Below are 72,089 nucleotides of genomic sequence, written 5' to 3' on the forward strand. Positions count from 1 at the left end.
ATTGATCTTTGGGTCGGCCCAATGGGGAGGTATAGATAGATGTTGTGGCAACCATCAGAGCTAGAGTGTTTTTGGGTAACAGTCCTATTCAAGAGTACATAGACAAGGTGTGCAGCTAAGCTTGGGCACTTGTATCTATTGTAGGGAGAGATACAGGGTTCTCTTAGTGGATATTGTTGACTGACCAGGTAGAGAAGCATGGGTTGCATATGGATCAGCATCAATGTAGTATACTTTTTCCTTACATCGGAGTCCATGGCCTAGATTGGTAGTAGATCATGAGTTGGTATCCTATTGATGGTGTGATATCCTTAGTTTGAGGCATAGTAGAGCAAAGACCCCCAGACATGTCAGAGACTACATGCTCTAGTTGGTAGTGGGATATAGGTCGACAACTCTCCAACATTCCATCTCGACATCAGGATAGCAGGATTAGTGGGGGATTGAGTTAGGGGCTAGACTGGAGAGAGGTGATGAGTTGGTACGCAGTTGGTGGGGAAACATTCATAGCCAGAGCTATAGCACAACACGAGCCATGGAGCATTGATGCTCCTTCTTAGTGGCATTGGGATCTAGGTGGATCTACTAGTAGCAAGTTGAGTCAGAGATGGACATGGGATCCAGGTACTGGAGGATCTAGTCATGTTTCAATAGCTTGGAGGCGTGACGTGGACCAGTGTTTTGTATGCGATCTGGGCGTTGGGTCTCAGTTGCGTTGGGCCACTAGATTGGTCCATAGATTTGGATTTCTTGAGGGAAAGTAATCTTGGGGCAGGAAGACTGTCATGTTCCCATTTTTATTCTTCTTCATTATACAGCTAGGGTGGATTTCCAGGGTAGGGGATAGCCAGGTCAGTGGAGCAAGTTTATGTCGTTAGGGGTCCCAATGGAGTTTTGAGGAGTTTTTATGGATTTGATGGCGTGTGCTTAGAATTCTCCATCATTCGAACAATTTGTCTTTCATTCCATCGCATTCTAACAACTTTCAAAAACCAACATTATTATTGGGCATAACTTAATTAATTATGTTCGAAGTGGCATTCTGGGGAGATTAATTGATGGAACACCCCAGTTTAATAGCTAGTTGGAACTGAAACGAGAATATATACATGATGGGATGGTTAGATATGAGTTTCAATGGCTTGAAGAGACGTGTTGGCCAATTTACCCCTTTCCCACATTAAAAAGAATATTTTAATTGGAATAAAAGTGAGAAAAGTGATACATGATTAAAATAATAATAAAATATAAGGTTCTAGAGGAGTCCATCAAATCTATAAAATAGGAGGAGGAGACCATTGGAGGACATATTGGTTTTGATATTGTTTCTTGTATGTGAGGTTGTGAATCCGGTTCTCTACTCTAGGAGTAGCCTCAGGATGGAAAACCTCAGGTGATTCAGTGAGAGTGGGTGAGCACCCATCTCTTCCCTTAGTGGATCCATTCAGGTTTCAAAGGTTACAGTTATTTTATTTTTAGTTGTTCTGGGAGGGCCATTGTGGCATTATTGTAGATCTGTTCAAGGCTAGTTTATTTCAGCTATATGGGTTGTTTGTGCATGTAAGCCCCTATTTATCTAATATAATAAATCTGAGGTTTTTCCTGTTCGTTGTGTTATGGAATTGCAGTGATTTTTGTATTTATTTTTACATGGAAATCTTATGTTAAATGTATGATTTTTTTATGTGAAGTGCTTGTTCCAAATTTTCTTCATTTTGGATATTACAATTTTGCTTATGAAAATTTGTGCAATGAAAATTTTCACAAATTCTCAAAATAAACCATTATTATAGTTTTTATATTATATGCTATTATATTAAATTGCTATTATAATATTAATCACATTGCACAATGTATCAATGAACAGTTGTTGTGCAGAGTGTGGAGAAGTGGAGGAAGTTGTGTAGAGTACGAACGTGTGGAAAAAACTTCCATTGTGCTTCTTCAAAAACTGCACACAAATGCACTTGTTCCTCCACACACATGCTCCCACACAAAAAAATTCTTCTTGGTACACATTAAAAATAAATTTCGTTGAATATTTCACAATAAATTTCTAATTCACAAATGATCAGGTGCTCAAAATTATGCTCAAAAATCAAAGTTGTCAGAATGGTGTGGAACTTGAATGACCGTGTAGTGCTCGTCATCCTAAATCTAACGCAACTCGTTTCATGCCAAATGGACACCGTATTCTCCCAGAATCACTTTATGTTCACTATGTCAAATAGGTGAATTTTAAAAAAATGGATAGCCAGTTAGCAGTCTGTAGTGTTGATGTGGCGCTGACTGGGCTGGGTTATGTGGTAGTTGATTGGTCAATATTCTCTTGGAAAATCATATTGTGCCAAGTGGCACCCTCCAATTGGCTGCAATTGTTGGCTTTTTATTGGATGGTGAGGTGGCCATCCATAGGCTGACACATGGCCCAACCGGATCCCGCCATGTGGCAGCCCGGGAGGCCACAAAAAATTGTTTCAACTACCGAGCCTAAGGCTACAGGAATCAGAACTGACACCTCTCAACACACAACGCCAAGATTTACCACTTCACCTAACTGTTGTTACTTAACCATATAAGGAGGCAAACATATTTAAGCTTGTATGGGTTCCATTTTGGGTGATGGGGACCATGGTTAACCCCAAACCCTGGTCCATGGACCATGTTTAGGGGCTAACCATGGCCCCAAACCTTAACCTTCATCGACAATTGATAACAATAACCACCCATGTGAATGCATATGCAAGAGGTGGAGTGGGGGACTCGGCCAGTGGGGGCGGACCATTGGCCTTAGCCCTGGGCATGTGGCCCCCCCACGTGGCCAAAATTCAGAACTTAATCATTAGAGGACATTTTAATGATCTGACAATTTCATCCAATTTTCGATGAAAATGTCGCTCAGTTAGAGCGCTTGGCGGGCGAAATTGTAGGATGATGTTGGATTTTGGGGAAAATCTAGAGAGAATAATGGGAAAATTATGAGAGTTCATAGCTTCTCTAGTTTTTGACTAAAAGAGGCTAGGTAGCCATTTTTGGACATTTTGGTCTCATTAGAGAAGGTTTCATAAGCATTTGAGCATTGTAAACACATGTTTTTACACTTTTCAACATAATAGAGGGGCCCACGCCATTGGAAGCTGGACCAAGGAGATGTATCCCAAGAGGGGTGAACTCCTTCATCATGTTCCTGTTATGATGTGTTTTTGGTGATGTTCTATAAATTTTTATCCTTCTGTTCAGTCTCTTATTCCTGTTAAAATTGATCATAAAATTAACATAAAAACTCGTTGTACACTTGCAAAACTCATGAATCCTTAAGAACATGAAAATAATTTTGGTTCTAATCTAAGGAGGATCTTAGCACAACAATCTAATATTATTAATCAAATCATTTTGGTTTTAGATTACTAGGTTTTCTTTGTGTAAGAAGGAATTAACTGTTTGGAAGTTTATGTCATGCTTACAAGGTTAAAACTCAAAAGAGGAGAAGGAAAGATGGTTGGAAGCCCTGAAACTGGGTCAAGGGGAAGGAGGGCAAGGTTGCCACAATCTCCAACATCAATTCATCTTCAAGTTGTAGTTGAGACTCTAGAGAGAATGTCTCATGAAAGAGAACCTACAAACATGACAGAAGATGAGAAGGTATTTAGGAAGGCTTTCTTGATATGACAGAGATGGTGAAGGTCCTCTATGAAGAGAGGAATACCAGGCTGCAAGGTGAAAGTTCCAAACCTCCCAAAGGAGAGCTTTCTTTAGGAGGAGGTAATTGAAATGGAGACAAAACTCCACCCTCTCCACCATCCTCTTCATCCTCTTCTTCACAATCATCTCCAGCCTCTTCCACTAACACAACCCTTACTCATACTCATCAACATACTTCAAAAGGAAATGGTTAATTACCCTTTTTATAACTTGATGTTAAATTTGAGCTGCCTGTGTATAATGGTGAAGTGAATGCATAGAAGCTTGATAATTGGATTCATCAGTTGGAGGTCTATAGTAGAGTTCAAAACCTTCAAGAGGATGACATAAATATTCAGCTAGCTTCCTTGAGAATGGAGAGTGCAGCGCTAGTATGGTGGGAATCAAAGACACAAGAGGAGATAAAAAGACACAGCAAGATCTCAATTTCTTGGATCTATTTCATTACTGCAATAAAAATACTCTTCTACCCTCTAGCTTATATGCAGAAAGCCATCATGAATTGGTAGAACTTTAGACATCTTAAAGGTCAAAATGTGAAATATTACACCCAAGAATTTATAAAAAGGTCTTTAGTGCTAGGTGTATATTTTCAATCACAAGACACATTGCTAAAGTACATAGGGGGTTTACACAGTTACCTTAGGCATACTATCTTAATGTTTAATCCCAATAATATAGATGATGTGTGTGTGCAAGACACTCTTCTTGAGGAAAGAGGAAAAAACACTCTAGAAGAAGGTAGTAAAAAGTCATTTAAGAGTAAAGGAAAAGAAAAGGGTTTCAAAGGGAAGGGAAAGAAAAACACATCTATCAAAAAAGAAGGAGAGAAATTAACATGAAAACATTTTTGCAAAGAGGGTCATTATGTAGCTCATCGTTGAAAGCTTCATCCCAAAATGAAACAAAAAAAATCAACAACAAGGGAAAACAAAATACAACTGCAACCACTCAACAGGATTTGGGATCCGATTCGAGTGATGAAACTAAAATTATAGCCATGGGTATAAAAGGAAAAGAATCCATTGCTAGCACTAGTTCTTCAAATTCACAAAATGAAACTCCAAATGAAAAGAGGAGGATAGAACTTTTTCACATAAGGGTGATCTCAAAACATAACAAGATTGATACACTTTTCGACAGTGGCTCTCAAGCCAATCTTATCTCTGAAAACATTGTCAAAAGTTTAAACTTGGAAACCATTCCACATCATATAACATATCCACTTGGATGGGTTTGTGATAATGCACAATTGTAGGTTACTAGAAAGTGTAAACTGAAATTCGCCATTATTGCAAATTTCATAGATGAAGTGGAGCTTGATGTTGTGCCATTAGACATATGTGGCATAGTTTTGGGCAGCTCGTACCTCTATGATAGAAAATCTATCTTCCATAGACATGAAAACAAATACCATTTGTTCAAAGATGGAGTAGAATATATTGTGAGAGCTCATAGCAAGAAACTAAATCTTTCACTTGTTAATGTGGGGCAAATGAAAATACTAGTGAATTCAAGCAAGAATTTTGTGCTTCTAATGCTCAAACCCAAGAATGATGTTGATAATGAAGCATTTAAAGGGTGTCATTAAAAATTGAAATCTGAATTGGTTGATGTCGTTAACCAATATGATGAGATGTTTCAGGAACCAAAGGGATTACCTCACAAGAGAAGAATCGAACATGAGATACAGTTGCAGCAAGATTGTCCTCTTCCTAACATTGGCATGTACAGGATGTCAGTGATGGAAAGTGCATAAATTAAGAAGAAAATTCAAGAGTTGTTGGTGTTGTGGCCAGCAACACCCCCCCTTGTTCATTTAAGTGTTGTCCAAAATACTAAATGAATGGGGACCCTTAGTTAAATTTTAGGAAAAAAGTAAGAGTTTCCTTTCTTCAAAATAAGGTTACCATCGTAAGCTTAGAAAGGTCCTTTGAATATTTTTTAACCTAAGTCTATGATAAAGGAAATATCTTTAAAGCCGTGTTGCAAAAAGATAGGAAATGCCTCCATTTCTCTATAATATCGGTATGCATAAGACTCTCGTGTTAAGCATAATATTGAATCACAAAAAAGTAATACTCATAAGGAAAAACTTCAAGATTTTCCGATCTGCGATAACGCCGATCGCAAGATCGCATATCGCAGAAATGAGCTGGCAAGATTCGGCAAACATTAAACTTCTGCGACCTGCGATGTTGCGATCGCTGCGATATTATGTTCGCGCGATCTGCGATGGTGCGATTTGCGATGGCGCGATCTGCGATGTTACGTAAGCAAATCATAAATCACTTCATCACGAATCCTTCGGGCACGCTATTCAAAGAAAAGCCACTTACCATAATCTGACTCAAGATCATGCGTTTTTAATGATAGTAAATGAATTAGTTGTCAGCTATTAAATGAAATGAGGACGCGTGCTTTTGTAAAGAATTACTTCACGTAAGGTGGCATATTTGAAATGTCTGTTGCATTTAAAACTCTCCCATCACCTTTCTTGATAAGTCATTTCCATTTCACTCGTAATCTGTAGAAACGAAGAGCTAAGACGATTCAAAGGCAAACACAGGAAGAAATGGGAAAGAAAAATAAAGCTCAAGGCTCTGAGGCGAAGGAAAAGACGAAGGAGATGGCGCCTTTGTATACAGACACAGCCTGTAACAGAGACTCAGGGATATCGACATGGGAAAGCATGTACAGGCTGCTTGGAGAAGAAAATCCTAGAATAATGAAGGTTGATGTTGTTGCGAGCTCACAACGCTCTTCCGAGGCATCCTTAGAGGAGCTAGCATGTTCATTTCTTCACCGGATAGCAGCAAGGCCCAAAATTCTACCATATACGGATATGATCAAGTGGATACTTGACAATGCAGAGATGAACAACAGACAATTCAAGGTTCAAGGACATGGGCTCATCGGATCATTCGCTGCGCAAGATTTAAAGCTTATGTATCATCTTCCTGAACCACAGGCGACTTACAATGCACAATTCGTTAAGAAATTTGCGGCAGAAAACCCAAGCCTAGCAGAGACCACCAAAGATTGGTCCAGAAAAGAGGAGCCGCTCAAAAAAGATAAAAACGGTATGTACAGCACTGGTTCCCTCACCTCTCCGTATTGTTTTGCTACGGCCATGCTTTGTAGATTGTTTGGGATGCCGGATATCAATAAGTTTTCGTCTGAATGGCTACCACTAATAGATGCTGCCACAAATGCCGATATTATGGATTGGGCTAAGATCTTTTCTGATAATCTATACACGGCTATTATCAATTACCGGTCTAAAAGATCCTTGTCTCAAAGGATCTATCCTCCTTTTTATCTGTCTGCTTATGTTATGGATTCTATTTGTTATGTGTCTAAATTTCCCACTATGGGGTGGAAATGGACTACCCAGGACCCATTACCTATCCATGTTTATCATAAGGTGTTATGGGATTCTCAGTTCGTCCCACACTTCTACCAGATTTGTCACGGGCTTATCTTACCCTTGTATAGAATGATGTATGAAGAGACTACCCCGGGGTACCTACCAAATAAGCTACGACTGGAAGCAGAATGGAAGCAGAAGGCACAGGAAAAGGGAAAAGCGATCCAAGCATTAAACAGGTTGAATTGGGAGTATTACTGGGCATACTTGGTCAAGCCACATAGTCAATGGATGACTGTGAAATGCATCATAAACGCGGCCGAAAAAGTAGTGCCAGCTCTCATAGATTCTGTTTTCGCAGCCCAGCTCAGCGCAGAAGTCAGCCAGCCGACTCTCCTCAAGCCCATGATGAACACTTGCAGCTTTAAGGACCAAGTTCAGAAGTAGCCTTATTTTAGAATGTTGTTTTTTCTTTTAAATTAGATTAGAAAAAGGACGGTCATTTGAAAACCGCATCCTAAATTTTGTAAAAACACTATTATTAGAATTAGGAAGTAGTATTTTAACCCTTCTCATTGCATTTGGAGAGGGGTCCAGAAATTTGTCAAAAACTTGTCCTCGGAACATGCACTTCTGCACCCTCAGAGGAGGTTTTGATGAATGGATGGATCGAGATTTATTAATGTTTGCATTTTAATGTCTACTACTGATGTTTCACTTTTTTACTCTTAGTAGATGTTAGAACAAGTAGAGATAAATCGTTTTTGCTTGAAGTTTATGGGTAGGATTAGTCATAAATGGTACTTTTATCTCTTGGCCATTTCTGCTTATATTCTTAAAGTGATATACAGTTTTTAGTTGTTTATATGTTACTGCATGAATGTATGAGTTACCATTTGGCACTTTTGTACGGTGGAGCCATTTATTTATGTCTGATATATGAATAACTTATTATGCGATATGCTATTCACAACTGTTTTGCCTAACTTTTTATGCAAAGTGGTTTATCTTAATTGATTTCTATTCTTATGATAGCTGAATGATCTTTATTACCAGTTATTGTTTGAAATCTCTTTAGATCGCATAATAGAAGAAATTCACCCCGGGTTAGCGTAGATTAGATGTGTTGTTTCTCATTAGATTACAATAGCATAGAGTTAGTTTAAAATTTTGAATTAAATTAGCTTTAAGTACTCTTAGATCAGCATCATCCAACTCTACACACACACACACACCCTTAGATTGGGAAACTGGTCCCATTATCCCCAGTCGGACCCGCTATACCAAACGGATAAGGAGCTGCCAACCAAGGTCCGGACCGGGTGGGTATCCCCCTTGTTGTCGACCCGATTTTTGGGGCTTCAACATATTTGGCGCTAGAAGGAGGGCCTGAACATAGTGTCTGTTGGAATGATTTTCAATTGTAACATCTGAATCAGGTTGGCTGCTCACAAACTTCCCATTTGGAGTTGCATCCATGTTCCTACCTATTCCAACACTCCACCTGAAGTGGTAAGACTCTTGTCTCAGGTAAAATTCAATGGTAAGAATAATTCTTCTGCTTTTAATCATGCTCTTCAATTTATTCAAGGAGTTTCAAGTTCGGATATTTAAAGAATTGATGAAGGCGTTTTATGCTGAATTTTTACTCTTACATTCACGGTGGAAGCTCGAAAATGGTGCAAAACCCTCCCAGTTGCATCAATTCACAGCTGGGACCAATTCGTCAAGATTTTCATTTTTGAATTTTATTGTTATTACTATGACCAGGTATATGATGAAATTGATTATCTACGGAAACAAGATGAATCTGTTAGGGATTTTAATATGCGATTTCATCTTAATTGTCTAAAGTATGATCTTGAAAGTGAACTCATGGATGAAGAATCTTCGGATTATGCTGAGTATTCCCTGCCTCCTATGTCTGATCAAGCAGAAATTAGTTCAAGCTTTGTCTCATTTTCTCTCTAATGTGAATGAGGATTCCAATTTGAATATACAAATCACCCATGATGAAGAAAGTTCCCAAAGCCTAGGAGACATGCATGCTCTAATGCAAGAAGACAAAAGCGAGAATGCTGGAGGAAAGCCTGCCTTGGAACCTGGAGATGACTTCGATACAAGGTCAGATAATATCGTTGCAAACCAACAAATGCAGATGCCAAGGTTAGAACAACAAACTATTTCTCTTTCAAAAAGTATCAGTACACAAAGGTATGATCTAAAGCCCGATGTCTATGATGAATCTGATGAACAAAGATTTTTCCATGATGATATTTTCAAATGCATTGTTCCAGAATCGCATTTTTCTCTTTATCCTGATGTTTTTAGTGATGATAATTTTTCCCCTCTCAATATTAAAGATATCTCAAAAAGTACAGAGGATTATTCAAATGAATCATCATTAGGTTTTCAAGATAATAAGACAGCTATAGAACATCCTTTGATCATTTTCAAACAAGAACCACTTGACCTTCCTTGTCTGAAAATATATGACGAAAAAGAGAAATCTAGGGAAACCTGTAAAATCATTTATGATAGCTACTTTGACAACGATGATGTTGTTGATTTATCCCAAGTAACTCAACAAAGCTCAGATAATGAGAGATATTCTAATGCAGAAATCATATCAGTCAATCCTCATTTCAAAGTAAAAGATCATTTGCATGATTTTACTATCCAAGACAATACCCCGATCTATGATTCATATCATGAGGAAACCTCCATGCCTGTTCACAATCATAACTTGTCTTCTGATTCACAAGACGGAATTCGAAATTGCTCGGATCCCATAATTCTGGCCAGTTCTTGTGAAAAACAAGATATTCAAAGTCAATCCCAATTGTGCTGTAACATTATTTGTACAGATAATCATTTCTTTCTTTCTCGCTTGCACTCATTTTGTACAAAATCGGATTGTGTTTTAAATTTTCAGACTTTTGATAGATTACTGTGGTATGTTGAGCACCTTATCAAAGAACATTCGAAAGATGTGCTACCATTTTGGAAAGCTAAACTGTGTCAAGGAAGTATAGAACTTTTTCAATTCCAAGATCAATCAATATCAGACTTCCTTAGAAAACTTATTTGGCATCCAAAACACTATCAACGAAGGAAAGTACCTTTCGAAACTTGTCAGAAATTCGCGCCAATTGATAAATCTCTTTCCAGAAATTTCCATCTATTCTTCATTGATTTATTTAGTGATTCATATATGGAAACTCTCCTTTTACAAGAAATTGCTAAAAGCTCAACTTCAACCCACAGTAGGTTACAGGCCATTAAAACTAAAAAATCATATTCGCAACCTGGCTTGTCATCTTTCCTATTACGAGATCATCAATCCATAACAGAAATTCATCCTGATTTTTATGATCCAATAGGTATCCAGTTGGAAAGAAGTTTTCATGAGAAAGAGATTTCAGACAGAATTCCAACTGAAGTTACACATTCTTATTCCACATCCAACATTAACAGTCCAAGAAAAATTTTGTTCTTAACACTGATGTTTGAAATTTACATACGTGTAGGAATAAAAATGAAAAGATGGCTCCACTGGAAATATCATTTCACCTAGTTAATTTTCTGTATATAGTTAGAATAGGAGTAGGAGTAATTTAGCTAGGTTATTAGGTTTACTTTTAATAGTTGGTAGGCAAAATAAGAGAAGAGATTATCCCTATTCTGTACATAACCCTAGGGAATGTCTACCTCTCATTTCGTTAAATATTTTTCTCCATAATAAAATTTGCTATGGTTAACAGCATTTGACATTTACTAAAGACACCTTTTCTCTATCAAAGATTTTGAACTTCTGCTTCTATGAACAACAAATCTTTTGGAAACTTGATCTTTATTATCAATAGAACTTTAACCCAGATATGATACTAGAATCTTTTGGAAACTTGATCTTTATTATCAATAGAACTTTAACCCAGATATGATACTAGTTTCAACTCCAAGAAATTTGAAGAAATCTATCTTAGTGAAGAAATTGTTTTATGTTAGTACAATGAAAGGTATCAATACTGAAATAAAGATTCTCTGTAGAAACAGCGATTTCCAAAAAACTCTATTATTGTCGTCCAGAACTTTCTTAAGGAAAGAAAATTTGACTTCCTCCCTGCTAAAGGAAATCGCAACATTCAGAGGAACAATCCGAAAAAAACACTATATCTCAAAGAATAAGAGGTCTCATCACGAGCCGGCTTATCATGATCACAGATATTATAACTTGCTGACTTTGCCAATACTGTCCACCAAAACAGGGCAATGACTCAAGATTGTTGCAATCAAAAGACAAGGGGTCTCATCACGAGCCAGCTTGTTCAGCAAAAGTGTAAATCAAGTGAATGACTGTGTCATAATTTGGCCACCAAACCAAGACATTGTTCTTTAGAGAATAAAAAGGAAAAAAGTGTCAAAATGGGTTTTTCTCTGAAAAGTTGTAAATAGCCTTAAGCAGGATAAAGGATCATTACTGGGTAATAGGTAACCCTGTCGAGGCTATGGACGCCTGCTGGCAGCAGAGGCTCTACCTGCGACAAAGGAGCATATTTAAAAGGCTGCTACACAGGGGAAACTTTATTTTATGTTTTACAAGACCAAGTAATGGCTGATGTAAATGCAAGGACAAGCTGAGGATACAAGTAATTAAAATAGAAAGAGGTTGAAACGAAATATCATTGACAGTTTGAAGTATAATATGCTTTATCTTTTTATAATAAAGTTTAAGTTCTTTGAGAAAAAATTTTTGATTCGGAAGTTTGAAAACGTCAATAGAAGATCAGAGATAACTGGTTCTCCCAAGTGAATTGCCAATTGTTGTGGCCAGCAACACCCCCCCTTGTTCATTTAAGTGTTGTCCAAAATACTAAATGAATGGGGACCCTTAGTTAAATTTTAGGAAAAAAGTAAGAGTTTCCTTTCTTCAAAATAAGGTTACCATCATAAGCTTAGAAAGGTCCTTTGAATATTTTTTAACCTAAGTCTATGATAAGGGAAATATCTTTAAAGCCGCGTTGCAAAAAGATAGGAAATGCCTCCATTTCTCTATAATATCGGTATGCGCAAGACTCTCGTGTTAAGCATAATATCGCATCGCAATAAAGTAATACTCATAAGGAAAAACTTCAAGATTTTCCGATCTGCGATAACGCCGATCGCAAGATCGCATATCGCAGAAATGAGCTGGCAAGATTCGGCAAACATTAAACTTCTGCGACCTGCGATGTTGCGATCGCTGCGATATTATGTTCGTGCGATCTGCGATGGTGCGATTTGCGATGGCACGATCTGCGATGTTATGTAAGCAAATCATAAATCACTTCATCACGAATCCTTCGGGCACGCTATTCAAAGAAAAGCCACTTACCATAATCTGACTCAAGATCATGCATTTTTAATGATAGTAAATGAATTAGTTGTTAGCTATTAAATGAAATAAGGACGCGTGCTTTTGTAAAGAATTACTTCACGTAAGGTGGCATATTTGATATATCTGTTGCATTTAAAACTCTCCCATCACCTTTCTTGATCAGTCATTTCCATTTCACTCGTAATCTGCAGGAACGAAGAGCTAAGACGATTCAAAGCCAAACGCAGGAAGAAATGGGAAAGAAAAATAAAGCTCAAGGCTCTGAGGCGAAGGAAAAGACGAAGGAGATGGCGCCTTTGTATACAGACACAGCCTGTAACAGAGACGCAGGGATATCGACATGGGAAAGCATGTACAGGCTGCTTGAAGAAGAAAATCCTAGAATAATGAAGGTTGATGCTGTCGCGGGCTCACAACGCTCTTCCGAGGCGTCCTTAGAGGAGCTAGCATGTTCATTTCTTCATCGGATAGCAGCAAGGCCCAAAATTCTACCATATACGAATATGATCAAGTGGATACTTGACAATGCAGAGATGAACAACAGACAATTCAAGGTTCAAGGACATGGACTCATCGGATCATTCGCTGCGCAAGATTTAAAGCTTATGTATCATCTTCGTGAACCGCAAGCGACTTACAATGCACAATTCGTTAAGAAATTTGCGGCAGAAAACCCAAGCCTAGCAGAGACCACCAAAGATTGGTCCAGAAAAGAGGAGCCGCTCAAAAAAGATAAAAACGGTATGTACAGCACTGGTTCCCTCACCTCTCCGTATTGTTTTGCTGCGGCCATGCTTTGTAGATTGTTTGGGATGCCGGATATCAATAAGTTTTCGTCTGAATGGCTACCACTAATAGATGCTGCCACAAATACCGATATTATGGATTGGGATAAGATATTTTCTGATAATCTATACACGGTTATTATCAATTACCGGTCTAAAAGATCCTTGTCTCAAAGGATCTATCCTCCTTTTTATCTGTCTGCTTATGTTATGGATTCTATTTGTTATGTGTCTAAATTTCCCACTATGGGGTGGAAATGGACTACCCAGGACCCATTACCTATCCATGTTTATCATAAGGTGTTATGGGATTCTCAGTTCGTCCCACACTCCTACCAGATTTGTCACGGGCTTATCTTACCCTTGTATAGAATGATGTATGAAGAGACTACCCCGGGGTACCTACCAAATAAGCTATGACTTGAAGTAGAATGGAAGCAGAAGGCACAGGAAAAGGGAAAAGTGATCCAAGCATTAAACAGGTTGAATTGGGAGTATTACCGGGCATACTTGGTCAAGTCGCATAGTCAATGGATGACTGTGAAATGCATCATAAACGCGGCCGAAAAAGTAGTGCCAGCTCTCATAGATTCTGTTTTCGCAGCCCAGCTCAGCGTAGAAGTCAGCCAGCCGACTCTCCTCAAGCCCATGATGAACACTTGCAGCTTTAAGGACCAAGTTCAGAAGTAGCCTTATTTTAGAATGTTGTTTTTTCTTTTAAATTAGGTTAGAAAAAGGACGGTCATTTGAAAACCGCATCCTAAATTTTGTAAAAACACTATTATTAGAATTAGGAAGTAGTATTTTAACCCTTCTCATTGCATTTGGAGAGGGGTCCAGAAATTTGTCAAAAACTTGTCCTCGGAACATGCACTTCTGCACCCTCAGAGGAGGTTTTGATGAATGGATGGATCGAGATTTATTAATGTTTGCATTTTAATGTCTGCTACTGATGTTTCACTTTTGTACTCTTAGTAGATGTTAGAACAAGTAGAGATAAATCGTTTTTGCTTGAAGTTTATGGGTAGGATTAGTCATAAATGATACTTTTATCTCTTGGCCATTTCTGCTTATATTCTTAAAGTGATATACAGTTTTTAGTTGTTTATATGTTACTGCATGAATGTATGAGTTACCATTTGGCACTTTTGTACGGTGGAGCCATTTATTTATGTCTGATATATGAATAACTTATTATGCGATATGCTATTCACAACTGTTTTGCCTAACTTTTTACGCAAAGTGGTTTATCTTAATTGATTTCTATTCTTATGATAGCTGAATGATCTTTATTACCAGTTATTGTTTGAAATCTCTTTAGATCGCATAATAGAAGAAATTCACCCCGGGTTAGCGTAGATTAGATGTGTTGTTTCTCATTAGATTACAATAGCATAGAGTTAGTTTAAAAGTTTGAATTAAATTAGCTTTAAGTACTCTTAGATCAGCATCATCCAACTCTACACAGACACACACCCTTAGGTTGGGAAACTGGTCTCATTATCCCCAGTCGGACCCGCTATACCAAACGGATAAGGAGCTGCCAACCAAGGTCCGGACCGGGTGGGTATCCCCCTTGTTGTCGACCCGATTTTCGGGGCTTCAACAGTTGGATAAATGGATCATCATTCCATCTTCCTCGCCATGTGGTTCACCTATTGTCTTGGTGCCAAAGAAGGACGGAATATGGCGCATGTGTGTGGACTTCCATGCATTGAACAAAATTACGGTAAAGAACCATTACCCACTACCTAGAATAGATTATTTACTTGATCAATTGAAAGATGCAAAGTATTTTACTAAGTTGGACTTATGGAGTGGCTACCATCAAATTAGAATAGTTGAAGGAGACATTTGGAAGACAACATTCAAAACAAAATAAAGTTTGTTTGAATGGCTAGTTATGCCTTTTGGTTTATGTGATGAATGATGTGTTGAGGCCATTTCCTTATGAGTTAGTTATAGCCTACTTAGATGACATCTTAATTTTTAGTAAATCTTGTGATGAACATGTCATGCATGTAAGAAAAGTACTTGATGTCTTCAAGAAAGAATGGCTAGTTATGCCTTTTGGTTTATGTGATGAATGATGTGTTGAGGCCATTTCCTTATGAGTTAGTTATAGCCTACTTAGATGACATCTTAATTTTTAGTAAATCTTGTGATGAACATGTCATGCATGTAAGAAAAGTACTTGATGTCTGCACCCTCAGAGGAGGTTTTGATGAATGGATGGATCGAGATTTATTAATGTTTGCATTTTAATGTCTGCTACTGATGTTTCACTTTTGTACTCTTAGTAGATGTTAGAACAAGTAGAGATAAATCGTTTTTGCTTGAAGTTTATGGGTAGGATTAGTCATAAATGATACTTTTATCTCTTGGCCATTTCTGCTTATATTCTTAAAGTGATATACAGTTTTTAGTTGTTTATATGTTACTGCATGAATGTATGAGTTACCATTTGGCACTTTTGTACGGTGGAGCCATTTATTTATGTCTGATATATGAATAACTTATTATGCGATATGCTATTCACAACTGTTTTGCCTAACTTTTTACGCAAAGTGGTTTATCTTAATTGATTTCTATTCTTATGATAGCTGAATGATCTTTATTACCAGTTATTGTTTGAAATCTCTTTAGATCGCATAATAGAAGAAATTCACCCCGGGTTAGCGTAGATTAGATGTGTTGTTTCTCATTAGATTACAATAGCATAGAGTTAGTTTAAAAGTTTGAATTAAATTAGCTTTAAGTACTCTTAGATCAGCATCATCCAACTCTACACAGACACACACCCTTAGGTTGGGAAACTGGTCTCATTATCCCCAGTCGGACCCGCTATACCAAACGGATAAGGAGCTGCCAACCAAGGTCCGGACCGGGTGGGTATCCCCCTTGTTGTCGACCCGATTTTCGGGGCTTCAACAGTTGGATAAAGGGATCATCATTCCATCTTCCTCGCCATGTGGTTCACCTATTGTCTTGGTGCCAAAGAAGGACGGAACATGGTGCATGTGTGTGGACTTCCATGCATTGAACAAAATTACGGTAAAGAACCATTACCCACTACCTAGAATAGATTATTTACTTGATCAATTGAAAGATGCAAAGTATTTTACTAAGTTGGACTTATGGAGTGGCTACCATCAAATTAGAATAGTTGAAGGAGACATTTGGAAGACAACATTCAAAACAAAATAAAGTTTGTTTGAATGGCTAGTTATGCCTTTTGGTTTATGTGATGAATGATGTGTTGAGGCCATTTCCTTATGAGTTAGTTATAGCCTACTTAGATGACATCTTAATTTTTAGTAAATCTTGTGATGAACATGTCATGCATGTAAGAAAAGTACTTGATGTCTGCACCCTCAGAGGAGGTTTTGATGAATGGATGGATCGAGATTTATTAATGTTTGCATTTTAATGTCTGCTACTGATGTTTCACTTTTGTACTCTTAGTAGATGTTAGAACTAGTAGAGATAAATCGTTTTTGCTTGAAGTTTATGGGTAGGATTAGTCATAAATGATACTTTTATCTCTTGGCCATTTCTGCTTATATTCTTAAAGTGATATACAGTTTTTAGTTGTTTATATGTTACTGCATGAATGTATGAGTTACCATTTGGCACTTTTGTACGGTGGAGCCATTTATTTATGTCTGATATATGAATAACTTATTATGCGATATGCTGTTCACAACTGTTTTGCCTAACTTTTTACGCAAAGTGGTTTATCTTAATTGATTTCTATTCTTATGATAGCTGAATGATCTTTATTACCAGTTATTGTTTGAAATCTCTTTAGATCGCATAATAGAAGAAATTCACCCCGGGTTAGCGTAGATTAGATGTGTTGTTTCTCATTAGATTACAATAGCATAGAGTTAGTTTAAAAGTTTGAATTAAATTAGCTTTAAGTACTCTTAGATCAGCATCATCCAACTCTACACAGACACACACCCTTAGGTTGGGAAACTGGTCTCATTATCCCCAGTCGGACCCGCTATACCAAACGGATAAGGAGCTGCCAACCAAGGTCCGGACCGGGTGGGTATCCCCCTTGTTGTCGACCCGATTTTCGGGGCTTCAACAGTTGGATAAAGGGATCATCATTCCATCTTCCTCACCATGTGGTTCACCTATTGTCTTGGTGCCAAAGAAGGACGGAACATGGCGCATGTGTGTGGACTTCCATGCATTGAACAAAATTACGGTAAAGAACCATTACCCACTACCTAGAATAGATTATTTACTTGATCAATTGAAAGATGCAAAGTATTTTACTAAGTTGGACTTATGGAGTGGCTACCATCAAATTAGAATAGTTGAAGGAGACATTTGGAAGACAACATTCAAAACAAAATAAAGTTTGTTTGAATGGCTAGTTATGCCTTTTGGTTTATGTGATGAATGATGTGTTGAGGCCATTTCCTTATGAGTTAGTTATAGCCTACTTAGATGACATCTTAATTTTTAGTAAATCTTGTGATGAACATGTCATGCATGTAAGAAAACAAAGTTATTATTAATTTTTTCCCTACTTTTATATAAATTAAATACCTGATACAAATCAAACCATTCTCATATTCAAATTGATACGTGGAAATTTTCAAGATGATAGGTTAAATTTTCTTCTTTTATATTCCTCATTTTACTTGTTAAACTTTATAAGTGTGGTTTATAATATATAACTAGATTTATATAATAAAAAACAAATTACTTAAATGATAAAATTTTTAAATTAATAGATTATTTTTTATTTTTATATTTAATTTAAATGTAATAATATTTTTATTTTTATAATTTTATATTAAATTTGTTTATGGGTTTTGGATAGACGGTGATTGGGTGCATTGTTAAAACACTCTTTGATGTGAAGTCATCTCTATAATTCCTCACTCTAGTGAGTTGATATATTGAATATGATGAAGATATAGTCTTGCCAAATTTACAAAAAAAAATTATTCTAAAATTATACTAAATTATACTATATATATATATATATATATATATATATATATATATAATATATATATATATATATATATATATAATACTAAGTTATGTCATTTACGATCTTTTAATTAAATTGATTATTTAAGAAAAAAATATCATATTAACATGAGTTATGTTTTTACGCCGTAAGGCGTTCCCCTTTGAAATGAATTGCCCCAGCCGTTGCCGTGTCCTATTGTTGACTGTGGATTTGTGGTGTTAGACGATTGAATGAATTGTGATCGTTGATCCAACACTGAACGGTTAATGAGGAAGCGGGACGGACGCACCGCCAGCGAGCCATTCGTTTCGCAGCTGACATGTGCTTGGCAACGACCAAGGTCTCCAGTTTTTTGCACTGCATCAGATTTTCCATTGCTCTGTTGGGCTTCTGCAATCCCATGTAGACTCGACAAAATCCGATAACTGTCATCAGATCCATTCGCGCTGCTTTGGGATAATTCATGCTTAAAAGCCCTTGAATGCAGTTTAGTGCCTGCCCCAAATTTCTCCTCAGTGCCTCTATTGAGCGGAAAATTTCTCAGAAAGGGCTTTATTGTGGAAGAAAATTTGGGGTGAGGTTGAGAGGGATGCTGAGAAGAGTCTTGGAGGCATCGAATATCCAATTGGGAAGGCAAGTTCCGGGCATTACAATTACAAAGTTCTTTCAAGTTTGTTTTTCCCATAGCAGCTCTCCCGCTGATCGCAGTTTCCCAGGACAGAGCCTCCATGGATGTGATTTGTAACAAAATGAACTACTCCATATACATTTCGCCCAGTTAATTCCCTATGTTCCCACTGCACCGCTCTGTCAATTAATTTTCTCAATATTTCTAACTTAGCATGTTTCTCCTTTAAGCTAATTCAATTGTCTCAGGCACACTCTTTATCTCTTTTTTGGGGCATTGCAAGTCCAAGCCAAAGTACTCCCACCCGCGACGCATTCGCATGCCATTCGCACCTTTCGTACCTCCGGTGGAGCTTGGCTTTCCCATGACTTGAACCCTGGTCGCTGGTGTCGTCTAATCATTCCATTATGAAGTTATGGCGTCGATGAGTAAGTCAATAACCAACACTTTAAGTTTTGGCATTTATATTTCATGAAGAACTGGGGTTTATTACAGTTCTTTACGGTGTCTGCAATTTTTCATTAAGCTAGGGTTTCGTTGTGTTTATTACTTCCGGGGCTTCCATGTGCGAGGAGGACCTCTTCCATCTCTCCAAGGTTTGGACATCTACTATAGGAACTCTTTTAAGTTCTCATTCGGGTATGCAGGTAAAGTAACCCATTCTAGATGGGATTTTGAGCGTCTTTCTCTGTTTGTTTTGCTTTTTTGGATACTTACCTTATTTGGGTTATTATGTTGCAGGATGAGGACAACAAAAGGCAACGACCAAGGTCTCCAGTTTTTTGCTCTGCATCAGATTTTCCATTGCTCTGTTGGGCTTCTGCAATCCCATGTAGACTCGACAAAATCCGATAACTGTCATCAGATCCATTCGCGCTGCTTTGGGATAATTCATGCTTAAAAGCCTTTGAATGCAGTTTAGTGCCTGCCCCATATTTCTCCTCAGTGCCTCTATTGAGCGGAAAATTTCTCAGAAAGGGCTTTATTGTGGAAGAAAATTTGGGGTGAGGTTGAGAGGGATGCTGAGAAGAGTCTTGGAGGCATCGAATATCCAATTGGGAAGGCAAGTTCCGGTCATTACAATTACAAAGTTCTTTCAAGTTTGTTTTTCCCATAGCAGCTCTCCCGCTGATCGCAGTTTCCCAGGACAGAGCCTCCATGGATGTGATTTGTAACAAAACGAACTACTCCATATACATTTCGCCCAGTTAATTCTCTATGTTCCCACTGCACCGCTCTGTCAATTAATTTTCTCAATATTTCTAACTTAGCATGTTTCTCCTTTAAGCTAATTCAATTGTCTCAGGCACACTCTTTATCTCTTTTTTGGGGCAGTGCAAGTCCAAGCCAAAGTATGCCCTCAGTTGGAAGAAATTGAAAAATACGTTACGTCTGGTGCTGCAAAACGAATTTCGAAACTAAACGAAGTTCATTCTTTCTGTGTTTGCCCCCCAGTTTCAGCAACTGGGCTCAATTCTTTTTCATCAAACCCCACGGTGAAGCAACAAAAGCGGTTACAGTGCCAGATGACACCGCGATTTTCATTTGGCAAAGGAGAGTACCATTTGAATTGGGTGTAGCAGGTGGCCGATTTGTCGTTGGAATCTCTTCTTACAATCCCAAATTTGTGGGAAAACAAAACCCAACCGCCCAAACTTGGCGCGAGTCACACAGAAATTTAATATCTGGAAGAGTTTGTTGGAGGCGTGTGTGGGCAGAGAAAACTAATTTCCCACACATGCAGCTTTGCCGAATAGTTTAGGCATTTGCACAGATTTCCCTGAATATATATTTTCTTAGCATGAGAAATACCATCACAAGAAACTTTATGATTTTCACATCAACTTCAATTTCATCTTAGGGAACTGTATAATTACTAAATTTTCCATCCAAGCATGTAGAAAGCTTCTCATGGAGTTATTTGAATGCAGGAGAAAAAATCTTTTTTTGTATCACTGGCAGAGAAGAAATAGTTTACTAAATTTATTAATTGACAATTTAATTTGAGATTTATATTTCATATTTGCACATCACATATCTTATACAGTTATATAGAGCTATATAAATCTTCCGCACTCTGCTTTTGGATCCTGTAAAGGTCTTCCAAAGGCAATAATAATAGTTCAATTCATTCATACATCATTATCTTCCTTTAGCATATCTTCTCTCTTTATAAGTAGCCGCTCCCAAACTTTAGTATATAAATTGGAAAAGAAGAGCATAAATAATGAAGTCTATGAAATGAGCGCTGATTCAAGAGCACATATTTTGAACCTGAGAATTAATTATGAATAAATGAAACGTCTCTACATTGATAAGGATGATTGATTGCCAATGCAAATATATATTACCTTTCTTTGGGATATCAAGTCCTGCTTTAGCACTATTTTGAACAGATGGCAGAGTGCAAGGAAACCATCTGATGCTTCCCCAAGTTGGACTTTTGCACCAACATTTGTGTATGCATTTCAACTTCTAGGGCTATTGTTGACCTTAGTGATATATCACACAGGGTTGACCTGAACTCAAAATTGTCCCGTTTAAGAAGCTGGCGTCCAAAAGTTTAATTTGTACTTTTGACTGTCATTTTACTTGAATGTGAAAAGAAGTTCTGTAAGATGTGGAGATCCTTCAGCAAAAGAAACAAACAATTCTTTTGAATCTGTTAGCATGAAGTCAATGAGAGTTCCATAGTAACTAAAAAGCTGACGCAATTGCTCCAATGTAAGCAACGGACTGATATTGCTAACTTGCAGTGTTATCGACAGAAGATCACGTTTAATTGTTTCCTTCGATAAAGTACTATTGTCACCCTGTACCTTTAAACCTGATCATGAAACAATGTCATTGCCTTATTATGAAGTGAGTGTTTGAAAGTATACAAAGGCTTTGAGTGTTGCAGTGTGAGATTTCAACAAATGGATTGAAAGATGTTGAAAAAGAGATATATCGAACAGGATGATAGAATAGAATTTCAAGAACTAAATCATCTTCGTATGGATTGAAGTTGCAAAAACAAACTCATTTTTGTTCATAAATCAGAGAAAACTAATTTCCCACACATGCAGCTTTGCCGAATAGTTTAGGCATTTGCACTTGCACAGATTTCCCCGATAATATATTTCCTTAGCATGAGAAATACCATCACAAAAAACTTTATGATTTTCACATCAACTTCAATTTCATCTTAGGGAACTGTATAATTACTAAATTTTCCAGCCAAGCATGTAGAAAGCTTCTCATGGAGCTATTCGAATGCAGGAAAAAAAATCTTTTTTCTATCACTGGCAGGGAGGAAATAGTTTACGAAATTTATTAATTGACAATTTAATTTGAGATTTATATTTCATATTTGCGCATCACATATCTTATACAGTTATATAGAGCTATGTAAATCTTCTGCACTCTGCTTTTGGATCCTGTAAAGGTCTTCCAAAGGCAATAATAATAGTTCAATTCATTCATACATCATTATCTTCCTTTAGCATATCTTCTCTCTTTATAAGCGGCCGCTTCTAAACTTTAGGATATAAATTGGAAAAGACGAGCATAAATAATGAAGTCTATGAAATGAGGGCTGATTCAAGAGCACATATTTTGAACCTGAGAATTAATTATGAATGAATGAAACGTCTCTACATTGAGAAGGATGATTGATTGCCAATGCAAATATATATTACCTTTCTTTGGGATATCAAGTCCTGCTTTAGCACTATTGTGAACAGATGGCAGTGTGCAAGGAAACCATCTGATGCTTCCCAAAGTTGGACTTTTGCACCAACATTTGTGTATGCATTTCAACTTCCAGGGCTATTGTTGACCTTAGTGATATATCACACAGGGTTGACCTGAACTCAAAACTGTCCCGTTTAAGAAGCTGGCGTCCAAAAGTTTAATTTGTACTTTTGACTGTTATTTTACTTGAATGTGAAAAGAAGTTCTATAAGATGTGGAGATCCTTCAGCAAAAGAAACAAGTAGCATGCCAAATTCTTTGCATACCGATCTGAATGAATTTTCAAATACTATTTCATCCAATTTTTATTGTCAAAAGAACATGATACAACTTCATCATATTGAGATGTCCAAATCTGTCATAGACATTATTGATTGCATTCGAACGGATTATGAAATGGTTTATGAGTTAGATAATGAGCTAAAAATAATAGTAGATACATTTCCAAACCTCAAAAAGTTTTGTATTCTACATGTTAATCAGGTAGATCTAATGAGTTTGATCAAGGACAGGGTTTCCCAAATAGTTCCTTGAAATATGATACAACTTTGAGAGGACTAGGCACTATGCATATATTATAGAAGACAACTTTTGATGTTTGTTTCTATGGTGTTCAGATAGCATATCTGTATTTGATAGAGTTGGTTCAAAGCATAGAGTTTTTGGAAGGTTCTATAAAACTGCCATATTCTTTGCTTAAATATACCTACCATAAATCTGAAAATGGGTTCGCTGAAGGGCATCCTATGTTATCATCGCTTGAAAGAATACTTAAAGCATATTTCTTGCCTCGGAGTGATCACGAGGTCTTGGTTGTGTCCAGAAAAAGTGCATTTTTTCCTCTACGCAAGAAAATATCTATAACAGGTTTTAAGCTTCATGACCTTGATTGGGATCAGGGAGAAAATTTGGACAAGTTTAATCAGACAATTTTGGACACATTGTAGCTACCTGATAGTATCACACAAGTAAGTGAAATATTCCTATACTTGAAAGTATGATATGAAGTACTTTAAAGTTGAGAGTGATCAGTATTCGGTTTAACCCATGCTGGGCACATGCACAAAGCATAGCTCATTATCAGAGTGGTTACAGATTATCCGAGTGGATACAGATTTCTTCAACTTCAACAAAATGTTCGTCTTGAGCAGATGGCAGCCGAATAATCAGAGACATTCACGGCTTAGCATTTACTATCTCAATTTTTGCCTTGTAGAATGTCTTTTCCGGCCTTAAATTGTTTGCAAAAAAAGGAGGGATTGAATTATCCTCTTGTATAGCTTCTTCAACCCGTTTGTTTTCATTTGAACATTCAGATGTGCTTACTGTTCCCATGTTCTCTTCTAGAGAATGCACTTGAAAATATATGTGACTAGTAGGATGTTCATGCCCAGTCCTATCATTAAGATCTTTAATCTTCCAACGATCCTCCTTAACTGATATTGCTGATTTCTTGTTCATTGCACAGATCCCTATGCAACATGTTATGTGGGATCCCATCTTTCAGCTTGTCAAGTATTGCCAAATTCTGCGTGTGAACTGATTCTATGTATGGTTCCTTGACCTCCTCAAATGCCTGAGTTCTCTCTTCTTCCATTGAACTTACAGAACTATTGACGGACCTATTCATGAGGCTGGCCTCTTAAGTGGGTCACCTTTTTCTTCAGAAATAGTTTCTCCTTCACAATTGGAATCGTAAATCCCTATAGCTATTCACAATGGACAGTGCAGACCATTGTCACTATGAAGCTCTGACAAGCTGTATGGTTCATACAGCTGGGTAGTACTTCAAGTAGAAACATTTAAATTGTTAATACTTGCAAAAAAAATTATTCAACAGGATTCCAGAAAATTGGAATCTAATAAAGTAACAACACTGAACCATAGAAGAGTTAATTGGTTTGTGGAAAACCTTGTTTTCTTGGACTGGATCATTGTGCAATTACTTTTCTTTAGATGTTTTGTTTATATCTATATTACAAGGAACACATTGAATGTCTTATTTCATTTCTGCTATCCTTACTAATATCCTTTCTGTGCTTTTTCTTGATCAATTTGATGAAATATTCCATTATCCTTTGGTCAAAGTCCTCACCTGCATATTAGTGTACATCCCAGTAAGTTCAAAGCTCGAAAGCCAACCAAAAAGGTCAATGATAACCACCGTGCACGTATTCAAATTCGTAATGTAAAACTGCCAGACAGAGTTCAGACAAATTACCTCCAAGATGGGTATCACCGTTTGTAGCCAAAATCTCAAAAACTCCGTTGTCAATAGTCAGAACGCTGACATCAAACGTGCCACCGCCAAGATCAAAAACAACAATATTTTTCTCTCCACCCTTCTTGTCCAAGCCATAAGCTATTGCTAAGGAAAAATATTTACAAAGCTAATAGTGAAACTGTACTTGCAGAGTGATAGTTCTACGTGATACAGAATCAAAGTTCTACATCATAAAAATTATGAAAGGCAAACCAAACTGCAAAAGACCTGAGACCCAGTACTCTGAAAACCAACCAGATCGATACAACCTGAGACCAAGTACTCTGAATACCAACCAGATCGATACAACCTTTTGTATGAGCTGAATATCCATGTATAAGCAATGAAATAATAAAGCAAGAACTGTCAGACAAGGCTGCAATTTTTCTTATAAAAATATCTCCCACTGCAACGAGTTCATAACAGAAATTTAATGGCACTCCCCTGCAATAATAAATTGAGAGGTATGTGGTAAAAACGATACCCCTCATGATTTTTAATTTTTCATTATTAAACATATACAATACAATTAAATCCGGTACAACCTGCCCCATACAATGAAACTCTCTTCAACTAAAATTGATGTGTTGTCCATCAAATTTCTACAATCTACAGACAAGTGAACCTTTCACAAAATTCTGCAGTTGCATTCACAAGTACACCCTCTAGTTATCCACAGAAATTTCCTAGCTCCTGAGCTCTGGGTAGTTACTGTGCCATACAAAATGTGGATGTTTAGAGGTGGTGATATACAAGTGCGAGACTTTATTGTACCGCAGTGCCATATTGGAAAAGATGAAAAAAATGTGGAGACTTTATTGTACCATTGGATTGGCATTAGGTGTCACTTCATTGTCATTGATTATTTGTCGCGTTTCATTGACTACAATTTCTCGTTGCACCCTGCTACTTCCATCAGCTTATGCGGTTTCTAAATCCCTGTCAGAGTCCATCCGTCTTGGATGCAGGGAAATGGTAATCACTTTTGTGAAGAAAAATGAGGGTTCCTAATATTGTTATCCATATGACTAATATAATATGAGAAATTTGTAAAATGTTTTTGATTAATTATGGTTAAATATATTGTTAGTATATTTTTGAAGTAGAGGAAAGAGAAGGTTCGAAGTGAAATGGATTGATTATGTTGTTTAGATATTTTTTTTTAATGGAAAATGGGTGCGTTAATTTTCATGCCATATCTTGTGAAATATTTTAGCAATTCTATAACTTCTAATTAGAATCTTAAAATGCTATGCTTGCAATAATTCTCTAAAGACAAATAAATAAGGAAGAAGATACAAAAATTACGAGGGTGAAGAGAAGATGATAGAGAAAAAAAATAGACATTGTTTAATGAACAAACGAAGATGAAGAGGGCATGCAAGGGGGTGTCGGGCACGATGGATAGGTGGAGTAATTTGTAGAATGGAACATGGGCCAATAAGAAAATCATACATGGTAGTTTGTATGATAGAACATAAATCAAACATCAAATGTCATGTCTTGACACATTTGAGAGGTTATAGAGTGATGGTAAAACTTATCAACCGCAAATGTTGTTTAGAATGGTTTCAATAGTTGTGCATAAGTAATATAAAAAGAGAATTTTCCAAAGTTTATTTGATTTCGAGGATAGAGAGAGTTGCCCCTATGTATCATAAAATTTTCATGGGTAACAATAGAGTTTCGATAGACATTGGAAACTGATGCACGGTCATCAACCCTAGGCAATCCATTATTGATTTGACCCAAGGAGGTCATGAGATTTCCAAAGAGAGAAATCTCCCTCAGTTATAATTTGTATAGATTAGGGTTTTAGTGTGATTGCATGTATCTTGATTCTACAAAGAATCTAGGTTGTTAGGTTGTTTCGGTGAGCTTGCATTATGGCCAAGCGGGCCTTTGTAAAAATGGCAAGTGTCTGAGTTCAGGTGTTAGTAGTTTTAGGATAAATGTTCGAACAATTTGGCTCTGTTAAGATATTTTATGGCATGTATGAAGTTTACATGTTAGGATATTTTATGACCTGTTTAAAGTTTACATGTGTAGTAGCAGAAAAGGTTTTGGAGAGAAAAGCTCGGGAGAGACAGCTTGAGAAGAGAGGTTTCCTATGTTCTCTGTACATACACTATGTTTAGAGAAATACAATGTGTTTTTGTGAATATGTGTTTGTACATGTGTGGTGTATACCATGATTCCTGATGGAGCACATATTAATGCTCGGTCTAGAGAAGCTTGAATTTCCTTAGCATACTTGTACAGTGAGTATACGACAGTAATAGTCAATTGTTGATGTAGCACAGACCTGTCAATTTGCACCATATCAAGTTATAGGGCGAGTTTGAGTTCTTGAGGAGAGAACCAGAGTAGGGACCCCCGAGTTCGGGGTTGGCTTAGATGGAGCGAAGTTGATTGAAATCAAGAGTGTGTGACACCGATTCGATTTGTGTTTAGAGCCTGGCGTCGAAGCCATGCAATTGTGTTCCCTAGACCATGAACAAAGTGGGGGCATGAATAACAGTTTACCCATTTTATGCTGGAAGGAAATTAGTCGTTGATTCAAATATTTGATCAAGTATCATGAGAAAAAGAAGAGAAAGATCGAGTTGGTCAGCTACGGAGCTTACTGCTTTAATGCAACTTATTTCCTATCACGGAGGCATAGTTGAATCCCTTGTAACAATCAATCTCCATAATTCTTTCAAGGCCTTTTTACAGGTTATATAAGATTGTTTTTTGCTCCCAAGATGTCAACTGAAGGTTTGAAGTCAGCGTAACAAGGAAGGACTCCCAAAAAAATTACGATTTGGGCCAAGATTGTAAATTAGCCTCTGCAGTCTGCGAGACCCCTGCACCAGGGAGGGTTGGATCTTGGTGGGGTTGTTCAGCCGATAAGCATGATGGAATTCCTAGTAGGGTGTGGAGGCTGGGAAAATAGAAACCTTGGGCTGGCTGCATCAAGTGGCATTAGAGCTCATAGTTTCGAGCTCATGGTTGTAGGATCCTACCATCTGCATTGCGTGAAATGTTATCCGACTGCAGCAACGCTCTTTGGGATTGAGAAAGGTAAATGAAGTATTGTGTTATAGAATGTTTGTAGCTACCAAGTAAATAATTGATCCAAGTGCGATAAAACAATGATGATGGGAAATCACTATCCAAAACTTTGTGAGAAATCTAGAGAAGTGTTGAGAGGTAAAATTTGTGAATGCACTGGGGACTTGATTTTTTAGAGAATCTAGATGACTTCGGTAACCTTGCAATTTTAATATTGAATTGATTTCCAGAAAGTGTGGGCAATTTTTTTTGTCTTTCGTTAAAAATTTAAAATGAATGGATAAAATCGATATTGGAAATTTTGTTGAACCATGGGCAATATTATTATGTTTAACATTGGTAACAAGTCATGTTATAACTCCAACGTTTAGATTGTGGTAATTCCAACAGAAATTGGAATTACAACTCCAAAACCATGGTTGACATTCTAGTGGAAAAGCGTTGTGGAATGGAAATGTTATGTTGAGAGAAACTTAATGGAGATTCTCTAAATTAAGCATAATAATTATGCCCAAACCGAAGTCAATCATGAATTGCACTAATGTTTAAGTGTAGGGTATTAAATTGGTGGACCGATTTGTTTGGTAATATGCCCACTATACAATATATTCAAATAATGAATTATGCCTAGCGCCCAGTTAGAGTAATACATTAGCACACTCATGGTTATGTCGGATTCTTCATTACTTATGTGCATAGTTATCCATTGTGGATGAATAATTGTAGTATGCAAGTGCATAAAAAAAGTGGAATGAACATGTCTAGGTTGATATTGTGAACCTAGAGCATTTATTGTAACAAATGTGACCTTGAAAATTAAACGATATGGTAGTAATCTACTGACGAACTTCAGATTTAGTAAGATGGTAGAGAATTATGAAAATGTGATAGTATTTCAGTGATCATTGCTTGACCCTTGCAATATTATGCAACCATGGTTTGAGTTGTAATGACAGACCTCTATGATGTTATTTTGATTAATACAATTTCTGATCTTCTAGGCATTTTATAGTTCTTGATCTTGCCGCAACCCTGATCAGGGAGTTGGGCCCACCCTCCTGACCAAGCATTGTTGGATTAGTTGTGTGCGTAGGTTTATTTATGTTGTGTTATTTCCTTGTTGTGCAATGATTTTAGTGTGTTGTTGTGAGTCTTAACTTGTTGTTAATATGATTGTTGTTATAGTTATTACTTGTTGTTACACATTGTTATGTTATGATTGAATGTTCAATATTGGGTAGGGAAACTGTGGCCTGCATATAACTTGCATGATAGTCTTGAAATAACCAGTCAAGCCCCAGGTTGACAATTAATGTGGAATTGGGTGAATTGTATGATTCATATGTGAACGCCAACATTTTGGCCCCATTGTCGAGGAGACTCGAGCTCTGAACCTCCGCCTCATGCGCAAAAAAAAGACCATCACGATGATGAAGCAGAAGAAATCCTCCCTCATAACGCTGGCGAGAAAAATGATATCGGCATCTTTCCATCGAAAATGTTGTAACTTCTCAGGTAGGAGCGGGAGCGGCCGAGGCCTTGAAATGTGAAGTTAGAAGTCTTGAATTCCTGCAGCCATGGCAGAACAGGTATTCCAGCTCTATTCCTTCAAGGCTTTTTATGTATTTTGGATTTTTTATGGTTTCCGCGGAAGAACAAGCGAGTTTCTGGAGTGGAGAAGATTTTGGTTTATTGAGCTCTTTCAGATTCATGTCGTTTTATGGTAGCTGTTGTTTTTCTTACATTTGTTTGGCCCACAATATCCAGTTTTTATTAAGGAAACCCTTCTTTTTCATCCTGTCTCTCTTCCTATGAAAAACGTGGGATTGGGGCTTAAGCTATTTGCAGCGGTTTTGTTTTGTATGACTCTAGCGCTGATCAAGGACCATGTATTACAAAACGTAATGTCGGTGATGTACATTTATTAAGCTCCATGGTGTGGTTTGCCTCTCACAATTTTAATCTGTTTGATGGACAGTAGGTTTTAGGTTTTGAAGATCTATTGAGGAGTGGTATTTGCAGTCTCTGCTCTAGCCAGGGAATGAAGGACTATTCAATCGGCATGGGTGTTTAGAGGGGAAAAAGTTATGGCTGAATTGGAGCATTTGCTGCTAGAAGCAGTTGGTCGAACATCTACCAATGATGGAAAGCAAAACTGAAATCCTTCGAAAGGGAGACTGGAAGATTCTGATTCAGATGATGGCAGTGACTCGAAATACATTGATGACGATGATTCAGATGATGTTGGGACAACAAATAGGAAGGCTTCTGGGTCAAGAATGCCCTTGAAAAAGAGATTTGATTTTGGTGACAAGGATGATGATGACAGGGGTCGCCGTGATGATTCCAATAGCGAATTATCCATAGGAAGTGATTTATACAAAGATGATGAAGATAGGGAGCAGCTTGGGAAAATGTTTGAACTGGACCGGGAGTTGATTTTGGCAGAACGAGCAGAAGCAAGGGATAATTATTTAATGCGTAAAAGGGCTCGCCAAAACGAGATTAGAAATCAACAACGGAAAGAAACAAGGCCTCCATCTTCACGGATGCGCTCTTCTGTGAAATCGACAAGGTCTGTAAAAGAAAATGCTTTGAGTGAATTGGTAGCAAGGCGGCAGAAAGCACAGGATTCTGACATTCAGCGTAAGCGGAGAGATAATACTGGTTCATCTAAGGGGCGGGATTCGTCACCTAGTAGAAGAAAATCTCATGCGAGTCCGAGCCTTAGTTTGTCATCCTCTAGTGAAGGAGAAGGAAGTGGAAGCAGTGGCGAAGAATCAGATAGTGATGGTGATGGTCCCGGCTCTGCTGACACTCCCAGCTTTGAAGATATTAGAAGCATAACAATAAGGAGATCAAAACTTGCCAAGTGGTTTATGGAACCATTCTTTGAGAATATCATTGTGGGCTGCTTTGTAAGAATTGGGATAGGAATGTCCAGGTCAGGACAGAGTACTTACCATCTTTGCATGGTAAAAAATGTTAATGCGACAGACCCTGATAAACAATACAAGTTTGAGAACCGCACCACATACAAGTATTTGAATTGTTTCTGGGGTAGCGAGAGCAGTGCAACAAGATGGCAGATGGCCAAGGTGTCTGATTCACCTCCACTTGAGAAAGAGATTTTAGATTGGGAACAGGAAGTAGAACACAGTGGTGGTCGGATGATTAGTCAAGCAGAAGTTGAGGAAAAAATAAATGTGCTAAAAAAGATAAATCAATTTGTGTATTCTGCAGAAACTGTAAAACAAATGTTGCAAGAAAAGAAGTTGGCTTCCAAAAGGCCATCGAATGTGGCTGCTGAAAAGGACAGGGTTAGAAGAGAGATGGAGCTAGCAGAGAGCAGGCATGATTATTTAGAAGTTGAGAGAATTAAAGTGAGATTGAAGGAACTAGAAGTCCTTTTTCTTCAGAGCAAAAGCAAGGATGCAAAAGCCTTGATGCTAGAAGAAATGAATAAGAAAAACAAGGCTAGAAATTTCAAGAACGCTTTTGAGATCAAGCCTCTAAACCTTAATCTTAAAGCAGGTGAAGCAGGGTATGATCCTTTCACTCGGCGTTGGACTCAATCTCAAAATTATTATGATACAAAGGCGAAGGTTGCTGAAGACAACACTGATGCGAACAAAGAGGCAGATGCAGCCAAAGTAGAGGAAGCCATAGCAATAGAAACTACTGAGGATGATGGAAAGCTTGTCGACACTGATGCTCCTGTATCAGAAGATGCAAAGGTGTATTCTTTGCATGATTTTGAACTTCCAATTTCACTTGCTGGACTGCAGAAGTATGGGGGTGCTCAAGGGGCCCCTTTAGCTTTTATGGCTAGAAAGCAAAAGATTGAGTCAACTTGTGGAGTGCAAGTTCCTAGCAATGATGGAAGGAGGCATAGTCTGACATTAACTGTGAATGATTACAAGCGTAGAAGAGGCCTGCTGTGAAAATAAATAATGATATTTTCTCTGCTTGTTGGTTTCCCCATTTAATTTTTATATGAAAGATTCGGAAATTTCCTTTTGGGATTGCCAAAAACATATGCAGAAAATCCTTAAAGTGAACATTTTTATAAATTGTTTCAAATTCTATATGTAGTGTGCCATTATAGGCACTTTAAAACACAACTGCAATAACCTAGTCAACCAAGGATTGTCTTTTAACAGTAGCAACATCATGGATTGTTGGCAGGCATGAAATCAACAATGTGTTAGAAATATAGGCTGTATTTTCTTGACATCTAAAGTTCAAGGGTGTTTTTTTGTCTCAACCATTCTGCTAAAAAATGGTATATAATGTTCCAAAAGGATTCCTTTCCTCTAAGTAACACTATTCCACTGCAAGTTATCATGCAGTTGGTGAAACATGGCATTTTATGTTGTTTGAGATTGATGTTGAGTGATGCCTTTTTCTAAATTATTGTTGAAATATGTAATGTTTTTCAGATTCATGTAATAAATGCTATGTTTTATTAATTTCTGTTGTTGTAGTATAGTTTGCTTAAATGCTTTTAGAGTTGTGGTTGTTTTGTTGTGCTTAGTTGTTTATTCTTGCTTTCGATTGATTGCAATTCTATCTAATAAGCAACTATCTTTTACATGGTAAAAAAGTTTGGCTGAATCGAGGAAAACATTTGAAAATCTGGAAGAACTTTGGTACAGCCAAATAATTCGGTTCAGTTGGGATTCGTATAGTCAATCTGTTGTTTGTCCAAAACTGAACCAAACCAAATCCAATTTTAACCCAAAAAAATCATCTTCCCAAGAAACCCTAAAGAATTCTTAAGAAAATGCATTTTAACTTTCAAGCCACCAATGAATATGTTATTTGCCCATTTCTTCTCCCTGTCCTGCCAATGCCTGTCACTACTCCCTCGTTTAGGAGCTAGCCATGGGAGATTTCAGGAGACTATGCTGCTGCTGATGCCTAGAGAGGTTTGTCTATTCTGTTCATGTGTGAAGTCTCGAGGAGACTACATTTGTAGTTGGGACACTGTTGCACCTTAAAGGCCTGCTTAGACCTTCATAAACAAAGTTACACTCAAATGAAGCATGCCAACCGAGCCAACATACTAAATAAGTAGCTTCCACTAGGTATTTAGTCATATATTCTCTGTTTGCTATGTGCTTATTTAATTTTTATTTTTCAACTTGAAAGGGTGTACCTAATATCTGTGCATATCCTTCTTACTTCCAGAACACCTAGAACAGGTTACATGACCTGCATTATCAAAAGTAGAATCACAACACACGCAAACAAATACATACGCCCACCAAGCACAAGAAAATAGTGTGATGGCTATCAACTTTTTAAAATCAAACTTGTAATAATCTCAATAATAAATCTAATGTTCTTTAGAGAAGACCTGCTACTCTAGTTTTTGCTGGGTTTCGTACAGTTTATAGTGTATGATAAGGAAATACATTTCTTGAAGGGATTGCATCACAAGGCTCAACGGACCTTTGAGCATTTTTGTAGGGGTTTATGTTATCCAATCATTAAATTTTTTGATAAAATTAGTCTGGACTATCCACATACCTATTTTTTTTCAATAAATTTGAAGAAGTGCATGTTTTTGCTTTAATAATATGTATACTCCTGAATTTTCTGAACTGTAGTTTTGTGGGCCAATTGTTTTCTGTATTGTATGGTATCCACATTTGAATTCAGATTCTATCTTGATAACTATCATTTCTTAGTATGTTTTTATGAATATATTGCATTGTAAGTGTTCTTTCTCTTCTTACATTAGACAAGAGAATACCGCTGTCTTTGACAATGTGAAGTTGTTGAAGATGCAAAAATTCCCTTGCTTTACATGAGCCAACTTGACCTTCAATAGAAACGTTGCTGAACACAATGAGAAGTTTCATGTTTCTTTAGAGAGCATCCCGAAAGGCTTGTGTAATTCCTGCATTGTTTTGGTTGATGCCTTGTTGAGGAATCATTGAGACTCATCATGGTTTTGTGGTCCAATCAGAACCTATTCAATACTCACCTTCATTGACTATATTAGTCAGACACAAACCCTGTCAAAACTCTCAAGCCAGTAGGGCTCGGGCACAATGTTAGTTCCTCAATACGGTGATCAAAGTCTGTCATCAACATTACAATTGTCTTCACGCATCCTTTTTCTAAATGAATCTATATTACATGCGCTTGAAGAACTAGCTTTGAAGTCTCTATTCTCCGGCAATGTTCAGGTCTAAGTTCATGTAGGCAATTCTATGTTGAAATTATACTTGCATACCAGAATCTTATATTGGCGGAAGACCGTTACTCAAATGTCTGCCAAAAAGAGCACCCATTCTGACACACCACCTATGCAGAGGAAGAAGCCTCACAAGTGTTTGGGCTCCTTTTCTCTATCATGGCTGGGGAAGTAGCCAAGAGTAAATATCTCTGCAGGCATGAAGTCCAATAAAAATAATGTATAAGACATATTTGACAACCAACAATTGCATCTAAAATGCAAAATATGTTCCCGGCCTTTCAGAAAATGTGGAGTCCAGTAGAATGTGAGGCCAGCACTATCATCAAAATTCAAACCAAATATGAATATTTCAGTCCTATGGTATTATGGGACAATAACATCACTGATATATGAACTATATATCAAGCTTTCAATCCTAAAATATAAGTGTTGGATGCTTCACTACAAAGCCTAGAAGCCTTCTTTCAAATGTAACAACTGGATGATGCACAGAAGTTGATGCTAATAGAAGTCCGTATGGAGCGACCAACCCTTAACATGGTGGTGGGCTCTTGTACGAGAAGCCTTCTTTCAAATATAACAACTGAATGATGCACAGAAGTTGATGCTAAAAGAAGTCAGTATGGAGTGACCAACCCTTAACATGGCAGTGGGCTCTTATACGAGACTTAGTCAACTCAAATTCACCTCCTACACAGACTTTGATATGCTTCAAGAAAGAAATGCAAGATAGGCTATACTTGAAGGGGAAAGCAGAGGAAATCATGAAGCAATGGATTCACGTAAGGCAAGTACCTGGTCAAAGGCATCAAACAATATTTTTGATGGCTTCAAGTCCATGGTGATGAACTTGGAAGTTCCTCGACTCACTTCTCAGAGGACTCTCAACCAAAATATCCAAAGAAAAATGGACCTGCTTAGTATAAATGCTTTGGAGAATGCTTTACAAGTAGCTCTCGAGTTTGAGGCCAAAGCTTCAGAAGAAAATGTACTAAGCCTCCACCAACTAAAGCAAGGTTCTCGAAGCCTTATCTTTTAGAACTGTCTCTATTAGTAACTCAGAGCAACCTTTAAATCAGGGAAATGACAAAGGTAAGAAAAAGTATAGTAGTTATCATAAATATGCATGCATGATAACTACAGGGTATTGCTCAAAAATATTGAATAACATAGAACCAGTGTTATTGGAACCAGACCGGAACTGGTGAAATCAGCCGGTTCGATCTTTTTGACACCCAAACGGGTCTGGTTCGAGGTCTGGAACCGGAAATGGCCAGTTTGGTATTGCACTGGCTGGTTAGGTACCAAACTGGCCAATTCTGCACAATTTGATTAAAGATGTTCCAAACGTAATTATTTTTTAGAAAAAAACAAGAATTTTTGAGTGGGGTAGCCTAATATTCAAGCCTATGGCTTTAGTATTGCTTATGCAATTCATAACATTACCATGAAATGACTTTGGATGTTTGAGAGTAGTTCTGACCTCATTGAATTTCATATGGAGAAAGTAAAATTTTAGATCTCACTCAAAATTTAGTAGACTTGACAACCTTTTTCAGGATTTCAAGATTGTGGGGATTGCCACATTTCCGTTGGATTTTGTTATGTATGAGGGTATGAACTAGTTATTAATCAAGAACACTAAGCTCTCTACGTACCTTAAAGTTAGTGACATTGGTTGATGAACTCTTCTCTCAGAACCCTACTAAAAATGTACCCATCACTGAAACAAAATCTTGACTTGAGATGGTACTTTTTTTTCTATCTTATTTTAATGCTTAGAGGGTGATATTGATGATGGAGATCCTAATATAGACAATGATTTTGATTATATGTAGGTATTTGTTGTAACATGTTTTTTTTGTGTGATGCTAACGGTCATTTGGACCCTGTTTGTTGATGTTTTTTCGGTTTAGAGATGGATTGTACTACCCTGTTTGTTGATGTTTTTTCGGTTTAGAGATGGATTGTACTTGATGCTATTTTTGTTATTTGCTTCTATAGGACCTAGATAATGCAAGGGCCACACAATTTCCATTGAAGCATCCACTTGGGTTAGCCTCTATGTTTTTGATGATTACACAATAGATAAAATTGGCTAGCACTTATCAAAAATTCCATCCAGCCAGATAGTCGATGCTCAATCCTACTTTATATTTTCTAAGCACAACCAATAACTCCACGAGGATAACATGATCCCTATTTAGCAAATACACCGGCTGCCCGCTCAAATGGCTGGTACCTATAATCATAGCCCTGTATGGATAAAAACTGATGACTACGAGTTACGTTGGCTCTATACATTGATGACAATTTCTTTAGCTTTGCCAACAATCATTGTACTCTAGTATAGATTAAATGGACACTGGAATTTCCATTATCTAGAAGATGGGATCTTACCCAAGGCATTCACAAAAGTTGTTGCCAACCCACAACTGGTTGAAAATAATCTCCATCATCATAACAAACTTTATGCCCATAATATGCACAAATGGTAACACATGATACATCTCCCAAACCAACGGAGTCCAACTAAAGTCTAATCCGAGATCCTCCATTCTCAACACTTTATACATAAAAAAACTTGTCTGTAATCGGCCTCTCTTTGCACTTTTTGGGGCAATTGCTAGTTATATTAAGTTACTTGAAAAATCGGTCTCCTACAATGTATTTTAGGTATCAGAGGAGGGAAACCATTATTTCCATTGATTGAGGAATCATTTAGTTAATTTCACTCTTGTAGAAAAGATTTGTGTTGGTTCAACCTGGGCCCAAAACTTTTTCATTGTCATCTAATTAATGAATGCATTAGGTTGACCATAACAAAATATCCATTTTCAGAATACACATTATCGTCCACCCTTGCTTTCAACAATGCCCATTCACATGTTTCTATTCTTCCCCACTCTATGCCTTACGACGTTTCCTTTGCAACATAAGGTGCAAATGCTAGTTTTACACATATAATATTAGTGTGAGATGGTAGTTTTAAGAATCCCCATGGTAAAGTTAGGGTTAATCTCCATGGTTAGGAATATTTTTATTTTTATTTTAAATATATATATGTCTAACTCATATATTAATTATTTTTATAATTAATAATAACAATAATAATAATTTAAAATAGAGTCATATTTTAGTGAAGTTTTATAATAAAAAATTATTCTTGGCAATGTGAGATGTATCAAAAGGTATGTTTTGATGTATCGAAAAATATGTTTTTATGCTAGCAATCTAATTTATTGGTTAGATTAGTATATATTATACTGAAATTTATATACAAAAGGAGAAATTGATTTATTTTTTTTAATTTTATATTAAATGGGATTTAATCTATTCATCTGATTTTCTAAGTATGTAAATAATTGAAATGGTGGTTTTTACTAGATTTACTACTTTTTATAACAATATAAAATTATAAATATTATTTATAAAAAAAATATTTAATATATACTTGTTTTGGTTCATCATGTCATGTTTTTGCTAGTAGTCATTCACTCAATATTTAAGAGGGGGTGCATCCATCATTGACTCAATTAATGTGAAATTGGTTTGTCACCCCATGTAGCAATCATTGTTCAATGCTATTTAGTTATGAGCCATCTGGAATTAATATTCCTTGGGAAACTCAATCCTTGGCTTGCAAGTGGGCTTGTGGAGCCTTTAATTTCCACCTCATTATGACAAAGCTTCTTCCTTATAATCTTCTCTCTCATCAATGTCTGGATTTAACATTCCTTTTTTTGTTTACTCTACTCCCCTGATTTTCATTTGGTCCTACCTAGTTTTTTGAATCCCCTTCCTTATTTCACGTGGGCTTCACTGGGGGAGCAATACCATACCATGCGAGTTCATATTGGGGGATATATATTGAGGAAAAAATGACATAGTATATTGGGGGATATATAGGGGGTAAAGGGTTTTTATATTACCACATATAAAAAATGGAGTTCAAATTTAATGAAAAAATATAAAGGGGTATAAAAAATGTTAATGAATAAAAGATATGTGCAATATCTAGTGAAAGTAAGGGTTTTTTAAATTGGGAAGGTGTATTGGTTTTGTATTGTTAGGGGGTTAAATAATGTGATTTTTAGAGGTATTTTCCAATATGTAGTCAAATTAGGGGGATTGTTTAGTATGTCATGAACGCGCGTGATAAGTTAGAGGTTCATTGAGTGAAGTCCCCGTGCCTTATTTCTCTATCACTTTCTTTGGTATTTTATCCCCCTCTTGGCCTTGTCCCTCCACACTTATCTCTCCCACTTGCAGTGAGGAAACTCGAGACTATTTTTCTTGGGCCTCTCATTCTCCTCTAATATTTTTGATATTCCCTTTGCATACATTGGTCTCTTAGCCTCTCCACCTTCGTTAGCCTCTTTCCCCATTCTTCCCTTCACTCTCTCTTCCTAACATTTCTATATTTTTCATCTCCTTATTGCTCCTTTTCTTGGTCCCATTCTATTTTCCTCTCTACATTCATGTTTTGAGAGACTTCAACCCTCCCTAGACAAGGCTTTGGTAGCAAGGAGCCTTACCCTCAAACACAATCCAAGCGAGCACTAAGGAAATAGTTCATTGTTTCAAAAAACATACACCATGTTTTGTATAGGAAGAAATAGAAGTTACTTAGCATGAATCTTGCACTGAAAGAAGGCTCTTGTTTGACATTCATGTGAAGGGAGTTGTGGGGCAATCGGTTCCTAACACTAGCAATATTCCTACCAAGCATACCCACTATATGCAAACAATAAACATATTTTTCTAATTAAAAAAAATAATGGGAAAGGTGCTTGTAGAGAGGAATGAGGCCCATCAAGAAATCCTCCTTTGCATTGACTCCTTGTAACAACAAGTCAACGCGATGGACCATAAGATCAACAGGTTTGCTAAGAAATTGGCAAATCTGGACCTTCAAAGCAATGAAGAAGAAAACTATTCCTACTTCTATCTCGGTGGATTTTCCCAATAATTTTTTTTATCACAATTTATATAAATTTGTTTTCATTTAATGAATGCAGCCTTTATAGATGTGCATATAGTTCTTATAGGTCCTTTTGTTATTAGTTCCAAACTTACTATGCAATTAAGTTTTTTTTTTTAGAAGTAAAGGTTTTGTATTGCTTGAAAACCAGAAGTACATACTAAGTCACTAAAATTTGACTTCATCAGTCACTGAGAAGACTAGACATACCCATAATTTTAGTATTTTCAAAGAGCAGAAGACAAATTTCTAACTATAGTTTCAAAAGCCAAAAATGATAAACTAAAAGTAGGACCGCCTAGGCCGTTTGTAGACTCAGAAATATAAACTTAAAACATAGAGAAATAAGGACAATAAACAAAGAAACAATCAAGAGGATTTTATTTGAATCTGTAGCTTCGACCATTATGGGCTCCTTATTGTTTCTCAGAGAGAAACCTAATTTCGAGTGGGATGCCCATATGTTTCTTAATGTGGCTCATCCTTTAATCTAGAGCTATCAATTGACACTACATGTGACCTAAATAGGGCATAACATACTCTTTGCTTTCATTTTTCTCCATTAGGACCCAACCAACAAGGAAATTGAGGTGCTAATAGATGTCCACTGTATACATGTATTAGCTATATTGCCCATGAGTGTGCCTAGCATGAGAAACCTATCAGCAACATCAGATAATACTTCCATGTGTGTAAGGGTGTATCCCTGGTTAGCCAATTCTCACTCAACCTAAGCAAGTCCCTCTTGCATAGGGTGAGTATTTAGTTCTCTAAACAATGTTGCAAAACCTTCAACACTCACTTACACGCGAGTGCACCCATGTTCTTGGTAATAAGTCATCCCTTAATGAACCTAAACCCTCTGACAATCTAGAGCTATCAATTGACACTACATGTGACCCAAATAGAGTAGAACATACTCTTTGCTTTCATTTTTTTCCATTAGGAACCAACCAACAAGGAACTTGAGGTGACAATATATGTCCATCATATACATGCATTGGTTGTAATGCCCACGAATATGACCAGCATGAGGAACCTCTCAGCAACTTCAGTTGATACTTTCATGTGTGTAAGGGTGTGTCTCTGGTTAGCTAATTCTCACTCAACCTAAGAAAGTTCCTCTTGAATAGGTTGAGGATTTAGTTCTCTAAAATATTTTGCAAAACATTCAACCCTCACTTGCCCACTAGTGCACCCATGTTCTTGGTAATAAGTCACCCCTCAAAGAACCCAAACCCTTTGACATAACCTATTAATAGAATTGAATGAAATATGAATCTAGAGGATTGAAGGGGATCCTTTTTAATCAGGTCATGATTGAGAGAGAATAAGAAACATATTTAGATATTGATCCCTATCGAGCAGCCTTTTCCACCATCAATGGCCTAAGAGCCACCACTAGAACCCATAAACATATAGCCATAAGATGTTGAAGGGACTCATGATCTGGAAGGAGATCGTGTCCCTGTCTTTTCCTTGTAACAGATGATGATAGTAAACCAAGGATGATGAAGAAATTAAGAGAATGCACAGAGAGAGTATAAGTGAACCTGCACTGACTAACACCAAGACTGTCTACTTGTAGGGAAATGGGCCATGTAATATGGGCACTCATAAATCACTTTTGAAATATAATAAAATATGAACATACAATGAATTAGTTAGAAGTGGGAAGAAAGAAAATAGAGTTCTTTGTAAAGGAGAAATTAGAATTAAAGGTGAGACGTGAAAGTTGATTGACACATCGACTCTAACTACAGGGTAGCAACCCCCTATGGGTTACTAAGAATCCAAAAGGCATTAAATCCATTCAACATGAATTGAAAAACATATTTAAGTATACAAGGATCACACTAAATGACTTTATGGAGTGATTATTCACATAAATAACACAAGTAGACTATAATATAGTAAGTGTTGTTATTAGAAAAAATGTTTGAGTTGTTTCCCACCGATTGTTAGTTTTAAGTATTGTTCAAGCCTTACTATGAAAAAGGACTATTAACTGTGATCAAATTCAGAAGAATAACAATTCTCATTTCCTTTCTAAATAATTATTGGCATGAGTCTTTTCTTATAAAGGCATATATGTCTCAAAATAACATTGGTCAGTAAAAACCCACTCAAATTCTCGAATAATTCTAAGAGAAGTTACCATTGGATTGAAGTTTCCACCACAAACAACTAAGTTACCAAATTAACAAGAATTGTGACACAAAACAAGAACTTTGGCCCCAAAACCCAATATTTTTGTGATGATGTTGAAAATTGCAAAGTGGTGATCTTGCATAACCCTTTTTTGGAGTTAAAATCCAACATTTTTCAACCATCGCAAAAACAACCAAAATTGTGATTATGAAAATATTTACAATTCCAAAAAATTTCAAACATGACAATAAAAACCAAATATCATGAGTAGGAAAAATCTTAAAATTCCAAGACTTTCAATCATGACTATGAAAAACCTTTAAAACCAACACCTACATTACGTATTTGTTCTACAAAAAGCAACCTTTTCTATTTTTAATGGTTAAAATTATAGCTCATTTGAAATCTTGGCCTAAAACAAGTAGACCCCCTTCTTAACACAATATTAAAATTGTGGCATCTTTTTAGTTGTGGTCTATAAATTTCACTAGTATAAACGTATTCAAAATGTTTCAGGTTTAAATTTAATCAAGATAAGATTAAAGTTTTCTTTCAACATTTTAAATAATTAAATTAAAACAAATTAATTAAAACATATTAGAAACATTTTAGGTTCAAATAAACATTTTGTAAACCACCTATAAAAGTATTTTAAAAGAAATTCAACATTGTAAATTGTAATGTAGTAATTTTCAATTCAATAATTCTTAGACAATAAAGTACTCATATTGCTTGAAATTAAACTAGTCATATTGCAAACAAGCATAGTGTAGTTTATGGGGTTAGCTTTTCCCTTAGAATCTACAAAGATATGGCAAGCCATAGAAATAAACCACCCATTAATCATGCCTTTTTTCCAACAATCATCATCCACTTAATATTTGGGAGTGGGCTGCCATCCATCATTGGCTCAATCAACATGAATTTATCTTATCACCTCGTGCAGCAATCATCATTTAAGGCAATTCAATTGTGGGCCATATTTCATTAATATTTCTTAGGCAACTCAATCATTGGCTTGCAAATGGGTTTGTGGAGCATTTAATTTCAACCTCATTAAAACAATTCTTATTTTTGGTAATCTTTTATCCCATCAATATCTTTATTTATAATTCATTGTCATTTCCTTATTCTACTCCTATTTTTTCCAGTTGGTCCTTATTGGATTTTTGGCTCTCCTTATAGTTTGAAGCTCCAAAGTCAAATGAAATTCTAGTATCTCATGGATAGATTTGAATATTGTATTACCAAATCTATCAATCCCAAGAAGAAGTTCAAGCTCAAACCCGCCTTAGCATACTTCAGGGATGGAGCTGCGCAATCATAGACAAACACGGTCGTTGTCACAAGTGACTGTCCGCTGTCCTCTCATCAAACAACTCCACCACCGCAGAGTGATGTGGTATAACATGCACACACGTCTGTTTAATTGTCGCATCCTCCCAACATCACTTCCCTCAATTTTTGTAGAGATTTGGTTGCAAAGCCCATGGGTTATCACATGCATGTCTTACCTTAACCTCGGTCTTTGTGTTTCTTCAATGCTCCGGATTGCATTGTATTGCATTCTTCCATTCCAGACTCTACACTTGATATGAACAAGGACCAAGCTATCGATGGAGTTGGTATTGCACAACGAACCTCCATTGTCATTCATGAAGAGTATGGCTGCGAACCTGAACATCAACCTGTGGTGAAGGATGATTCCCTTCTGTCTGCACCTTCTCCATTTTTCCCTGACATCTTTGGTGACTCTTCCATCCTTGATTTCGCATGTGTATCTTTGTCTACGGGTGCACCCATTGTTGATATTTCGCAAAACACACTGAGTGTCAGTCCATCATATGACAACGGAGAGGACCAATCATTCTTTGAAAATCTACTTGATTTTTCATCTGCTTTTTCCTAAAATTCAGAGGGTGAACATTTTTTCTTCTCATCTACTTCTCTGTGTGATTCATCAAATCATGAGGATGTCATCAAACATCCTAAATTTTCTGATCATGGCTGTCATGGTCTCTGTATTTCTTCATTTGATCACGATGTTGATTCACTCCCTATTAATCCATCTAAGCCACTGGTCTCCAATGATCTACCTATTGACGAAGTCTAAACCCCACAGGTTTTGAAGGCACTTCAACCCGAGCTAATCGTTATGTCAAGCCCTCACTGTCTTGAGGTTGGTTTCATTTCCGATCAGGAAATTGTTGAAACACCCAAGGCTCCTCATCTCTCATATGTATGCATTGAAGATCAATCTCACACACAGATTATGCTTCCTCCATTTGAACTACACGATCCCATCACTAATGCATTGGAGGAATCTTACATAGAAAGCACACGTGCGCGACGCAAGTTGTCTTTGTTTCTTTCGTTTTCTTTCATTTCACTGTCAAGAGAATTTGTATGCTTAACATCTACAAGCAAAGTAGCACAACACCATGGTAAGTGCATGGATTGCATGTCATGCATGTGTAGTCACTTATGTTCTATGGACACATTTAAACTCAGAGCGTGTTTGACTTCACTATTATATCTTTCATGTTTATTGTTTCACACTGCTGTACTGTTCGCGAACCATGCCTTCACCAACATGGTTCGACCAATGCGTCAGTAGCTACATTGGAAGTATCACTTTACGTGAGCAAACCCATGCACCATTAGCTTAGGACTAGGAGTAGTGTTTACTTTTAGTTTGTTCGCTTGCATGCATGTTTGCTTCTTACCTTGTTTGTTTGCTTCCTTTCTTGTTTGTGTGCTTGCTTGCTTGGCTTACACATTTACTTCTACTTTTTCTTTGTTTTATTGTTCGTTTGCTTTTTATGTTGGTAGGACAGTTTCACATGAGACCATGTGCGACTCTTGAAACAAGCTGGGTAAAGTACAAGAGGACTTGTGCAGTTATCAATACTTGGTTATCTATTGTCACACCTCTGTATGAAGAACTTGTTGTCTTCAATTTGTGATACATCAATGGAAAATACATTTTGTTTGTAGTGAAGCTTGGTGAAAACACAACACTTACACACTAACTAGTATCACCTACTCTAGTCGGTTGTTTTGGGTTAATCCTTGTCAGCTCAGTCAAGTAGAGTAAGGTGAGGGGGAAACCTTAACAAGCACGTCAGAGGTATATACAAACTACTTCTCTGAAGGAAAAACCTCTTCTTCTATCAATAAGTCTGGATCCCTCTTCTGCCTCTGAAATGAATAAGTGTTATTGTTGGCTTATATGGGCCTGACCCAGGTTCGGAAGAGTTCTTTAGCCAGACAAATCCCCCAGCTACCGGCCCTTTCGGAAACAGCCCATGGAGCGTGGACTGAGGTCTCACCCGAGGTAGTAGTGGGGGTGCTAGAACCAGGTTTCCACACCCTTGGGATGTCTAGATGTGGTCTGGAGATTTCGCGCACCATTCCGCAGCTTCGCATTGCTCTTCTTCCGTGCAGATTCGAAACAGGGTTACTTCTTAGTACTAATTATTGAATGATTTATTATAGCTTAGATCTACTTAAACGGGTCTTTAAGCAAACATTTATTAGCATTAAACAATTCGTGCACTTAGAGAAACACAGTTTCACATATAACCATAACATAAGTAGGTGTGCATAGATCAAACAGTTATATTAACCATACAAAAGCCAGATCCGATATGATTCAATTTTAACACAGAATTTCAGAAGCAACTTATCTTTATTCAATTTCTCCAGCAATACATCCAGATCCACCCTGCGCACTCAGCTGTAGGGGTCCACAAACACAGTTGTGGACTCTTCCAGGCCTCTGTGCACATAGCTGCAGAGCCTCTATCTACTACCCAATCCCTTGACTTGGACTTATAGATGCTTTCAAACTTTCCTTCTCAAAAACCCATTACATTAGTCCAATATTACTTATCAACCAAAAACTGCCTTCTACCCATAGAGCCTGGCTCTATTTATACCTTCCTATGGTCCGCGAACCAGGTTACTTCCTATTATTCTATATTATTTCTTGGGCGGACAACCCTTTGACTCGACTTTTTACATTTCGCTCCACATATTTTGGAGGTTTACGATATTTTTACCCTAACTTCTAGGCTATCAGACCCAAAACTGTTACGTGGGACCTTCGCTACCCAACAGTCCCCCAACACAATCATCGTGACTCGTCCCGAGTCACTCGTTGGTGTGGCGAGACGCACTGCCTTGGCTTTGCAGTTCACCTTCCTTTGAGTGACGCTCATCATCCTTCTGCTTCTTCATTGTCTCCTACAATGCTTCGTTCGGATCCTGCTTCGTTGTTTCTACCGATTCTTGCGACCGATAAATGCTCATTCTGCTCTGCTCGGTTAACATAGAAAACCCCCTCATAGGATTTTATCTTGAATGGGGGAGACGCATATGGGACCTCCTTGTACCATCGCAGCCACTTCTGACCTTCGTATATGCTCTTTGAAAGTCTGTTGCAGCTTGTGTTGCAATTTTGCAAGACCTTTGCTGCTGTTCACGAGATCCCAATTGTCAAGGTACCTCAAAGAAGACTTATTAATTGCATTTCTACCAGTGGTCTCCATCTTTCCATCCTTTCTCCTTTTTGTTGTAGTTTGCCAGCCTACCCCTAGGGAGGGCGGCAACATCTGGACCAATTCTGCTTCGTGTCTCCCATTTTCTGGTACATCCCCTACTATTGATGATGCACTCTACGAGATGCCTGCAACTGTCAACCCCATGTTCCTTAGAGAGTCCTGCCTTTTCATTAACCATATCACCATCCTCGAGCTTACTCCTTATGCAGAGATAATGAAAATTTCCATCTCGGTAACCTGCTTATGTTTTCCAGAAGTGTAAGTCACCAAATGGATGTCCCTCTTTGATTTATAAGCGTCTCGAATTTCAAATTCATAGGTTCCCGCCTGTTCTGGCGTCCTCGTGTTAAACCTGCGGTAGCTTGTTCCATATCTGGCTGGTACCATTTCTCTTAATTTCCCATTGCCCACTCCTCTTTGCCATAATGCAAACATCTTGTGATGAATAGTGATAGCAACGGTCACGACTCCTCTTAGCAACGCATCAACACACTCCTTGCCATGCAACCGTGGCCTTTGTGGTTGGCCAAATCGATGCATATCCTGGAAATCGCGCCTTTTTCCTCTAGACTGCTTTATCGTCCCGCCCTCTCTTTCAACTGGCTGGAGTAATGAGATTATCCCTCGGTCGGTTAGTCAGGCGGGCGGCCCACTCGTGTAGAGCTTCAGGCGACTGCCATTCACTCTTCCAGAGAAGGGGTCTCCATTGAGTTTGGCAAGCTGAACCGCACCCCCATCGATAACTTCTTTGACGACATAGGGTCCCAACCAATGCATTCGGAGTTTTCCATGGAATTTCTCGAACATTATATCATATAGTAATACTAGATCATTCTCCTTGAAGGTGCACACCTTGATATGGTGATCATGCAACGCTTTCTCGCACTGTTTTTGTACTTGTTGATGGAATCCAACCAAAAACCATTCCTCCTCCAGTTCCTCTAGCTGCACGAGTTGTTCCTCCAAAGCCCCGCGATCTGCCATACCTGTTATTGTCGCGATCCGCAGACTAGGCACAATATATTCCACAGGCATAATGTCCTCCTCACCATAGACTAACCGAAAAGGTGTCTTGCCTGTCAAATTCTTGCACGTGGTTTGGTATGCCCATAGCACAACAGGGATGCGCAAGTCCCAGTCATTTCACTGCGCATTACAGACCTTGGTCAATACGGTCTCCAAGATTTTGTTGAATGCCTCAACGGTCCCATTTGCTTGCGGGTGGTATGGTGTACTCTATTGGTGATATATCTGGAATTCCTAAGTGAGTGCACTGATCGTTTCATTCATAAAATGCGTTCCTCGATCGCTCATGATAATTTTGGACATCCAAACCCTATCAGTACGTTTTCAAACAAAAACTTCATAGTTGTCGCAGCTGTGTAGTCCTTAACCTGCTGTGCCTTTGCCCATCAGGTCAAATATTCTATCGTGATGAGGATATAGCATGCGCTCGTCTTCCCTCGCAGCTTGATAGGTCCTACGAAGTCAATTGCCCACTTCTCAAATGGTTGTAGCATCATCTGTGGCTGGAGTGACATTTCATCTCTCTGTGATGGTTTCCCCATCCATTGACATACATCACAGGCCCGACAGTATGCTTTCGAATCTGATGTAAAGTGGGCCACCATCATCTTGCATGAAGAATTTTCTAGGCTGTGGCGTGACCCGCATAATGTCCACCAACAACCCCCCCATGTGCTTCGACCAGGATCTGTCCTCGCTCGAACTCCGAGACATACCTGCGTAAGATTTCATCGTTGCCCATTTTGTAGAGCTATCCTGCAATCACGATAAAGTCTGTTGCACGTATCACCAATTCCTTTTTCTGCTGAATAGAATATACCTTCGGCATGGTTCTCGTAGTTAGGAAATGGATTATATCCTCAAAGTGGCCATCCACTACATGCACTATATACAGCTGGGCATCCGGGAGTCTGTCCTCTAAATTTGTGGGCTCCTCGCTGGTCTCAATTTGGGACAGGTGATCTAGGCCTGCATTTAGACGTCCCGGCTTTACGATGACCTCAAAGTAATATTCCTGGAATAACAAAAACCACCAACAAATGTGCCCCCCCAACATAGGCTTATTCACTAGGTATTTTAGTGCAGAGTGATCAGTATACATCTTAAAGTGGCCTCCGAGGAAATAGTGGCGGTATTTTTGAATTGTGTATACCATTGCTAATCCCTCTCACTCGGTAGTGGAGTAATCCTTCTCAGCGTTTGACAGCCGGCGACTTGCAAACACAATCGGATGATCAATTCCCTCTTCTCCTAGTTGAGTAAGTACCACCCCCAACATGATACATGATGTGTCGACATGCACATGAAATTCGACGTCCCATTTCGGAAAGACCAATATAGGGGTGGATGCATCTTTTTCTTAAGCATCTCCAAACTTTGTTTCATTCCTCATTTCAGCAATAAGTAGCATCCTTCTTTAGCAACTGTTCCATTGGAGCCGTGATCTAGGCGTAGCTTTTGATGAACTTCCGACAGTAGCCTATGTGTCCCAGTGTGGCATGTAGTTGTTTGAAACTTCGCAGTGCTTGCAGATTGAGTATGACAACAATCTTTTCTGGAACCACCATTAGGCCTTTCTTACAGACCACATGGCCCAGCAGGTTCTCGAAGGGGACGGGGAAAGTACAATTCTTTAGGTTTAGCACAATCTGGTGTCATCGGCAAGTATCCAACATTAACCATAGGCTCGCTACATGTTTTTTAACCAGTCCGAACATGATCTAGTCATCCAGATAGACCTCTAAGAACTTGTGTATAAATTCCTTGAAGGCCACTACCACTATTCGTGAAAATATAGTCGGTGTGTTCTTCAGTCTGAAGGGCATCACTGTGTACTGAAAACAACCCCATTCAATGGTGAACGTTGTTTTACTCCTGTCCTCTGGTGCGATCTTGATCTGGTGGTATCCTGAGAACCCATCCATGAAGGAGTAGGCTTCTTGCCCACCCACATTTTCCAGTACCTCATCTGTAAATGGTGTTGGAAACAGATTGTTAACACAGGCATCATTGAGCTTCCTGAGATCCATGCAGATGTGAATCTCACCCTTCTGTTTCTTCTCCTACGCCACCATCGGACTTACCCAGTCAGATTTCTCGACTGGTTCAATGATTCCTGTTGCCAGCATCTTGGCTAGTTCTTTGCGGACCTTTGCTTTATATTTTGGATCCAATTAGTAGGGTCACTACTTAACTGGTTTCGCATCTGGCTTCAACGTTATCTTCATCATTCCCAAGTCTCCTAGGATCCCTTTTAGCTTTGTGATTTCTGTCGGGAATAAATCTCGATATTCCCGAAGCAATTCGACGACCTTTTCCACTGTGGCATCATCCCAATAATCCCCAAGTGTTGCATACTTCGGCTCCTCTTTTGTTCCAATATTTACTTGTTTCGTTTTCAACGGCACCGTAATATCTGGATCTTCGATTTCGAGTTCGCACACCTCTCGGCTCCCCTCTGATTCTGGAATATTGATGTTTCGTGGATTGTCCTCATCATCTACTACTTGGATATTGTAACATTCAAGGGTCTGACTTAGCTGTCGTGACCATTCGGGCAGCACAGTTTCTTCTAGTTCTAGTGTCGTTTTGAAAATGGTAGCCTTCACAAGCTATAACGCGTCGTCCACGGGATCCATCCATTGATCTTCAAAGAGGAATGTCAACAAAAACCCTTCGCGCAAGATGTCCCACTCGCTTGTGTCATGTTGGAGTTCTTCTTCAGTGTACGAGTTTCTGGGAATGACATCCAAGGTGTGATAAAATAAGTGCACCCACTATGGTTGAGGTTCCTCTTCGTAGGCTTTGATCTGGAAAGGTGCATGTGCAGGTCATCATGTCCATCATATTTCTCTGTTATTCGTAGTTCCATCTTTCCAAATCTTATCTCCATCATGTGCCTGTAGCCACGCCAATATTCGAAAGTCCCTTCATGTGTGCCCCACCACCGTGCAGGTGTCGCGTACAACGCCCATCTCAATGCATCAAACCACTGATGCTCTGTTACCACGATTTCAAATTTGGTCAGGAATTCATCTATTATTGTCGGCCCATCATACGTCGGCAATTCACGATCCTGGGCCCTCACGCAATACATAGATTTAGTCACCATATTGTAGTGTAGCGTGGTCACTCTGTTCAACTTGTTATGCCACCACTCAGCTTCTTCATTTGAATCGGTGGCACAGGACTCTGCATAGCCCTGTGATATTCTTTTATCCTCTGTTGTCTTAACCCACTCTTGCCTTTATGCAGACATTCTATAGATACAATCTAATTCGTCGTCACTTTCTCTGTTGTGAATGGGTTCAATGTAGCGCGGTCCTTCAGCCAGATCTAGCGGAACGACTACACGGAGTGACTTTGTTTCAAAGATTATTGTTCGCTTCTTTAAATTGATAACTTGATTCATGTCAGTGGCCCAGTCGATTCCTAATAGCGTAGGATAAGGCATACTTTCATCCATAATTTCAATAACTTCAAAGTCCGTCTGAGTACTTGCGCCATCAATATCTACCGTAATTTCTTGCAGCCTTACCATGGTTAGGACCTTTTGCTGGTTTGCCATCCGTAATTGGATAGGGGACCATTGTAGTGTAGGCTTACCCATGTGCTCCCAAGTCTATTTAGGGAGTATGTTGGCATCTAAACCCAGGTCTAGAATGACCTGATCCATCTCATAATCGTTGATCTGCACCGTTAATTGCATTTCTCTCCCGGTCTGCAATGCATGTCTTCCCAATTCTCAAACTACGCGAGGTTCACTCCATCCTGCACATCTATTTATCAATTCCTGTAAGCCTTTAACTACCTTGTTGTCACGAAATTTTTTTATACATGTCTCTAAAAAGGTAGTTATCATTGAGGGATCCCTGTCCGACTTAGGCTGATCCCTACTACCTAGGGTAGAGACCTCCGCAAAGCTCTCCCTAGCTTCCAAATATGTCTCCTTACCAACCCTGGCATCTTCCTTACTTATGTTCCTTCTATCCGCTCCTATGGCGTGCCACTTCGCAATACCATTTTGACCTTGGGATCTTCATCGCGAGGTTTGGACCTCATCATTTGCACATTATGGGTCATTGTTAGTTGCGCTGCCCTTTTTTCACGAATCTGGGCTATCAGTGTAGGGAAATCTATCATCTCATGATTGAATTGCTCACAGTAAGTGCATGAAATTCTAGTTGGGTTGGTACAATCCCGCAATTGTAACAGATTAGTTGCCTGTGACCCTGTCTTGGCCCCATTCCTCCCCATCCTCATCCACGTCCCTGGAATCCTCCATGCACGATCACTGCTGCTGGATCCTGACCTCGTGCCTCAGTCTGCATTCTATAAGTGGGTGACTGGTCCATTAATAATTGAGAGCTACAACAGTCTCTCTCCTCGTGGCCCACCGATCTGCAAAAGTTGCAAAATAGCTGCTGGGGGGTCTAGTTGAATTTTGGCAGTAGATGACAACTATCGATGTTATGCTTTCCTCCCACTTGATAGATTGTGCACCAGAGAGAGGTTGTTGTGCTTGGCCCTGCTTGCGCCTCTGGTTGCAATGGTGTTGCTCCCCCCATTGCCACATAATTCGCTAAGACTGGGCAGTGATCTTTATTGTGTCCTTGGCCCCTGCACTTTATACACCATACTTCCTGCTGGACTTCTGGGCACAGTGCCTATTCTATTTTAACTTCTTCATTTCCAAGCACAAGTTTTGGATCTGTGCTTGGATTTGCTGAACTCCCAACCCTGGATCTTGTTGTGGAGTTTTGTGCAACCTCATCACTGTCTCCAATGCTTTAGCCTAGGTTGAGATCTTCTGTTGTGGCAAAGCCATCCTTAAGTGTGGTGTTAATGATGCCATAAACTAAGCACAGTGTTGCTCATCTGTTAGTGTCATGTTTGCTTCGTGGATAGTACTTTTCAGTCTTTGGTCCAAATCCCTCGGCTTTTCACCAAGCATCATTGTGATCTCCTTAAACCCTATGATCGATTGAGTTTTTGACTTTGGCCAGCTAAACTCTTTCTTTAGTTTGGTCTGGATCTCTGATGTCCCCACAGTTGGGTGATCGCTTGAGTACTTTTTGTACCATGTCAGCACTCGGTCCTGTAGCATGCTAACTAAGGTAGCCTCTCTGATATTATCATCTGCAATTCTTTGTGCGTTCCATATTGATGTTAACACAAACCAAAATTGTTCTGGTTCTTTGCCTCCTACTCCTTTGAATACCGGTAGCTGGATCGTGCTCGTCATTGTCACCCTTGCCAATATACTCTGAACTACTACTGCTCCTAGTCTCTTCGATCTTTATAGAGTCCCCACGTTTCACATCAGACACCCCTTAGGTAGATCTTGGTCTTGGCAACGAAACCATTTTTTGGCTTATATGGGCGTGACCTAGGTTTCGAAGAGTTATTTAGCCAGACAAATCCCGCAGCTACAGGCCCTTTCGGCAACAGCCCGTGGAGTGCAGACTGAGGTCTCACCTAACGTAGCAGGGGAGGGTGCTGGACCTAGGTTTCCACACCCTTGGGATGTCTAGATGTGGTCTGGAGGTTTCGCACACTGTTTCGTAGCTTTGCACTGCTCTTCTTCCGCACAGATCCGAAACAGGGTTACTTCTTAGTACTAATTACTGAATGATTTATTATAGCTCATATCTACTTCAACGGGTCTTTAAGAAAACATTTATTAGGATTAACCAGTTCGTGCACTTAGAGAAACAAAGATTCACATATAACCATAACATAAGGAGATGCGCATAGATCAAAGAATTATATTAACCATACAAAAGCCAAATCCGCGATGATTCAAATTTAACAAAGAATTTCAGAAGCAACTTATCTCTATTCAATTTCTCCACCAATACATCCAATCCACCCTGCACACTTAGCTGTAGGGGTCCACGCACATAGCTACGAACTCTTCCAGGCCTATGCACACACTGCTGCAGAGCCTCTATCTACTACCCAATCCCTCGACTCGGACTTACAGACGCTTTCAAACTTTCCTTCTCAAAAACCCATTACATCAGGTCCAAGATTACTTATCAACCAAAAAATACCTTCTACCCATAGAGCCTCACTCTATTTATACCTTCCTATGGTCCGTGGATTGACTTACTTCCTATTATTCTATATTATTTCTTGGGTAGACAACCCTTTGACTCGACTTTTTACATTTCGTGCTCCGCATATTTCGGAGGTTTACAATATTGTTACCCTAACTTCTAGGCTATCAGACCCAAAACAGTTATGTGGGACCTATGCTACCCAATAGTTATGCATAGTTACGAAAAATAAAAATGAAACAATGAAAATGTGAAAAAATTTCGAAAAATGAAAAATAAATAAGGCAAAAGAAGAGAAAGGCTTCCTTCCTAGAGAGGTGATGCAAGTAACTACGCCGGGGCACTGACCAAGCTCGCTGGTAGCGGGGCGATGCTTGTGTTCCTGCGTGACTCCGTTGGGGTACTGTCTAGGCCTGTTGGCAATGGAGCAACACTAGAGATGAAACTAAAACTCTGACGACCATATGGCTTGTGCACCAATATACCCCTCATCACTAATCAAAACAACTATGTTGGCTTGGCTTGGAATGTTTGTCGGCTGACCAAGTGCTTCACAGATGCTATATCTTACAATCAAGCAAGTGTGAAAATAAAGATGAAAAAAGAACTGAACAATACCTCCAGAGGTGTTAGACTTGTTATTTACGAACAAGGTCCATTCAGAGAGCTAGAGTTCTACCAATGTGTTGCCAAGTGTAGTAGCGACTACAACCACCATCCAAAATTTTGCCTTAGCTTCATTTTTTAGCCTCCATACTAACTATCCTTAGAACCATGTCTTGCACTATCAAGATATAGGCTTCATTTGTTTTTCAGTGGCTTGCTAGCCTGTGCATGTCAGTTTGCCTCACTCCCTTCATAGGCTCCCATTCAAGACTTAAGTTAGTTATTGGCTGAGCAGCTCCCCTAGAAAATTGCGCAATTCTAAAGGGGAACCAGCCTTCCCTCCAGAAATTGTGCAAATCTGTTGGGCAGCCTGTTGAGCTCCAAAATTGTGCAAAATAGTTAAACAATCTTCCCATAGAAAACTATGCAATCTGGCCCAGCGCCGCAGATTAGCCTAGAAATTGCACAATTCTAGGAAGAAGTCACATGCTGACCCTAGAAATTACATAATCCCTCAAGGAAAGCCAACCCAACTCAGCTCAGAAACTGTACAAATCCCTCTCCCAGTCTTGTAGGATGTTGCATGTGCCTTCAAGTTGATCGGTTCCCTCCGGGACCCAGAAAAATTGATTTGCATGCATGGGCTACTTTTCACAAATTAGCAAAAAGAAGCATGCAAAAAGAATCCCTATATTTTAGAGATTGATTTTTAGGAGCTCGAGGTTACATACAAAGATCATTTTAGAAACTTCCCTTCAAGTGTTGATTTTTCCTAGATTTGTGGCATGCGCGTCATGAGCCTCAAACTTATTTATTTGACACTACAAAGCTCATTCGTCACATCTATCTTGGAGCTCTGACATCCCACAACACATCTAGGAGTCTTCAACACATCCAGTTCAACTATTTCTGAGTAAGTCCTCTTTACATGTCTTTTGCAACATTTCTGTCGCTTTTTGTGTTTTTTCTTATATCAGTGATGTCTGTTTTATTTCTGTGAATGCTTTTGTCATTTGCATGCATGTTAGCATGTACAAGCATTGTTTCAGTTTAATTTTGCATCTAACTACTGTCGCATGCATGACCCTGTTTTTGCACTAATAGATGTTGATTCAGTGACCCATTTAACACACATGCATGTTTTCCCATTTTATGAATCTTGCATTTGCTATTTGTATGGATGATCATTCAATTTTGCCTACACTCAATTTCACCATGTATTCAGAATTCTCATGTTTTCAGTCACCCATCGGCGGGCCTGGGCTGCCTTAGCCCAAATCTTGCTTACCCGGCTAGCATTGTGCTTTTTTGGAAGTGAAGGCTCTACATTCCCTCCAAAAATTGTGCTATTTTGGCTCAGCACTGACCTCTAGGCTTGCATTATGCAATTCTGGGAGGCAGTTCTTTGCTGGCCCCCAAAACTGCGCAATGCAGTTTGCTGGTTTGCATGTCACTGCTGATTCAGTCCTCAATAGGCCAAGCTGGACAATGCATTGCACATTTCAAGTAGTCAGTCAGCCGCCTGACAACCTAAACTATGCCTTGCGTAGTTTTGGTGATTAGTCTCCCATCCTCCCGGTGAAAATTGCACAATCTTCATAGACAATCACATAGGTATTTTGCATGTCATTCCTCCATTTTGTTTTGGTTTTCAACTGCCATATTTCTGGCCATGAGTGTTGCTATGTCTCCAAGTATCATAGATGTTTGTCTACCTCTCAGGAGCATAGGTACAATGGCTTCCAAAAGAGAAGAGTCGAAGACACCATTGAGAGCGCAATTGGGGATGCAATCAATCAAGTGTCTATGAACTTCCCTATCTATGAAGACATCAAGTTGTTCATGGACAAGGATATCAAGATGAAATGGCAATGGCATCACAACGAGCAACACCATCAACAACAGTAGAAGGTAGCACACCTGCATGTGACAAATGTAAGAGGAATGTTGTTGACAACACAGAGGCGAAGCAAAGTTGCAAGTTCAAGAAGATCCACTTGTGATGAAAGCAGCTTTGGATATTGAGGCTATGAGGTGACAATGTGACAAGAGGATTGCGTGAATGTAGAGAGAGAGAAAAAGAGAAGGAGTTGCTGGTGCTGAAGTGACAATTGCAAGAAGAACAAGAGCTGCACAAATGAGAGAAGGAGTTGTAGCAGGAGCAAGCACAACAGGAGGTGCAACATGCACAGACTGATGAAACTGCACCCATATAGGTTATAGACACAACCCAATAGCTGGTATGGAGTAGACAGGGTGAGCAATGCCATCAATCACATGCAAGGGTGTTCAGGAGCATGGATGTCATTATGTGCACACATGCGATCCCACCCATTGGCACACTCACCGAGGCGAAGACAAGAACCAAGTCGGACAAGATCTGAACATGTAATTTGACAGGTTGATTCGCATAGTCACTAGCACACACTTCGAGATCAGCATAGACACTATGCATCAATATGCTGTTGGTATAGCTACACTCAAGACGATGATGCACATGTTATTAGACAAGTTGGATAGAGGAGCCATATCGGTGTACTCGAATGCAACGGAGGCAGAGTTCGCTTTCAGCAGGATGTCACCATTGAGTGCACGGACACCATCACAGACAACCAAGCTTGGCATTGGTTCACCACCGTCGATCATTGCAAGGATGTCGAAGAGTTCACCTTACCACAACCATCTGAGTGTTAGTGATAGCTTGCATGGCTTGCTCAAGCCTATTTTGTCTCACATGGGTACATGTGCAGATTCTATGTAACATCTTGTAAAGTGAGAGTCCAAGTGTCGATAGTTGAATGTAATAGTCATGTAGTAGGTGAAAGTCATGAGGGTAGGTGAAGAGTCACAAAGGGGAATGTCAAGGGTCACCCCACCCTTTGCTATTTATAGAGCCTTATAACTCATTGTAAGGGCTTTTGGGCAGCCAAGCTTCCGATAGGAGTATTTTAGAGAAATCTTGGAGAGCATTGTAATGAGCCTTGCTTCTCCACAGTGCAGAGCTAGTACATCTCTTTGGAGGAGTAGGCGGCAGTGACTGTAATGTTCTGTTATCGGAACTAGTGGTTGGTCATGGTTCTAATTTATGATTGGAACTTTCACTTATTAATATAACATAGCCAACACATTTCATGCATATGTTGTGATTAGTTAACTTGGTTACTCTAATGATATATGTATTTGTTTGCTTACGCATGTATGTATAGAATCTTTCTGTATATGCATGTATGAATCTTACTGATATGTGTTATTGGTTTAACCATCACTTTGGATTTTTGGTTCATCTGCCTTCCAGTTTGTGATGTATCTTTGATTGTGTATTCCCTTCCAAGCTGTGTGTGTACACAGGTTTCCAAGGGGCACACTCATTCCACCTTCTATGTGTTAGAACCATTCATGCACCTTCCTTGGATTGCTTTGCATGTCACACCCTTGCTACCAACAAGGACATCTTACTTACCTCTACACGCAACCGTAGTCAAGGCAGTACTATACGACCCACTACTGCGACTCCTACACCAAATGGTCTGAGGTCTAGTTGGGACTTCTTACCAGGGAGATCCCCTGACATATTGGTGGGTCTAACACTATCAAAAACATCTTAATGAATTTCATCCAATTCAATGATATAAAGGAGTCTTTTCTTTCGGGATTTTGATAGGTCCATCCCAAGTTAGATGGTTGTTCTAAGTGTCTAGATTTCTATCTCAATTTGTAACAATACTCTTTTACCATATACTACGTCATAAGGAGTGCAACCAATGGTTATTCTCCATGTTGTTTAATAGGTCCATAATGGTTCATGAAGTCTGTAAAACCAATCTCACAGATGTAACTAAATTATTTTGTTCCCTCCAATTTTCCATTGGATTATAGATGATATGGTGTGGTGACCATTTACATGATATTTTGTTTCACCATTAAGTATTTGATGAGCTTCAATGTTAATTAGGTTCCTCCATCCATGACAATATCTCATGGTATCCTAAATCTAGTGAAGGTTTCCTCATAAATAAATCTAACTACCGCTTCTTCAGTTGCAGTTGGAAGTGCTTTATCCTCCATCCATTTTGTGATATAATATGTTCACACAAGAATGTAGGAGCTGTACTGATATCGCAGTTTGATTGGCCCAATGAATTAAATGGACCATCTATCAAAGGGTTCCAACATTAGTTGTGGTTAAACAACATTTCGTCGAATTACACAGATCTTCCCATGCACTGGAATTCGTCACACCCTTTTAGATACTCCTTGGCATCTCTAAGATGGAGGGATAATAATACCCTTGATGGAGTTCCTTGTACCCTTTTCTTTTGATAGTAAAGTGGGCCCCACATTGACCATCATGGCAGGCTTTGAGGGATGGTGCGAAGGTTTATATGTAGCCAGTAGTTAGCAATATCTGCAAACCAAGGAGATTTAGTAGAAACCAAAAATAGGTGCTCATCAGAAAAATAATCTTCTATGAGGGGCTCATTTTTCAGTAGATGTGATTCTAGAGATAAAATCAACCACAACATTATCCTTTCATTGTATATCTAGAATGGTAATATCATATTCTTGTAATAGCGATAACCATATAGTAACTCTACCATTTTTAAGTGGATTTTCATTAAATATTTGAGTGCATCATGATTATTGTGTAATATTATTGGATAACCTATAATGTAATGTCAAAATTTGTTGATTCCATAGATGACCATGAGAAACTCCTCTTCAGTTACTATGTAGTTAAGCTCTATGAGAAAAATATTCTTACTGACATAGTAGATTCCATATAGGTATCCTTCTTCAAGTTGTCCTAATACAAATCTTATAGTGGTGTTTGAGGCATATGAGGAAATATGGAATGGGAGGGATCAATTAGGTCCTCTTAAAACTAGATCCTTCAACACTTTAGATTTTAATTCTTTGAAAGAATACTAACATTTTTGTGTCTGCAAAAACTCATGATTTTTAGTTAGTAAAGAAAATAATGGGTGAGAAATTTGTGAAAAAATTTCAATGAATCATCGATAGTAACTGACATGTACTAGGAAGCTTCATACTTATTTTTTTGAGTGAGGAGTGGGAAAATTTAATATCACCTTAATTTTTATTGGATCCGCCTGAATACCTTTTGTTGAAATGTAATATCTTGGAACAATGTGATTAGTTAACATCATTTGACACTTGAGATTTATAAGGGGCACATTATATTCCTTATACCTTATTAATGCTTTCTCCAAAGAAGCTAATGATTTATCAAACTCATGACCATAAGTTATGAAATCATCCATATATATTTCCACATAGTCGTGTGTCATATTAGAGAATATAACAATTACAACTCACTAAAAGGTGGCAGGGGCATTATACAATCCAAATGGTAGAACTCAGTATGCAATCTTAGTCTTCAAGCACAATTTGTATTTGCTTATAACCACTAAAATCATCAAGGAAAGTAAACTACTTTCTTGCTAGGGTGCCCAAGACTTGGTCAATAGAAGGAAGCAAAAAATTGTATTTTTTAGTTTTTTTTTTATTAATTTATCGATAAGCTACATGAACTCGCCATTTCACATTTTTTTTGGGTACAATGACAAAAGGGGACACCCATTGACTATCAAGAATTGGGTAAATAAAATTGACTATGACTAATTTTTGTAGTTCCTCATTTACTACATCTCTCAGTGTTGGGTTCATCTAGCTTTGGGGTTGGAAAATGGTTCTAGATACTTCCTTAATATATATGTGATGTGTGGATAATTCAAGATGGATCCCCTTCATGTCTGAGAAATCCCAAGTGAAGACCTCACTATGTTCTGTATTACCTTGATTAACCACTCCTTCTATTGTTCATTCAATCCCCATATGATATTCGAGGTTCAACCAATACCAATTTCTATTGTTTCTATAGAGAAAACCTATTCTTCTTTGGCTAAAGGCTCATTCTCTATAGGTGAAGTGTTGTTTGAAGTGATAGAAGATTGTATCTTGGGGCAAAAAATATGATTGAGAGTGTGTGCATGATTTGAGGAAGAAGAGGATGCTATGAAATAACTGATCTCATCATCCCCTATGAGTCTCATGAATAGCCAAGTATTGATATATGGAGAGGAATTGAAAAATTTCTACATCTTCATCATTATCCTCTTCTTCATTCCAGATAGGGATGAATCTGTATTGGGCTTGGCGGGAGCATAAAGGATCAATTTTTATGTAGAGGTCCCATGTGATATGGTCATGTTACCTTACCTACAGCGAAGGTAAGCATCGATAGTGGCCAACCAAGGTCTTCCAAATATCAAAGGATGCCATCCCAAGGAATTTTTGGGTTGTAGAGTCATGAAATCTGCAAGGTATTCCCATGAATCCACCAAAACTATGGCATATCACAATAACTCTTCTAGGTTAATGGTAGATTTGTCAGTAAGTTGTAACATGGTGGGGGTATTCCTAAGATCAGATATTATGCGACCAACTCACAAAATAGAATAAAAGATATATCAACAACTTAAAAATTAGCGTCTTCGAGGGGAAACCACCTCTGCATTACATAAATGAAAAATTCTTGGATGATACAAACGACAAGACCTCCTTTCTTTATACATGAGTCCAAGGGGTCACAATATAATTAGAGCATACATAACAGTAATAATGTAAGGGAACAATAATAAAAATAGTGGGCTTCTAAGGGGCATAAAAATATGGGGGCTACATTAAAAATAAGAATAAGAGAGCTACACTAACAATAAAAATAAGGGGGATACACTAGTATTATAGGGACTTAGCATGAACCTGATCCGAATAGAAATCGTCCCATGGTATTTACCCATGGTAATGATTCAAATAAAAATTTCCCATGGTATTTACCCATGGTAACAATCCAAATGGAAATCTGTGCATGGTATTTCCCACCCATCATATTTACCCATGGTAATGTAACTAAACAAAATGTTATAAATAACTAGCATTTTTTTGTAAGAGGATAGATTCTCTAGCATAATGTAGTTGCAACTATCATTTTCTGATCTAATAAAAGTTAGTTCATGATTGATTTTTTTGGTTTGGGTTACCTTTGTTCTTTTCTTGGTGTGCAAATTACTCTAATCTTGGGTCCCTTCTCAAGATCTGAATCAGTGGTATCAGAGTGAGTTACGAATCCATGGCATCTGGGATTTTCATAGCAAGGATTCCTCATTAAAGCTCTCATGGCATTCCTAGTTATTGAGTTGGATGATTCAAAGGCATTATCCACTACTGAGCAACTCCTCCACTTCCTTATCATTATCATAATCTCGTTTTCTCATTCTGTGGAGGAGTAGTACTCTTTGTCCAACATTCCACATTGCAATCTAGGTGATCTGGGACTCCAAGGTTTTCCTAGATTTAGATTTAGTAAGGAATAAATGGGAGGATCTACACTACTCTATCTCCACCATCCTCAACTTCAGCATATTCGAGATGCCCATGGTGGGCGCTGACATCTGTGAATTCTATCTTGACACCACGGAGGAGATCTGTGGGAAGTGGATTCAGTTGGGGCCATCTACCCGTTTAGTAGAGACCATTCCAATCTTGCCAGCAAATTCCAGGAGCAGCCCCCCATACTATCTTAGGTCAGGCGAGCAGTGCTTTTTATTTCATTAATAATAGCCTGGAATTAGGAGGACTAAAGAGTTCATGGGAGCCAGTGTAGTAGTTATCCAGCTGTTGGACCACATCTACATCGTTATATCCTCCATATCTTTATCGTCATGAACATCTCCCTGGTCGTATGTTCGATTCTCCCCAAGGATATGCAAACAATTCATGCTTTCCCATACTCAATTATTATAAATGCCCACTCATATGCCAGATGATAATAATGAGGTCAAAATATTTTAGGTGATTACATGAAGGAAATGAGATGTTTGGGAGATAGATCAGAGAGCCGAGGAGTGACATAGGGCATTTGAAGTGAAATGTGGGATGATTTGTCATCGTGCTGATGTTTTGTTGCCAAATTTCAGCCTCTCCACCAATTCTTAGATCTGTGGATGTCCTTGCCATCGCCGGAAGGTGTCCTAAATGCACTCGAACGCATGATGTCTAACTCTCCATCAACAGTCCAAACCGAGAGCCGCAATGTCACGTGTTTGAAACATGCTCTGTCACGTCCCGAGGGGCCTGCCGACCGGTCAAATGCCACGGTCATTTCGTAGATGTTGTTAAGGGAGCAACATTGCACAGGAAAAATCATGAGGAGAGGGTGCGAACGTCCCGACCTCAGTGACTGCGGAAGTCGAAGGCGATGACTGCTACGACTACGGCTGTCGAATCTCGACGGTGCCTTCCTTTTGTGGTTTGTATTATTCTCGAGGTGTTTTATGACCTTCGGGGAAGGAAGCAAAATACTGATATCTTAGAATTCTGGCTCTTTTAGCATGTATTCGGTCGGGTCGTCTGATTCAACAAGCAACCTTTTCAGTCCCATACAGATTTATCCTTTTGTGGTCCCTTGTGCCTTGCTGCCAATGGTGCCTACACCGCCTATGTATCTGTATTTTCCCAGTGCGCTTGATCTAGTGCTCACAAGGAGATTTCTGGTGAATATCTCATCAATTAGCAATATTGTGGAGAGGACAATAGTAGATTGCTCTGCACCTCTTGCTACATTATTAGGGGATTCCATTTGCTGCCCGCAGTTTGATAGTATGCTTTGAATTTTTTAGGGAGAATACAGTTCAGCAATTAGTTCTTTAGTGCTAAACAAAATGGTTACACAAGATTGTTTTAAAGATCTTACCAATGTCTTGATCAATGGTAGAGCAAATGGTTCATTCTCGTCCCTTTGCTCGATAAAATCATCTAATCTTACAGGGGGTTCTTGTCCCATAAAGACTCTATTAGACTTTGAGAAAACATTGAATACAAGCAAATTTCTTGATGCATGCATGACTGTTGATCCTATGAGAGAATGTTGCAGGCTAGTTTTCCAGCCTGCTATTACTGAAGCTGTTGTTCATTTCGCATCAAGAGATTTGAGCTCACTTTCAAAGAATTCCACCTTAGAGTCACCTACAGAACAATTCACTGTGGATGATTAAAAAGGTGTAGTCTTTGTGTGGCTTACGAAGCAAATTGACTTTGATGATGCCAATATATTCATTGGATTCCACTGCTATAACAAGGTCACGAGCTTTAGAGGCATTGGAATCAAACCGTAACTCAGTGGATTGACTCAAACGGATCATCAGTTGTTATATGGACTATACCTCCATTAGAATCCCATGCAGCTTGACATTACCAATAGTTTCTTTCTTGGTTTTCCAATTCAGTCTATTACCATTTGATGATTTGTGGGGAAAATATATTTATTTCCATTTAGAGAGAAGATGGAAATTTCAATTCATCTTGAAAAAGAAGGTCAGGTATGTTATGTCAAGACCCTTGAATGTTGCACAAACAAAGCAGTCATATGGTGAGCTCATGCTAGCATCAAGAGTATCAAAAAATGGAGGGGACCCAACTTTAGCTTATATGGCTTACCTAGAAGGGGATGGAGGGGACCCAACTTTAGCTTATATGGCTTACCTAGAAGGGGTGTTCCAATTAAGCATAACAGGGGCACTTGGATTTATTGATACATTTATTCTAAAGGGTCCTTTGAAAATTTACAAAGACAAGCCACCAGAGCTCTACCAGATAGATTGACAAGTGATATCGAGGTTCATTACATGGTATCTCTACCCTCTAACCCTCGTTCATTATGGTTATGGATCAACCACACAAAACCCTTTTCTAATGAAGTCAATTTACTCGGCCACACGCTGTCCACCTCACATTTGGCCCACCAACATTACAGGGTATCTCTATCCTCGACTCTTCATTCATCATGGTTATGGGTCAACCACACGAAACCCTTTGCCAATGAATTCCATCTTCTTGGCCACACACTGTCTACCTCACAGTTGGCCCACTAGAATTACAGGGTATCTCTATCCTCGGCTCTTCATGCATCATGTTTATGGGTCAGCCATGCCAAATCCTTGCCAGTGAAATCCATTTTCTTGGCCACACATTGTCAATATCATAGTTGGCTCACAAGCATTATGAGGTATCTCTATCTTTGGATCTTCGTGCACCATGGTTATGGATCATCCACAAACCCTTGGTTATGGGTCAACCACACAAAATCCTTGTCTTCAACACCACTTGGTCATCCACAAAAGCTTCTCTGGAGGGAAATTCATGCAATGGGGACCATTTCTTCCTAAGGAGGGAGGAATGATTTGAATAGAAATATTCCCATGGTATTTACCCATGGTAATGATTCGAATGGAAATCCACCCATGGTAACAATCCAATCTGCCCATGGTATTTTTCCACCCATGGTATTTGCCCATGGTAATGTAACTACAAAAATTGTTATAAATAACGAGTCTGTTTTGGTAAGAGGACAAATTCTCTAGCACAATGTTGTTGCAACTATAATTTTCTGATCTAATAAAAGTTAGTTCATGATTGATTTTCTGGTTTGGGTTACCTTTGTTTTTTTCTTGGTGCGACAATTACTCAGATCTTGGGGCCCTTCTCAAGATCCAGATCAACCCCTCTCCTTCAAAATAGTGTCCTCAATGCTTGAGTTGTTATGGAAGCTTCTGTATAAAATTCTAATCCGCCCATGTGGAATCTTGAGCTAGTATGTTCTTCCACTTAATGAGATACTCTGAAATTTCTCGATTCCTTAGTTGTTGGGTTCTTGTTTTCGTGACTGCTTTAGGCTCCAATATGTTTTTCCTTCTTCGTCAAATTCTGGAAATATTGTTTTAACTGGGAGATTGTCATCGATAACCTTCTTTAAGCATGAAACATGAAAAACTGGTTGTACTCCAGAAGATGCAGGAAACTCCAATTTGTATGCCATAGTACCAATATTTTGCAACACCTTGTAAGGCCCATAGTACTTGGGTGATAAATTATTATGCTCCTTAGCTTACTTGAGGGACAAATATTTGTATGGTTGTAGCCGTAGAAATACCCAGTCACCTATGTCAAAATGTTTTTCACTATGATGCTGATATGATTGTTGTTTCATTCGATTTTGAGCCAGAGTGAGATTATCCTTTAAGATTTGGAGAACTTGTTATTGATGCTCGATGTGATCTTCTACTTCTTGAACCTTATAATTTTGTCTTAAATATGATGTGATGGACGATATATGATATCCGTAAAGTGTCATAAATGGGGTCATTCTTGTTGTAGTATGGAAGGAAATATTATACCACCATTGAGCCAGAGGTAACCACTTGACCCATTGTGTTTGTTTATTAGATACAAAGCGACGAAGATATTGTTCCATACATTTGTTCAATATCTCATTTTTCTCAATAGATTGATGATGATAAGATGAGATATGAGCTAATTGAGTACCAAGACAAGAAAATAATTTCATCCAACAATTTCCAGTGAAAGTGGGATATCTATCACTTACAATAATCTTTGGGTTTCCATGTAGCTTTTGAATTGTTTCCATAAATGCAGTAGCAATTGTACTGGCTTTAAAAGGATGAGATAATGCACAAAATCATGCATACTTAGTCTACCAACTGCCACCATGATAACACTCTTTCCTTCGGACTTGGGTAAATCTATGATAAAATCCATTGAGACCTCCTCCCAACACTAACTTGGAATGGCTAAAGGTTGTAACATACCTAGGGTCTTAATCGTCTCAACTTTATTTTGTTGGCAAACCAAACATTCAGCCACAAACTTCTGAATATTAGATTTAAGTCCATCCCAAAAAAATTCCTTCTCAACTATGTGCTAATTTTTTAGAAATCCTGAGTGTCTTCCTAAGGGGGAGATGTGCAATTAGACTCGGAATGGCTAAAGGTTGTAACATACCTAGGGTCTTAATTGGCTCAACTTTATTTTATTGGCAAACCAAACATTCAACCACAAACTTCTAAATATTAGATTTAAGGCCATCCCAAAAAAATTCCTTCTCGACCTTGTGCTAATTTTTTAAAAATCCTAAGTGTCCTCTTAAGGGGGAGGTGTGCAATTCAAAAAGAATATTTTGTTTGTGTTGAGAATTCTTACATAGGTATAAATGATATTTGTACCATAAAGAATCATTTTTCCATATAAATGTATCATGAGTACCGAGATCTTGCTGCAATTTTTGAATAAGTGTCCACACCTCTTCATCGTTCTTCCATTCATTCCTTGTTTTAGTTATCCAAACAGGTTGGGTTATCCTCTACAATGTCCTAGACTGAGGAGAAGATCGAAAGAGGTAACTTCAAACCACTTGCAGTTTAGCAGCTAGCCCTTCTAAACTAGAGAGGGATCTCTCTAAGGATTTCACAGTCAATGACTGGAAGAGAAATGGATTTTAGGCTAGATGTAATAGTTTTAGTTGAGTTTTTGAAAATTTAGGGTTTTTGGGTTGCTGGACCAGGGATGAGAAAAAGAAATTAGGTCAAAGTATCAAAGGTTTGCAGTAGCAGGCATAAAGAGGAGCAAGGTAGCAGTGTCTTGTGATGAATCTGAGAATTTTTTCAATGTATTGTAGGGTCTGAAAAGCTAAGAAGGTCATAATGAGCATGTATTACCATGAATTCATTAATCTAGAAGAAGAAATACACATACATGATTTTCCACATAAACAAAGCTTTGAATATAAAGAATCCTACCTATATAACTACAAGAAAATCACTGAGGAGAGATAAACATGTTAATAGAGATGGATTCATTCATAAGAAACTGATATATAAAGAAAACAACACCGCAAACTCACTGCTCATGTATTCCTGAAAAATATCCGCAACTGCTCCTTGATTAACTGTGTGAAAACGTAACATACAAGTCCTCTCCTCTGAAGTCCAACCCTTCTCTTTGAATGAGAAATGATACATATAGACTCAATCAAACAACTTCCCCACCTTCATGATTCGAATTCCTAAATGGTGGAACTGTTTCCAAGATTCTCTCAACCAACAAGTGAGAGTGAGAAGGTCAAAAACAAACTCTTCTCTTAGACTTTGATTTGAGTTTTGCTTCCTTTATGAGGCCCAATTAACCATAGAAACAATGCATCATGCCTATTTATTTATTATTACATCATCTAAACCTTGAACTACTGATTTTATGTCATGAGTTTAACTTTGACCAAGTCAAACTAAAAACCTGAGAAATTACACAGTGAAATTTTTAAATAAAAACTCAAACATTTTCAAAAGTAGAGTGCCAACTTTGAGGCCACTTTTAGGTGCCTTTATGAGGTATAATTTAAAATATGAGAGAATGTTCAACTAGCCTTGCCTGTCTAGATTCCAACAAATCTTGAATTTTTTTAAATGGCCCATGGGAAGGCCTTCCAAAACTTATTCTCCCAAGGTGTCTCCTAACGCGCAGTGCTTGTCAAAAGGAGTGGCAGAATGATGATTTTTGACCCCTTTTTCTCCTTTTTCTCAAAATATGAACCCTTTCTAAGAAATTTGATGAAATGGGTTTTGAGAGGAGGTCATCAAATTTCCAAAAATGTAAGCCACTTTTCATTTGGAGCCCTCAGGAAAAAGCTTTCTATGACTAGTTCAATTTCTAAATTTTGCACCAAAAATCTCAAAAAACCAAAACTACTCAGGAAACCTCCAAAATTGGTCATGAAGTGCACAATAATTTGTGTCATGCGCTCATGTATGCTTCATCAAGCATCTCCAAGTTATCCCTCTCATTTTTGTATTCTAGGGTTTCCTTTAGCTTGTTTTTCAATTGCTTGAGCTTGATGTTGCAAATCATGTTTTTGGTTTGGTAGCGGTGGGTTGTGTGCCTCAATAACCAGTTGTCCCTGTTAGCTTTGTCTAGAAGCTGCTCTAGGTGGCCATTGACCTTACTTAACCAATACTCTCTATCTTCATTGATCTCCAAGGCAATTCTATCTTCAATGTCTAAGTCTTCATCTAGCAGGTTATGTTCTTTTTCTTTCTTCAATGCCCTTTTGAGTCCTTTGGTTCTTGGCTTCTTCTTTCCAACTTGTTTTTCATGTTCATCATGTTCACCAGGCTCCAACACTGCTTTACCTTTGCCTCCATGCTGCGACATCTTGGATTGCTCTTTCTCCACGATTAGATGTTTGGCCTTAAGCCGAATGTTTTCTTGCTCAAGGAAGGAAATAATGAATCTTTCCCTTTCCATATTGTCCATGATCTCTTTGATTTGAGAATACTTCTCTTTTATAATTTTTTGCAGGTTTAAAGGTTCATCTGATGCCTCTAAGTCAACTAATTCAAAATCATTTTCAATTTTCTCTTCATCCTGTACATGTGATCCCTGTTTTGCTAATGTAGAAGGCTTGACCCTTTTCTCAACTTGAGAAGTAAACACAAACATTTTTCCTCTTTGAAATATTCTGGTCACCTTAGGTTTAGGTGCCTTTAGAACCTCCACTAACTTGCTTGATGATCCTACCTCATCCTGTTGTGTTGGTGTATCTGGATGATGACCTAATGAAATAGTTTCATGCCACTACAAAGCTATTTCTATGAAGGAATCCCATGCCATGTTCCTTTCTGCCAACTGATGGAGAACTACAATATTTATTAAGCTGTGATGAAAAAGACTAGGGTGATGCTCTTTGCCTTTCATTTTTACCTTCTCAGACATTTTGATAAGGCTTCACATGTGGAGAGGTTTTAGAGTTGTGAAATGCGTCAGTAGCCTAATGTGGTACCCATACAATCTGGAAAATATTCTCTCACAGGTAAAAAAATCATCACAACCTTTATCAATGGTGCATAATTTTCTAATAGGTACCTGAATGGGATTATGTGTGAATGAGCCTCTCTGTAGGGTTGTTTCAAGAAATGTCAGTTGTGTTCAAGGTCTATGCTCATGCCTTTGAACCAATACTCCCCATGATCAGGTATCCCTGTGGCAAGATAGATGGAAACTACTGAGAATGTAAATTCAATACTTGCTATGATTTCCTATTCCCCATTTAGATTTGTGGCAATCCAATCAGTGAATTGCTAATGGAAACCTACTTTACCCACCCTTTGACAAAACCCTAGACAACTGACATCTTCAAAGAACTGTTTAATGAATGGTAAGGAGTTGATTTCATTGTAGTTGGTAGCCTCATACCTCAAGATCCTCCCTCATTTATGATGTTTTCTCTTTTCTGATGGTGAAGAATCTCCCTCCATTTTGATACAAAACCCTAGCTAACATGAAAATGGAAACCAGTGAGGAATGAGTGAAATGATGAAATGAGGGAGTTATGGAAGGGAGATGATGATAGGGAAATTTTGGGAGATGGATAGGTGTTATATAAAACTTAGGAAGTTTAAAAGGGGTGAAATGAGAGAGAGAGAGAGAGAGAGAGAGAGAGAGAGAGAGAGAGAGACGAGTAGGAGAATTTAAAAATCAGTCTTGCTAGGAAATTATCCAAAATGATAGGTATGAGCTAGGGTTTGTGAAAAGGTGAGGAAAATTGAAGGTAAATGAGTTGATTAGTGAATGATATGGTGTATTTTTATGTATATAGAGGTGTGAGATGGAAAATTTTGAAGTTTGAAATGTCATATCTAATAAAACCATCATTTTCACTAGCTTTGAAACATTAAATTTCACATAAACCCTAGATGAAAAAAAATCACCATTTGTACTTGGTTTGCCAAAGGGAAAAGTGAGTAAGATGATGATACTTATGTGTAGAACAACTTAGAAGAGAAAATATGAGAAATGCAAGCTTTAATTTGAAGTTTGGGTGAGTTTTGGAAAACTTAAGGCTACTCTGTCCCAAGCGCAGCGCCATTGGCGGAAACATAGTGTAGTTCATGGAAGTGCAATGCCACCTCCAAAACCGTAGCGTAGTTCATGGAAGCGCAACGCCAAGATATTTTTTCCAATTTTAACTAAAAAACCCGTGTTTTTTCAACAAAGGAGGGGAGAGCTCAATGAAAAAAGAAGGTAAGGATGTAATTGAAGCATGTTTGGGAATTTTTGGGCTTTTATAGGCACAATATGATCCTCTTTTGAGTGAAAATGGGCCCCACATAACTTTTCAAAACACGACTTTCACCTTTTTAAAATTGGTGACTTTGGAGACTTTGAAAACTAAACTTCTCTTACCTTTATGAATAGTGAACTTCTTTCTTTTGGAACCTTGTGATTGTAACCATGAAGCACTTAAGAAATCTCATAAAAAATTATTGAAAAGAGCTGCTTATCACAACTCATCCTATGCCAGATTTTATGCATGAAATGAAGATGGACCTTGAAACCCTAATGACCTAATGAATACATTAGACTAAGTTAAATGGTTATGATGATGACTAATATGATGAAGACATTCTCTTTATTGTGATACAATCATCTGAGTGATGTAAGTGACCAGCATGTGATATTTTTTAAGAGAAGAGATACATTCCTAGACAAACTAGCGAGTGACCAAATTTTACTCTAAAAACCTAGTGACATGATAAAGTTTGACCTTGAGACCCCTAACAAACTTGGTAAAAGTATATTTGATCATTGGTAACACGAAGACAAGACTGATGCTAACATTTTCTCCAACTAGGGATGGCAGCTCCTTGGAGGTGTCAAGAACACCATAGACTAGATAGCCTTATTCATTTGGCAATGGAGTCAAAATGCAGAAAACTAAATTGAAAATGGAAATTGATTGACTATTTGACATGACATGACTGTAAAGGAAAAATAAAAGAAACAATTGATCAAAGAAGCCTTATGGACTTCTCCTTGGGCTTCAAACTCCTATGATAGCCACTGGGACACTTGAACATAAAAAGTAAACTGGTATATAAAATGGTGGTAAGAATTTGCTGAAATTTATTCAAGTATGGTAGTGCTTGAGAAGCCTACCATTGATAGCTCCTCCTGAAAGCTAAAATCCTGTATGGTCCTTTCCATAAATATTCAAGCTTGCCATGTTTTCCTTTTTCTTCATTCCTCGCATCCCAACGAAGAACTACATCCCCCAGATTGAAATGTCTTCTTTATCTTGCAATCATAGATCTTTTTTATTCTTTCCTGAAGTTTAGAAGTGTTTTGAAAAACTTCCTCTCTATTTTGTTGTAGATGGATCATCTAATTTATCCTTCACTGCATATCATTTATTTCGCTGTCCATTTCCTCCAAAATTTTCATGACTGGGACATCAAGAGATGAAGGAAAAACAATGTCAACCCCGCACACCAACTGAAAAGGAGAAATACCTATTGATTTCTTAGTACTGACTATGTCTGCCCATAAAGCATTAATGAGCATTTTGTGCCAGTTATTCTTATTGACTTATAAAGCTTTCTTGATGATGTTGATCAAATATTTGTTGGATGATTCAACTAGACCATTCCCTTGTGGATGATAAGCAGTAGAATGTCCCAATACAATATGATACTTTGCACAAAACTCCACCATATTCTTTGACTTGAAAGCGGCGAAATTATCAATGCTTATCTTCTATGGGCAACATAATCTAGACAAGATATTAGATTCAATAAACTGAATGATAACAAAATCAATAGCTTCTTTGGTTAGGATTGCTTCAATCCATTTTGTAAAATAGTCCGTGGCTGTCAGGATCCATTTGTGTTGTACTGATGATGAAGGATGGATATTTCCAATAAAATGAAGACCACATTGCTGCAAAGGAGCTGTGATTAAAATGGGCTGCAAGGGTAATGGAAAAAGCTTTATTTTTCCTTGGAAAATCTAACATTCATGACAACTCATCATTGTTTTATATACATCAGAAAAAACAATAGGCCAATAAAAACCAACTCTAAATATTTTTTTTTTTAGACAAAGATCGGGTGCTATATATTAATCTGAAAAAAGAAGGCAGATTGCCATACATAAGGTGCTTCAAGAGCGTTTTGAATCCAAGGAGTCACAAAAAAGTTTCTTTCCTTGATTCTGACTTTAGTTTGACTGCCCCTAGTGCTACTTGTACTACTATAGATTTCTACAAACTGGCGACCCCAAAATTTACATCTGCAACACATGACTAATCAATCTCAATATGGCTTATCTTCCTTGCTGTTGATCCTTCTGGATCCTGATCAGTTGCAATCGGCTTTGCGCTGGAAGAGGATGTCGCATCTTTCTTTTCCATCATATATTTGAGTATTGAGATCCTTTCTTCTGCATGACTACATCTATTGCTCAAATCACTGAACTGCTCATGAAGGGAGTGTACCCTGTGTAAAAAGAGATTCATCTCCGCTCTATATTTTTCATGGATGATTTTACATTGGTCTTCAAGCCTGGTTTCCAAGCTACGCACTTGATCCTCCAGTGCTCTCTGTTGAGCTCGAACTTCTTCAAATTCGGCTTGCAGATCCCTGCAGTGAAAACATTGCTCCTCCATTGTGCCCTTTGAGTGATTGCTGGCACTACGTCTTTGCTTATCTCCGTGCCTCTGAAGATTTATCTTGCTGCTAGTGAGAGCAGCACTGCTCTCAAGGATGCTGAAAACACTTGGGGATATATACTCGGACTGACAGAAACTAACGCAGATAGCTTGGTAAGACTCAGCTGGGATTCCACTCTAAAGCCTACGAAA

At 38.3% G+C, this 72,089-nt stretch overlaps 1 pseudogene; it reads left to right on the forward strand.

Annotated features, from left to right (window-relative positions):
* The first annotated feature begins 30,006 nt into the window (after nucleotides 1-30,006).
* LOC149142401 (protein RTF1 homolog pseudogene) lies at nucleotides 30,007-31,914 on the forward strand (annotated as a pseudogene).
* Nucleotides 31,915-72,089: the final 40,175 nt, after the last annotated feature.

This window comes from Pinus tabuliformis, chromosome X, assembly GCF_031772625.1.
Source record: "Pinus tabuliformis cultivar Carrire ecotype Pingquan chromosome X, CPIR1, whole genome shotgun sequence".
NCBI classification, from domain to species: domain Eukaryota; kingdom Viridiplantae; phylum Streptophyta; class Pinopsida; order Pinales; family Pinaceae; genus Pinus; species Pinus tabuliformis.